Source organism: Elephantulus edwardii, unplaced genomic scaffold (assembly GCF_000299155.1).
Source record: "Elephantulus edwardii isolate Elephantulus edwardi_28Jun2011 unplaced genomic scaffold, EleEdw1.0 scaffold00161, whole genome shotgun sequence".
NCBI lineage: Eukaryota > Metazoa > Chordata > Mammalia > Macroscelidea > Macroscelididae > Elephantulus > Elephantulus edwardii.
In genome coordinates this window covers 3,161,986-3,223,715 of record NW_006399911.1, presented here as the reverse complement: position 1 = coordinate 3,223,715, position 61,730 = coordinate 3,161,986, and the positions used below count along the sequence as shown (strand labels likewise).

The following is a 61,730-nucleotide window of genomic DNA, read 5'->3' as shown; positions in this document are numbered from 1 at the left end:
GAAATTAGAAGACGTATTGCCATGGGAAAGTCTGCTGTTAGGGACCTTTCCAAAATTCTGAAGAGCAATGGTGTCTCTCTGGAGACTAAGGTGCATCTGACACAGGCCATGGTCTTTGCAATCACTTGTTATGCATCAGAGAGTTGGACAATGACTAAGGAGAATAGAAGGAGAATTGATGCCTTTGGTGCTGGAGAAGAGTATTGAGGGTACCATAGACTGCTAAGAAAACAAACAGATTCATTCTGGCAAGGGTCAAACCGGGCTGCTCCTTGGAGGCAAGGATTCTAAGGCTCCATCTAACATAATTTGGACATGTTGCAAGGAGGGACATGTCCTTGGAGAGGGACATCATGTTTGGTAGGGTGGAGGGACAGCGCAGAAGGGGAAGGCCCCCTATGAGGTGGATTGATTCAGTGACTGGGGTAGTCGGGATGGGTGTGTCGGAGACGGTGTGATTGGCACAGAACAGAGCAGAGTTCAGGGATGTTGTACATAGGGTCACTATGAGTCACAAGTGACTCGATGGCACCTAACAACAACAACAACATAACTTTTCATAATATTCTGTTATTTTTTTTCTTTCAGCTGGTTCTGTTGTGATGTTGCCTCTTTCATTTCTTATTCAAGTTACTTATGTTATTCAAGTTATTTTCTTTTATTAAGTTTGCTAATGGTTTGTTTATTTTATTGACTTTCAAATAAGCAGCTTTTGGTCTTATTAATGGCTTCAATTGGTTTCTGTTTTCTATTTCATTGATTTCATCTCTTATCCTTATGCTTTCATTTCTCCCAGAGGTTATAGAGAGTATCTTCTTGTTCTTTTTTTATTTTCTGGAAATGTTATTTCACTCCTTTCATCTTTTCTCATGAATTTGCTTATTACTATGAATTGCCTTCGCTATGTCCCAGAGGTTTTGATATGGTAGATTTTCATTTTGTTTTGAGGAATTTCTGAATTTCTGTTTTTATTTCTTCTGTGATTCAGTAGTGCTCAAGAAAGATGTTAGTTAGCTTCCAGGTGCCAAAGGATGTATTTCAGCCAACAGATGCTTCCCTGGACATGCTCAGCAGATTGTAAAAAAAAAAAAAAAATCTAGAGGACAACTGGCCAACTGACTAGAAGAGATCCATATTTATTCTCATTTCAAAATAAAATAAATAAATAACCTGACAGTGTAGAAATTACTGAACAATATCACACACAGGCAAAATCCTGCTGAAGATTATCCAAAAACAACTGGAACTACCCAGAAATACAAGCTGGATTTAGAAGAGACCACAGAAACAATAGAGGCACTAGAAAGAAACATTCTTGCCAATGTCAGATCAATCTTGGCCAAAGGCAAAGAGTACCAGAGGAATGTCTATCTTTGTTTCATCGACTATGCAAACACATTTGATAGTGTGGATAACAAAAACGTGTGGCTAAACTTGAGAAGACTGAGAAACCAAAAATACTCAGTTGTGCTATGTGAAACCTCTACTTGGACCAGGAAGTCAGAACAGAGCAAGGAAACACTGCATGGTTCAAAACTGGGAAAAACACGCATCAGGAATGCATTCTGTCTCCATACGTTTTCAGTCTGAAAGTGAAACAAATCATTTAGAAGATTGAACTTTATGAGGAGGAATGTGGCATCAGAATTAGAGGAAAACTCATCAACAACCTGCATTATGCAGATGACACAACTTTGCTTGCTGAAACTGAGGAGGGGCTGACACATTTGCTGTAGAAGGTCAAGGACTGTAGTCTTCAATGTGGATTGAAGTTCTACAACAAGAAGACAAAGATTTGCACGACTGAGTCAATTCATAGCACCATGAGAAATGGAGAAGAGATTGAGGTTATTAACAATTTCAGCTTCCTAGGCTCTACAATCAACATTCTTGGCACCAGCAGTCAGAAAACAATAAAACAAATTGCATTGGGGAATTCTGCTATCAGGGACCTCTCCAAAGTGCTAAAGAGTAATAATGTCTAGGGATTAAGGAGCACCTGATCGAGGCCATGGTCTTTGCAACACTTACTATGCATCAGAGAGCTAGACAATGACTACAGATGACAGATGAAGAATCAATGCCTTGAGCTGTGATGCTGGAGAAGAAAAATGAAAATATCATGGACTGCCAAGAGAATAAACAGGTCCATATTGGAGAGAGTGACAACAAGTTTCTTCAATGTAGGCAAAGATTTTGAAACTCTGTCTCACTTCTTTGAGGGGCCGGTCCTTGAGGAAGAACATCATGAATGGAAGGGTGGAGGGACAGTGAAGAAGAGGAAGACCTCAGATGAGATGGATTTGCACAGTAGCTTGGGTAGGTGTGTCGGAGTCAGTGAGACTGGCTCAGGATAGGGCAGAGTTCAGAGCAATTGTACAAAGGCTCGCTATGAGTTGCAGGCGACTCGATGACACATAACAACATCCTCTTGTTATCAATTTCTAGTTTTATGGTACTGTTGTCTGAGAAGATACTTTCTGTTATTTCAGTGTTTTAAAATCTATTGAGGTTTGCTTTGAGTCCTAGAATATGGTCAGTTTTGGAGAATGTACCATGTGCATTTAAGAAGAAAGACAATTGAGTTTTGTTGGGTGAAGTAATAAAAATAAATCTGTGAGGTTGACTAATTGTTTATTTATATCTTCTTATTCTCTGTTGAGTTTCTCTAGAGTAGAGCTGTCCTTTGAGGAAAGTGGTATGTTTCAGTCTCCTACCACTTTTGTATTTTTGTCTATTTCTTTCCTAAAGTCTGTTAAACTTTATGTGTTTTGCAAGTTGGTGCTTAGATGTTTACTAGGGATATGTCCTCTTGTTCTATTGTTGTTGTTATGTGCTGTCAAGTCACTTCTGACTCACAGCATGCCTATGTATAACAGTTCTAAATCCTGTTCTATCCTGAATCAACCTTGTCGTCTCCGACATACCTATCTCCACTACTCCAGTCAATGAGTCAATCCTTCTCATGGAGGGTGTTCCCCTCCTGCGCTGTTCCTCCACCCATCCAAACATAATGTCCCTCTCCAAGAAATGGTCCCTCCTTGAAGCATGCCCAAAGTATATGTCAGACAAACTTCAAAGTCCTTGCCTCCAAGGAGCAACCTGGTTTCACCCTCTCCAGGACAAACTTGTTTGTTCTCTTAGCAGTCCATGGTATAGTCAATACTCTTCTCCAGCACCACAGCTCAAAGGCATCAATTTTCCTTCTATCATCCCTAGTCATTGTCCAGTTTCCTGATGCATGGCCCGTCATTGCCAAAACCATGGCCTTGATCAGAAGCACCTTAGCCTCCAGACTGACATTGTTGCTTTTCAGTACTTTGGAGATGTCCCAATAGCAGACTTTCCCAGTGCAATTTGTCTTTTGATTTCCTGGCTGCTGGAACCAAGAGTGTTGATTGTGGAGTCAAGCAAACTAAAGTTGTTAACAATCTCAATATCTTCACTGTCTGTCATTATGCTCTTAATTGGTCTAGTGGTGAGAATCTTTGTTTTCTTGATGTTCAGCTTCAATCCACATTGAAGGCTGCAGTCCTTGACCCTCTGCAGCAAGTGCTTCAGGTCCTCTTCAGTTTCAGTAAGCAAGATTGTGTCATCTGCATAATGAAGGTTGTTGATGAGTCTTCCCTCAATCACTATATATTATTTACATATATTAAGATATAGATACTATAGAAATATATATTATTACTATCATTATATATCAATAGTGTTTTTATGGTGTTTTCTCTCTGAAATCTCTTTATTAGAGATTAGTATTGCCACTTCTGCTTTCTTATGAATACCATTTGCTTGGAATATATTCTCCCCATCAATTAATTTTTAATCTATCTTTCTCCTTGTTTTATGTAAGTGTTTCTCATAGGCAATATATTGACAAGCTTTGGGGGTTTTTTAATTCATACTTATACTCTTTTCCTCTTCGTTGGTGTGTTTCAGCTATTCACATTGAGCATGATTATTGATGGGCCAGGTTTTTCCATTGTCATTTTGTTGCATTCCTTTTTCTGTTGTTGTTATTTTTGTCCATGCTTTTTCCTTTATTGTCTCTGTGTGAAGGACTTCCTTTAGCATTTCTCATATAGTTGGTTGTGTTTTCACTAATTCTTTAAGTTTCTGCTTTTCTGCAAATGACCTGCTATCTCGTTCATATATGATGACACATTTGCTGGGTACAGGATTCTCAGCTGGCAATTATTTTCTTTCAGCCTTCTATATTTGCCATCCCATTGTCTTTTTTTTATATAGTTTCTACTGAGAAGTTAAAGCTTATCCTGCCTGGTTTTTTACTTCATTTTCTGTCTCCTTTGAAGTTCTTTCTCCTCAGATCTTCTAATGATGTTCTTCCAAAACTTTCCACACAGCAATCAGTATCACCTTCACATTAACCTTACTCCTAAGACAGAGAAGTCACATCTTTCTTTTTGCCCTGCTACGTCTTTTTCTCCGTCTGTATGGCAAATTTCTCTTTTCCTAGACCTTCATACCAATATACACATCTAGCCCTCGATGTCTGCTCCTGGATAATCCCATGGACAACTGGGTCGGATTACCAAATAAACAAGGTAAATATGGGTTTACTTAGTATATTAATATTGTAGAGCAATAGCACAACATTGACTTAAAGTAGCATAAAAAGATGTTTATTGAGGTATAAAGACAGTCTGGAGTAGACCAAATTCTGGAGAGTCAGTTCCAACTCTGAGACTATAATTTTTACAGGAGGCACTCTTCACTTATCCCCCCACCGAGGAGCTGATAGGTCCAAACAGCTGACCTTTTGATTAGTAACCCATCACCAGAGCTCCATCTGAATGAGGACAACATCTCAATTCAGATTAAAAATGGTTGTTTCACTAGAAAACAGGTGGTTCTAGTGGCCTAGTTGTAAGGAGTTGCATGCACTGCCAGCCTAAAAGTACGCAGTTCATATCCACCAGCTAGTCTGAATAAGAAAGATAGGTAATCTCCTCTCATGCAATTGATAGCTCTGAAAACACACAGGAATGTCAGTTATGAGTCAGTTCTCACTTGATAGCACATAACAATGACGACAATAACAACCAGTAGATAATGTGGGAAACATTTTTGTATAGTTAGAGCAGTAAATAAAAGTTACAAAGCCAAAATTTATTGTTAATTCTAGTTGTCTAGTACTGCTATGACCAAGAAATTGTAAGTGAATAGTTTTAACAAATTTATTCTTTTACCATTTAGAAGACTAGAAGTTCAAATGCAGGGTTCCAACCCTAAGGAAGACTTTCTATTTCTGTTCTGGAGGAAGGTCCTTGATCTGTAAGTTATCTCCATATGGCTTAGCCTTCCCTGTGTCATGGAGTTTCCCACCTGGAACCTGAGTCCAAAGGGTATACTCCTGGCTTTGCTAACTTGTTGATACTTAGGTCTCCTTTTTTTTTTATCAATGTCATGATTCATTCATTCCTTTTTTAAATTATTATACTAGTTTATTTACAAAATTGGAATACATTGTTTAGACCAGATTCTTCCAATTTCCGTCATCCCCCCCAGCCATCAAGTTATACAACCCCATGGTTTCCCCCACCCCTGCACACCCCCCTCCCTCTGTTTCCACTCCCCCCACCCCACCCCTCCAGCCTTGGATCCTCATACTCATTCTATAATAATGGCTTTACAACATTTGGGCACTAGGGGTTTAAACATTCAACAGTGCTTTCTTTACCCCAGAAGACTGAAGGTTTTAAATGTATTGACTGCCAGGGTGCTATAATCAATGTTTATGACTTTGTTTTTATCCATTTTGCTGAGAAGCAGCAGTAGAATTAAGAAAAATGAAGACAAAAAGATACATTTAAGAAAGTGGTAGCTGTTTTTAAGATATTGATGCTGGAGGCCATGTTTTCCATAACAACCTCTTTGTAGTTGCGGGAAGCCCTGGATGTCATCATCATGTGATTAACTGACACGCCAGCCCCCCATTGCCCCAGTTACTGTATCAATCCATCTCATCTGGGGTTTTCCTCTCCTGTCCTGTCCCTCCACCCTTCCAAGCACAATGTTCTTAGCAAAAAGTTAATATATCTTGCACGGATGTCACTCTTGCTCCCTACAAACTTGTGAGGGGTGGGAGAAGGGGCATCACCACATTGTGTGACAGCAGCCCAGAACACTTGATGTGACATTCGAGGGGCATTAAATGTGGCCTGAATGGTCAGGGGCGGCTTTTTTTTTTCCAATTTTATTCTGATTTATTTACAAAGTTTGAATATATTGTTTATCATAAAAGATCCTTCCCATTTCCTTCACCCCTCCCACCCATCGAATTGTACAACCCTATGATTAACACTCTACACCCCCAATCCTCATTCTTTATTCCCACCCTCCTCCCTGCCCTGGATACATGTTCTATAATAATGGTTTTATGCAGTATTTGTCCTTGTGGCACTGAGGCAGTTTACTCAGCATAATACTCTCCATTCCAAGGGAGGCTCTCTGAAGCTAACTAATGCCAATTACTGACAAGGACCAAGTCAGGAGACCCAGAGAAGGAAAGGATTTAGAAAAGTTGACAAAGTGAGGGAGTAGCTAGAAGAGACTGGACCCTGAAAAGGGGCACTGATGTGAAGCCTGAGGTCATCTAGGGTCAGACTTTAGGGCTGGAGCAAGCAGTGCCAGGTCTGTGTGTCACACACGACAGAGCTGTTACCTCATCCTTGGCAGGTGGCCCAGTGCTTCTCTCCTAGGGTCTAGCTGTCCTGGGCACACAGAGCCCTGCTTGTCCATCCCTAAGACTTTGTCATCAGCCAACAGCCACCTGTCTGGCCCCTAGACACAGGAGCTCGTCCTCCTTGGCCAGACACACTAGCCCACTCCCTCTCTGTTAGGGAGTCAGAACTGACTTAGAACAGACCCTCTGGCAGGTTTTCAAAGGCTGTAAATCACACAGGAGACTGTTCATCTTTTTCTCAAGGAGCAACTGATGCATTCAAACTGGGTGCTTTTGGGTTGGCAACACAAATACCATTATGCCACCAGACCTCCCTCTGCTCTGAACAGCAAAATCCTGACTGATCCAAAGGATGGGACAAAGACAGAGCACACCACGTCCTCCTTTAGGGGCTGGATTTGAGACATGTGCAAGAGTTTGTGTCCCTGAAAATGGTGGGATTCAAATGGGCCCTAGTTAAGAGGTGTTTGGGTAGTTTCTCTGTCCTTGTGGCCCAGGCATCTTTCCAAAAGAAAGCATCATCTTTTGCTATGGAGAGGGGAATGGGGAAAAGGTCCTGCTAGGACAGGGAGGAACCAGGTGCAGCTCAATTTTCTGGACTCTGGCGGGGTGGGCAAGTCAACAGTGCTTCCTCAGTTCTTCATACTAACTCCCGTTGCCCAGCAGGAGGAACGTCTGCAGCAAGGCAAGGCCTGGGCCGAGCCGAGGCCAAGTAGTAGGTGGTCCCCATGGGCAACGAGGTCTCAGGACGAGGTTCAAAGTGCTACAGTGAACTTGCAAATTTTGGGGTCCTGGTACTCTACCCTCTTTGCAGACTATTACTGAGGCTCCGATGGCCAGGTAGGGTTCCTCACACTCAAGTCCTGGGTCCATCCTCCTCATGACTGCCTCCCAGGAACATCCTCTCCTTATGTAGAACATATCTTGGCTTCTTGGGCAATCAGATGCAGGGGATCCACACCCATCCTCCCCTCTTCCATGACTGGCTGCCTCTTGATCTAGCAACTTGTCACTCCAAGCACCCATGTTATCATTGGCCCTTTATCTTCACCATGATTGGACTAGAATAGTCAGAGGCCTGGGGGCCAAGGAGAGATAGGACCCCGAAAAAAGCCCTCACAATAGGTGTGTGTCTCCCAAGTAGGCCAGGAGCTTAGATGCAGATGGAGGCCTTCTTGCCCACATCTGCATTCCCCTCCCCACCAAGAACCAGCTCTACAAATGGTGCAGCGTCTCTGATTCCCACAGTACAAGTGGGCTGTCTGTTCCAGCACCTCCCCAGCTGTGTGACCAGAAACCACTCTACCCCACTCTCAAAATCTAGGAGTGAAGTATTCCCTGGAAACGACTTTAGTAAATGCTAGAGCATTTTATATACTCCAGGTATGTTAGGATCAGTTTGGCATTCAGGCCCACTGGACTGTCCAGGAGAGCAGAGAAGGGCTTCTGAGAAGGCCCCCAGGCAGGCCAATCCCCTGCCCGGATGGTCTCAGGTCTCCTCCCACATCAGGCATGAGGGGCTGATCATTCCCATTCTCCAGCTCGGTCTGTGGGGCAGTGATGACATAAAGCAGACTTTGATAATGTTGATCTCTTATGTGGTGCGCCGTTCTCAGCCCCCAGTTCTCAAAACAAAAGAGGAGTCCGAGCACACGTTTATAGGTAAGAACAAGGAAGAGCAGCTCTTCTTCACGCAGCCTTCCACGTGGCGGTGTGGCTCACAGTGCGTGGAGGCAGCCATCAGTGGGAGCACAGCCAGGCTGGGCTCACGCCAGGCCCTGCGTGTTCAGGTCGCTCCCTTCCCTTCTCACAATGAAATAAACACCATATTTCTGTGGCTCTAGAAGCCAATGAAGCAGACACTTTCAGCATTACCTGTGCCTGTGGGAAGGAAAGGCACCCTGTGGTTATCCAATAAGTTAGTGTCAAGACAAGAGGCTGAGCTCTGTGGGACTATGGTGGGCAGTCCCTCTCCTTCAAAATGTACACCCTTGGCACCTAAGACAGGGTTGCCCTGAGCCGGGATCAAGCCCACGACAGCGGGTTCTGGTTAAGCATCATCTTGACTTTCCCACATAATGGCTTTAAGAGATAGGATTACGGGGTGGGAGCTCCACTGCACGATGAGACAGTATGTGTGAGTATCCTCCATGCGAAGATTAAAACAGCCTGCAGCAAACTGGGCAGATGGCTAGTGATTGCTGCTACCTGAGGAAAATATTTCAATACTAACCCCACAGTTCCGAGAATTAAATCAAGCAAAACAAGTGATACAGAACTATACAAAGGTCTTTATTCATTTGGACTGGAACAGTTGAACCCGTCCCCACCCACAAACCTCAGTGCCTTCAAGAGGCTAACAGTGCACCCCAATCACTGTAGTGTGTGTTCCCTGAGGCTTGGGCGGGAGACAGATCCCGATGGTAACCTGGGAGGAAGCGCTCCTGTGGCCCAGACTCTTGTCCCCTTAGGGGGATAGTATGACAGGGCCAAGAGGCCACAGAATCATGCCAGAGGTGGTCCCTGGCTCCCCAGAGAAAGGGAGGCCTCAACCTTTAGTCCAGGATGATCAAGGAGGAGAGCCAGGGGGCCACGTCCACTCCCTGAACTTCAGTCTGTGAGGCAGCACAGACTTCTGTGGAAAAGAACCATTTACATATGCAGTTTCAATTCTTCCAAGCAGAGAGGCACCTTGGGCAGATGCACCTCTGAGCTGACAGAAAAAACTCACAGAGAATGCTTGGGTCATTCCAGAAAGACTACAAAATCAAAATTTGACAGACACAGACAGGACAAAGTCTAGATGACTCGAGCCTGAGAGCAACCAGCATCTGTCTCTCACACACACACTCTCTCTCTCTCTATAGGCACAGGTGGAAGGGCACTCCCACAACCCTGCGACCACTACCTCAGCTGTAAGAAACAAATAAATATGTGCAAGCCGCGCACGTGTCCATACACAAGACATTATCCTCTTTAAAAATATACCTTGACTTATTATATGCACATCTTCAATAACACATATACACATACCATTGTTACTGTTCTATACAAAATCTATAGTGGCCAGAATATCACTGTATAAACTGTTGTAAAATTATTTATTGAACATGAATACTCAACAACAAAATTTAGAAAGATTATTTTAAGTGTTAACCCTACTGTCTGCAAAGTATGAACAACACCTGGGGCCTCTAGAGAGGCTCACTGGGGTTTACAGACGCTCCCCTGTGCTCACCACTCATTCTTCCACACAGGCAGCCTGCTGGTCCCACACCTGCCCAGACCTGCCTGGGGTAGCCTAAAAACATGGACTAGAAGGTAGCTTCCCTCTGACGTGGCCACTTCTGCTCTACACATTGCATAATCAGCCAGACCAAATAAGCCATCCACATGAATGGGAAATGGTTTGTTACAAAGCAACTAGCTAACAAAATGAAGCTAAAATGCACCACGTGATTTATACAGAGAAAGCCACAGTTGACCGGGAAACTTGGAATATTTAGTTCTGCAGGTATCGTTTTCCTTTTTAATTCAAGTGCTACGTGGCTCAGGCCAAGCAGGAAGGAAAGACGCTGTGTGGGTGACCAGTAAGCACATAATGTGAGGCTCTACCAGTCCATGACCTCCACATCCTAGAGTACTGCACCTCATCAGGGCACATTCAAACACCAGAGCCCCAGACTGGTTCCTGATAAAATAGAAGAAAAACATTTTCCATAAATATACCAGAAAGTTTCCTGAAGAATTAGGCCGGATTTTGGGATAGAATCTGAGTGGAGACCTAGCCACACCTACACGACCACCAAATGGAGTCTTCCAGGAACTCTTCCAGGCAGCTCTCACTGCAAGTCCTGGAGATTGATGGTGCTTCTGGCCAACGGTGCGGCCTCGGGACCAGCAGCATCCTCTGGGACGGGGAGCACCTCCTGTGAGCCAAGCAGAGAGCGTGAGGACAAGGGAGTGAAGAAATTCCAGCACAGGACCCTCAGGCTCTGCAGGATGATGGCTTGACTGAGACCAGGAGAATCACACATCTCACAGGAGCCAAATGCTCTCCACCTAAACACTCCTGAGGCATCAACGTCCATGGACATCAATGAACAGTGAGGTCAAACCACCAGCTATGTTTGACTTCTTGATTGAACAGAACATATTTTCCCATATTTTAGAAGTGTATGCTTTAGGAAAAAATATAAACACAATGATGGGAAAATAGACTTTGTCATGTTCACACACTGATGAATATTCACACTTACACACACATTCATCTACGTGTCTTTTTACAAAAATCACTTGGATGACCTGAGAACAGTTATCATTGTGTAGCCGTCTCCCGACGTTACTAATGGTAAGTATCTTCCCAAGTTATTAAGCATCTGCATAATTTTCAATGGCTGAGCAGCCACGCAGCTGCACCATGACTCAATGAATCCATTTCCCCTTGCTAGAAGACAATTTTTCACTATCAGAGTCAATGATGAGCTGATCACTGGTCAATTACTTGCACATGGTCTCAACACCTTAGGAACCAACCCTCATGAGTAGAATTGCCACACAAAACAGAGGAGGCATCAGGATCCACGACAGCTGCACAAACCATGCCTCCATCTACATATTATATATTAACGGCCTATAGGTGGTTATTTTTGATGTTAAGGAAAATACTGAACAGTCCAATTTGAATGCAACAAAACAAAAAGGACAGTTTCATAGATCTTTAAAAGAAACATGTAGACTGCACTACAGAAATTAAGTTAAGCTCATGCTTCTGGTCTTTGTTTGATATGCAAATCTTAATTCTAGGATGCCACCTGTTCTCAGGACTTGAGCCAAAAGTAGTGACTTCTTTCTTCTGGATCCTTTCCTCACATTGAAAAACTGGCCAGTCTACTTTTCAAAAGAGAAAAGCACTAGTTCAGAGAGACTGACTCAAAGGTTAACCTTACCTTGTCTGTGAGTGAGCTCCATGACGAGCCAATCTAAGCTATTCACTTTCCACCTTGCTATCTACCTGCCTCTTCCAAAAGCAGCACCACGTCCACAGAAACCAGCCTGGTGACTCAGCCAGGAACTCAATGCAGTAACTAACCTGCTGCTGCAGAGAGCCTCCAGGAAGCCTGGGCAATCTCTAATAGTTCTAAGAACAAAGTTAAGGAGATGTAAGGCATCCAGACCTGAAGGACGTAGACAGGCAAGTCCATGGTGAGCAGGGGACAGAGCAGTGGGGGCTGCATGCTGAGTGCAACTGGCAAGGCACCTTCACCTGAGGAGTCCTCCTGTTGAAGCAACAATGAAAACATCTTTCACTTGGTTCTTACAAGGCCACATTCCCTCCCCTGCTCGAGAAGCCTCATTCCTGTGGCACTTTGCAAAACCAATCCTACTGAGCGAGCAGGATTATGAGGAAGAAGGCCCAAGGACTGGGCTGGACCCTGAACTCTGCCATTTGGCTCCTCTGTCCTCTGCTGTGAGTCCATGTCACCCTGCACATCACCATTGCCCTTCCAGTCCCAGGCCCACTTTATTGCAAGGGCTGCTCCTGTACTTCTCTCGGGGGCTTCCCGCCCCTCCCCAGTTGCCAGGTCTCTCTACCTGTAGGTCCTTTCCAACAGGCCCCAGGTTATCTCAGGGGTGAGCGAAGGGAATCAGAGTAGACAGAGGGTCCTCAGAGAGGAGGCCAGGCTACCAGACCCTTAGGGATCTCATTAAGAAAATGCGCACTCAGCCGATGAGGGAGAGAATAGTTTAAAAGTAATATATTTTAGGGCATCATGATTATCATAAGAGTCCGGAATGAGGGTTGCAGAGTGGAGTATATTTGGGGTGTGTGTGTGTGTGTGTGTGTGTGTGTGTGTGTGTGTGTATTGTGTACCAATGAAGGAGTTTTGCTTTTGCTTTTCAAGGAGAGGAGCGAACAGGGGGTGGGGAGAAAAGTGCAACAATGAATGAATGGAATTCCAAAATCTCTGTAGATCTTCATTGAAATTAATAAAAAAAAAATAAAGTATTAAGAAGAAAAAAAAGAAAATGAGCACTCAACAGTCTTTCCACAATCAACAAGTCCAGCCAGGTCACACTACTGTGATGTCTCAGGCCCACACCTCACATTCTTCCTACAGTCTTCCGTGTCAAGTACTAAACACTAATATTCCCGCTTTATATATGATAAAACTGTCTAGGAAGGGCTAGTTCACCCAACGTTATATTAGCTGGTAAGAGGTACATACAGGTTTCTTAGACATCAATGTTTCTATCTTTAATTGTTGTTCTGTGCTATTGAGTCACTTGCAACTCATAACAACCCTAAGTATAACAGCCCTAAACCCTGCTCTATCCTGAGCCACCTACCCTTATTATCATAGTCACTAAGTCAATACATCTCATCCAGGGTCCTCCTCTCTTGCGCTATCCCTCTTCAAGGACTGGTCCCTCCTTGCAACATGCCCAAAATATGTCAGACAAAGCTTCAAAATCCTTGCTTCTGAGGAGCAGCTTGGTTTCACCCTCTACAGGATGAACCTGCTCATTATCCTAGCAGCTCATGGTATATTCAATACCCTTCTCCAACACCACAGCTCAAAGGCATCAATTCTCCTTCTGTCATCCCTAGTCATTGTCTTTAATTAGATGCTTCTTAAAATATACTACCTACTCCTCTCTCAACAAGCTCCTTTTCTACCCACAGCATCTGCATACTGCTGGCTCCTGTTCCAAAGCCTATGACATCTCCTTGTTTGCTTCTAATTTGCAAGCTGTGTCCATGCTTAGCAGCTAATGACAGGCTCTTTTCCCTCACTATTTACTGCCTCTATCTCCAGGAGTTCGACAGCTCTTCACAAGCTCCAAGCTATTCAGATAATCCTTGTCCCAAGCCTGGAAAAAGCCTCCATTTGGCTGAGGAAGAAATGCCTTCAACAAAGCACAACAAAGATTCCAGCAGTGACCAGGGCAGAGTGCAAGGAGGGATCATGGTGCCTGTGGAAGCAAAGAAAGAGGCTCTGAGTGTGGCCAAATGAGGAACAGTAATGACCAGCAACATAATCCTGACCTAAAACACTGCAGGAGAGGGTCACGAGTCCACCATCATTTCAGAAAAGTAACTTAGAGGTAGGGGAGGTAAACTGCCTTTGGGGAGAGCCAGAGAGATGAAGAGACCATCAGATAAAGGTAAAAGTTTGGAAAAACACAGTGCTCCAGGCAGGAAACAGGGAGACGTGGGGCTTAAGATATAAGACAGGACCTGAGGACTATGTGGAAGTGGGGCAGGTAGGAGCTGTGAAGCAGCCGTCAGGTGAGATGAGTACTGCAGGCAGGGCTTGGGGGAGAGAGCTGAGGGGAGTGGGCTTTCAGGACCTGTCCCCACCACTCCCACGCAGCCACGCCTGCCTCCAGGGTCTGCACGCAGACCCCTTCTGGACATCTGACTCTTACCTGCTGTAGCTGAACCTGAACACACCGCATCCCAGCTGCTGGGTCTGGTCCCATCACACCTCTGCTTGGCACAACCTCCCCGCACAGCCAACTGCTCTGGCTGGCGCAGAAGTGACTAGGATTGCTTTTGCCGTCTTGTATTTTTCTTTGAGTAGGCCCTGAGGATCCTAAAATAAACAAACCAACATACTCAATATATAATCTACTGGTCAGGACCCCTCACCCTGGGGCCACACTGTGGGGAGACAGTCTACATTGCGTAATCCTCCAGTGCAGCAAACTTTACTCGACAGGAACAACCAGAAGGTGGTAAGGTCAAAACAAATACAAATTTTAAAAATCAAGATTCTTATTTAGACAATTTAAAAAATTGTCATTTAGGCAGACTGTTATCAGACCTGCCCTAACCATCCCCATTTCTGAGGCTCATTGTTATTCCTCCAGCTCTAGCAGTTCAGGTAACCAAGTACACAACGTATCATGGCGAGGGAACCAGGAAGGCGGCAAAGGCCATCATATCCCACGCTCGACCAGCTCCAGGGCATGCAAAAGTGCTACCAGATCCTTCAGAATGCTGCTTTGTCCAGCCTTTTTCGCCACTGTGACTATGGACAAAAAGTTATTTTGTGGGCCTCAACATTCCCTATCTGCAAAATGGGAATAGTGGTCTCTACATCATAAGTGGATAGAAGGATTAAATTGGTAAATATGTGAGACACAAAACAACTACAGAAGAGGGTCAGGAACCTATTGACCTTTTAATAACTTGGAGGTATGGATTGTATACTGTTCTGAGAGAAATCTGAATGGAGATGAGGACTACAGCACGATCAAGACAAAAGTTGAGAAAAATGTAATATCGTGGGGTATACTGCTCACTCCCAGTAACTCTAAAGCTATTTGAGAGACTGTGGTTCTGTCCAGACACTCCGGGGCATATACATGTATACAAATAACATGACAAATCCACAAGTTACCCATCAAATTATTTTTCATAAAATTATTAACATTTAAATTTGCTGAATTTAATAAAAGGCAAACAAGTGATGAATAGAAAGGCCTGCTAAACCTTCTAAGAAATTTCTTCCTGAAAAATGTAATCAGAATTTCTAATTGACCTAAAGTTAAGGAGAAAAGATGAACTGAAGAGGCTGGGTCCTCTGTCTGTGCACCACGCTCTACACCCAGGTGACTGAAGCACAAGATGCACTGGTTGGAATTATAGCTGCAATTACTTCATGGTGTCCGTGCAAATGACGGCAGGAGGCCACAATCCCTGTAGCCACCTGGACTGAGAACCACACATCTTCAGCACGGCCTTTGCTGCTCCTGGGCCCTGCTTTTTCATGGGTGGTTGGAGGTTGCTATCAGAGCTCCCCAACAGCTTTCTGGGCACATGCAGATGGCTGAGGCCACACACCCTGACCTCAGCACTTCGTGGACTGTAAAGCCAGCTGCCAGCTTCTCCCCACATGGATGGTGTGTTAACTGAACCCTACAATCCTTAATCAACAAGTCAGCTGCCACATGCCCTCAATGTAGGGGCATGCATTTCCATTCCAGTTTTGATACTTCCTTTCTTGTATTGATTATTAGGTTCTCCATTTCAAGAAATTCAATAATTCTCAAGGTGGACTCTGACTAGTTTTCAAGTCTATTTTCTCCTTTTTCTTTAAAGTTCAAAAAGTTTAGATGACAAAGCAAGGATGGATCAGGCTGAAACAAGGGCAGGGCAACTTTTATTCCTTCTACATAAGCTAGAGATTTTATATCATCTCTTAATGTCCTTGAGCCTGTACACTAATCAACTCATCTGAATGAAGTACACACTTTAAAGTATTTTAAAACCCTAGCACATTCCAAGGGTGCTCTGATGGCCTTGTAACAAGAAGCTGCACTGCAATCCCAAAGTCATGCGGTTCAAGTCCACCAGCTGCTCCAATAGGAGCAGGATGGGCAATCTCCTCCTGCTGGAGCATCAGCTATGGGTCAGTTCTGACTCTATGACACATAACAAGCAACAGCAGCACATTCCAAGCAATAAAAATATGTTCATGAATTGGATTTGTCCTACAGGCTACTAGTAGAAAAGGCTAATGTGCCTGGTGGTCGGCAGGAAGTTTTCAGGTTCAAGCCCACCCAGAGGTGTCTCAGAAGGCCTGGATATGTGATTCCAAAATTCCCTCAATTACCAAGTGGGTGACACGCAAAGTCTTCATGAATTGGTCAATTTTTATGTGCTTTAAAATTTTTTAATAATTTTTCAAATATTTCTTCTGGATCAAGGTATTTCACTTTTTAGTCTTATAAACAAAATACATAAGCAGCCTTCGCAGATAACCATGAAACATGAAAAGTATTTGACAAGAAGCAGGGAAGGCAGACTGGTTTCCCCAGTTATTTCTGTAACTGCACATAAACCCCTGTAATTGCTAGAATTCAACATAGTATACATATCTGCCAACTAAAAATACTCGTCATAGATTTAATTGAGTCCCTCAAAAATATGTTGATGTGGCTGGTCCATGATTCTCAGTATTCTGTAACTATCTTATTTATGTATCACAAATCCTAGCCTCTCTGATTAATGAGGCAGGATTAGAAGCAGTCACCTATTGATGTAATCCTCTCCATCTCCCCATGATGTGGTCAATCAATTGTAAGAGGATAAATGTAGATGTAATGCCCTTCATTTGTTCACAGCACTGATGTGATGGAAGGGGAGTGTCCCTGAATGTGGTCTGCATCACTTTTGTCACATAAGAGTTAAAAGGAAAGAGAAGCAAGCTGAGGTAGAGGGAGCTCAGTATCATTAAGAAAAGCCAAGAGGGGCGTGCATCTTCTAGACCCGCGGTTCCTACATGGTAAACACCCTGGATCCTGGAAAAGACTGATGCCAAGACACACAGAGCTCTCCAAGGAAGGCCAGGTGTATAGAAACAACAAGGAGCACAGTATCTTTCTCTAAAACCAACAGAGAAAGCCTCCCCAAAGCCTTCAGACTTCAGCCTCCTAAGTTGTCCACTTCCACTAAGTCCACTGTAGCAACACCAGATGATTACAATGGGAGTTCTGCTGGCCTAGTGGGTGAGAAATTGAGCTGCCAACCAAAGGCAGGTGGTTTAAACCCCCAGCTGCTCCAAGGGAGAAAGATGTGCAATCTCCTCCCATTAAGATTTACAGCCTCCGAAAACTCTCCGGAGGATCGGCTATGAGTCAGTTCCAACTCCAGCACATAAGAACATGACAGATGACTAGGATGCTTCTACGCTGGGATTTGGTGGCACAGTCAGTGGGGATTTCTGCTGCTAACCCAAAGGTGGCACTTCTCTAGCAGTTCAAAATCCCCAGTACCTCCAAAGAATAAAGATGGATCATTTCCTCCTATGTGATTTAGAGCCTCAGAAACCCACCACAGGGTCAATATAAAACCTGGTTCCAATCTCTCAGCAGTAAGTGAGCATGCACTCTATGCTGGAAGTGCAAATTTCACACACCATGTGGCCCTGGGCTCAATGGAGGTTTTCTGATTTGCCCTGGGCTCAATTCCTCATTGTCATCCTTGACACAAAAATAAACACAAAGCCCAAACTTAAGTCAAGTCCAACTTACAGGGACCCACAAGAGCTTTGGTGGCTTAGTGGTTAAGTAGCTGCACTGTCAACCCAAAGGCATGTAGTTTGAATCCACCAGCTGCCCCATAGGATAAGGATGGGCAATTACCTCCCATGCAATTTACTGCCTCTGAAAACCTGTTGGAGAGTCAGCTATGTCAGTTCTGACTCGATGGTTCCTAACAAGTGACCACAGTGTAGATAAAGCTGCTTCACCGTGTATCTAAAGCTATTATGTTTAGCAAAGCAGACGGTCCCATCTTTCTTCTCTGAAGATGGTGGGTTTAGTTGGCCAGTCAAGTGTTTAACCACTATGTCACCAAGACTTCTCTATCTACACAGCCTAGGTCTATGGCTCAGACTCTCTATCCAGAAAATAAAGACATTAGTACCTAGACCTCAGGTTCTGGTTTCCCCTTTCTGGCTCCTCCTAATCTGCTCTAGCCACTGCCTCTACCATTGGTATAATCTAGCTGGAGGCCGGCTGACACCTAGGAAGTAAGAGTAAGAATGTAAGAGTAAAATGTGCGTGATGGCAGAGCAGGGAAGAAGTCCAATAACTCACAGGGAATGAACAAGAACCTTCAGAGTGACAGAGTACGTCCAAAGTTAAGTGTCATCAGAATGACAGGACCCAGAACTCAAGGGATTAGCAAGGCAGCTTATGGATGGTCTGGAAAGCTTAAATATTCAAAGTAGGAGTTTAGCAGGTACTTTCTTCTACAGGTAGTGGTTCTGACCTCTGTCTGCAATCACATATACACAAAGCCATGGTATTTTTATTATTCTGCTCCAAGAAAACGTGAAATGACTGTATGAAGTCAATGCTGTAATGAACAAAATACACACAGAATATACAACAGAATCTTTTGTGTCGGCCATCACTAAGCACACTGAAATGAGGTTTGCACAAAATCCTTACAGCCGCCTTTGCAGCCAGGCTACCCTAAGGACCCCACTTTGTGGTCAGGAGCCAAGCTGCCAAACTAAAGGCAAGCGGTTTGAATCCACCAGGTGGTCCCTGGGACAGAGATGAGCACTCTCCTCCTGTATGGTTCACAGTCTCTGAAAACTCACTGGAGAGCCAACTACTGAGTTGATTCTGAGAAGGGGGCACAGGCAGAGGGAGCAGCTGGCCTGAGGCAACTCCTGTCTGAGAATCTAGACCAAGACCTCACACTCTCATTCTGCAGTCAGTGCTGTGGATCACTCTCCGCCACCTTTTAGGGCACTTGAACTGTGAATTTCCTTACTCAATCAATACTAGGAGCAGAGCTACTGTATGTGGTAAGTAGTTTAGATATTTGTAGTAAGTCTTTGAGACGTGTGCTTCATGCAGCCACCAAGCAACCAGGACCTGCTTCAGAAGATCTCTACTTATACTGGCATTCAAAACAAAGCTTCACTTAAGGACTAGCACTGAGCATGGATCTGAACACTGAGAAGCAGTCATCTGCAGGGACTCCACTCCCTTCTGCTCTCCTGCTTTACCCACGGGGACAAAAGGAGGGAAATAGTGACTCAGGTGCCCAGACCTTTGCTCCAAACCCCATTAATTAATAAAACATTTGAGCTTCACTCCTCGGCAGTGGCCTAGTCTCAGCGTATGCCCACCTGTACTGAGAATGCCACGACATTATGCTGGTGACTCCCCTGCAGCACTGCTTCTTTCCTCTCTCCTTCCTAATCTTTCAGCTCTGAGAAGAGGAATTAATTTTACAGTCTAGATCCTTTACAGATAAGGACAACTCAGGACCCTTCTAGAAAAACCTTACAAAGCTGTCGCTAACACCCAGATGAATCACAGGAACTTTTTAGCTGATGTATCCCTCCCATTTCTCTATTTCTATTTAAACGGGCATTTTAATACTATATTTTAATCCATTTCTTTTAACATTCAAAAAGTAAAATAAATTATTATAGAAATAAGGGGAAACAATTCATCATCTTAACTCTCAAAAAGAATCCCTATCCATGTACTGACTGTTACAGATTTTGCCAGTTTTTTTTCCTATGTAACTACACTGCACAAACAACATACTGGCTCACAGTGTGTGATTAAGCATAATTCTGCAGCAGCTGGCACACTGTGCCTTTGTGTATCTCCTTGGATTTTCTCTTGAGATGTATTTCAAATACAGTTGCAAGATTAAGACTAAGGAGCTCTGGTGGCTTAGTGGTAAAGTATTGCGCTATCAACCCAATGTTATGCAGTTCAAATCTACAGGAGCTCCACAGAAGACAGACTGGCAAGCTCCTCCTGTGGGATTTACTACCTCTGAAAACCCGCTGGACGGTTGGCTGTGGGTTGGTTCTAATTCCACAGGACACCACAAGCAGCAGCTTTGGGTATTTTTCTTAGTTTCTGAAAAGTCCCAGATGAAAAGCTACTTACAGAAATACCACAGTGGATCCTTGGCCAAGATCCAACAGGAAAGTAGGGGGTTATGTCACTTTAGCCAGGGCAGGGTCCTTTATCACATCCTGCAGGCCCAACCATGCTCGACCCCAGCCCTGCAGGAGGATATCATCTATAAGGTGCTTGTTCCTGCCGTATACCTACAGGGCACTCACCTTTCTTTTCACAGTTAGCTACTTTTAGGCCAGTTAGGATAATGTCAACAGATCCACTGGTTCTCCAGGACAGACACCTCTGGCGGCAGCCTGAGAGAGCCCATCAGCTTTCCAGTATCTGGCAAATCATAGTGACACAGAGAAGTCATGTACCCACTGGGATCAATGGACCAAATGTAAGAGAGCTTGATCTTAATGCCAGCACAGGCCTCACAGTACTGTCGTGCAGATTTAACACAGATTAGCATGTATGACCTCAATGCCACAGAGTCTTAGGCTTGCTTTCTAGCTCAGGGTCCCGTCAGTGATGTATCAGAGCTAACACTGACTTTCAATTGTGATGGCCTTGTACTACATGCTCGTAAACACAATGCAAATCCCTGCTGTTTCCAAAGTCTCCTTAAGATTCTTTACCATTAAGTGCTACAACTTTTCTGAAATATCTTTGGAATTTCACATGTAATTTTATTTTGAAAGAGTATTTTTTTTACAAGAATGTCTTCATTTAATCTGTTATCAAATCTTAGGGATTCTATCTTCAAAAGAGACCCAGCACCTCCCCACTTCTGATCACCTCTAAGCCACCACAAAACTCATTCTCATCTTCTGCCTGTATGACTGCCTTAAACATCTAACTACACTCTTTGCTTCCTCCCCTGTCATTTTATGGTTTCTTTTCCGAAGAGCAGCCAGAGTGATCCTTGGACAAGTATCACGTCACATTTCTAATTACAGGTTAGGCTTACTAGATGAAGCCTGGCAATCTGCTCCCAAAATATCAGAACACTGAGAAACAGCAGCCCAGCTCCACTCGACAACATAGGGGGTGTCACCTAAGTCAGGCTGGACATTTTCTCCCCTTACTCTAAGCAAGAGCCAACGACCTGACAATAACTCACAGGGCTGCACAGGAAGGACCCAGCTGCCTGTCCCTTCTAACGAGCTCTTTCTGAAACTCTGCCCCATGTGACGTAATCTACTCCAGCCACACTCCTCCTTGCTTTTCCTCAAACTCTTCTGACAGACTGCTTCCTTGGCCTGGAATGCTTCTTCCTCTAGATACACACATGGCTACCTTTCTGCCCTGTTCAGATATCTGAGGCTGTTCTTGTCTACTTCAATGCTTCTAATCAGCAAACTTTTATTTTCAGGTTCCCCACTTTCCAACCCCACTGCACCTTTTATCTTACTTACTCTTTTTTTAGCAGGCTTCCCTTGAGAAGTGTAGGCATATTTGTCAGTTCTGACCACAGCCAGGTCAGGCCCCAGAAATGTGCCTGCACGGTAGGTGCACCTAGAGCAATGATGTTTCTCTCAGGCAGGTTTTACGTTTCCTTCATTTAGTTCCTATTTAATTACTAAGTTTCTTTCCAGGCATTATATATTTTTGGTTCCTCCCCAAACAGCATGCCTCTGGAAACTATGAACTTTGATATATGTCAATAGTTACAGAAAGGCTTCAGGTCTTTTGTTCATAGGGTCGCTGTAAATCATGCTCGACTTGAAGGTAATCAACAACAACAATTACAAATATCTTTCATTGTATTTTCTAACTGGTAACTGTGAACAAAGGACATCATTAGATAGTTGTTGTTGTTATGTGCCACCAAGTCACCTGTGACTAGTAACTATCCCATGTATATTAGCTTTTGAAACCTGCCCTAACCTGAGTAAATCTCATCGCCCCCAACAGACCTAATCCCATTGCTCCAGTCACTGAGTCAATCTACCTCAGAGTCTCCCTCTCCTGTGGAGTCCCTCCACCCTCCCAAACATTATCTCCTCCTCCAAGGACCGGTCTCTCCTGGCCACATGCCCAAAGTATGTGAGACAGAGCTTCAAAATCTCCAAGGAGAAACTTGGTTTTACCCTCTCCAAGACAGACCTATTTGTTTTCTTGGCAGTCCATAGTATGTTCAAGACTCTTTGTATACATTTATTTTGAAAATAATCACTTGAATATTCTTAAGTCTTAATCATTTTTTAACTTTCTTTTGCGTTTTCTAATAAACAGTATGTCTAAACTCCTCCCTACATTTCTATCCTATTTTTCGTGGTCTATTTCAATGGCAAAAATTTCCAAAGCAATGTTAAATAAAAAGGGTATCAATGGTGATGAAAATAATCACATTTCTAGGTGTACGTGCAGGATGTCTTTGGTCGGTGGCCATGCAGTTGGTTTGGCTTCTAAAATCTTTACTTCTTTCAAGGGGGTATCTCATTCGTTTTTCCATCAGCTGGAAAGGAAGGCCCCTAACAAGACGGACTGACACTGTGACTTCAGCAGTGGGCCCTAGTGTCTCAGAGATGATGAGGATGGCACAGGACAGGGCTATTCATAGGGTCACTATGAGTTGCACTGAGTACTCAACTTGATGGCTGCTCACAGCAACATCATATATATCATTTTTAAAAAAAAATCAAATACAGGATCTGCTGAGAAAATTAAAAAAAAAAAATTCTTCCTTGACCTATTACTGTATTTCCCCTTGGTTGATTTTAATTTGTCCAATTTCACTGTAACGAATCATATCATGAGTATTAGCAAACAACTTCTCACGTGATCTTTGGGGTCTGTCTAGAGAATGATCAAAAACTGGTGTTGGGGTCCTCAAACTTGAAATTGTTATCAGAAATAGGAGTATTCTTAGAAATCTCCCCAACTTTGCATCTACCTAAAAATAAATATTTAGTAATTATGGGGAAATACTAACTTTATGATGGAAAAACTTGGCAGACAACATCTTAACCCCAAAATAACATCAATACCATGTACCCCAGTATGATGCAATAAACAGGTGTCATGGATTGAACTGTGTCCCCCCCAAAACATGCATGTAGTGACCCATGAAATCTATGAAATGATCCTTCATTATCAGATGAAGCAAATAGTTAGAAAAGGATTAAGGGTGGAATGCACCAACCCTTAAACTCATCACAGAGGGAGGAAAGCAAGCCAACAGGAGGGGCCCCATTACCCCAAGACTCCTCAAGAGTGGTGTGTGCACGTTTATATCCAGCTTCCTGGGCTGGGAAGGGTCCTGACACTAGAAAAGGCCAAGGCATATGGAGATCTCCAGGGAACATCAGACAAAAAGATGCTGAAGGAAACAAAGACCTTCGTTTAAAACTGTCAGAGGCAGCCTTTCCCTACAGGTGGCACTCTGAATTTAGACTTCTAGCCTCCTAAACTATTAAGTGTCACCAGAGATTCTTTGTGCAGATGTAGTCAGTCTGATTCCTGTGCGGGCCATCAGGTGAAGTCCTTGGGTACAGTCATAGTCTGGGTACAGTCACAGTCAGCTGATGGACTGGATTGACTACATCTGTGCAAAGAATCCTTGGAGAAGCTCAATATAATCAGTCAAAACCAGGTGAGGTGTGGACTGTAGAACAGATACATTAATTATTCAAGTGCAAGTTCAAATTGAAGCCAAAGAAAACTACAGCAAGTCCATAAGAACCAAAATATGACCTTGAGCCTATCCTACTTGAATTTAAAAACAATCTCAAGAATAGGTTTGAGGCCTTGAACACTAATAAGCAATGATTTTTACTTGAATAAAATTATAAAAATATTTATTTTGATAAGGAGAACAAAAGCAACTGAAAGCTAAAATAACTGCTGGTTATAGTTAATACCTACTAAGAAATACTATTCATTTTTAAAGACATGTTAAGAGAATGTGGCTATGTTTCAGTGTCTTTATTTCTTAAATACTCAAATATTTATTAAAGCAACAACAGAAAACCACTTTCTACAGGTTTCAGTGATACAATGCTACTAATTGAACATGTTTCATTTACCTGAACATTAGTCGTATTCCCTTTCCCTTGAAGCTTATCCACCAGAAATAGAAAATGCATTTGGTCTTTTATGTTCATTTTGCTTTGTATGTGTGAATCCTTTCATTTTACAGATTTTTACAATCACCACCCTTTTTTTCCATTATGTCTGTAAAGTTCATTTTGATATTGTGAGACCGGGAGTTAACTTTTAACAAATTACAATGAACACTAACATGTTCAATATTCAGTGTAGGAAAACAGCAACTTTAAACTGATTAACAGAGAATATCGATTTTAAACAAGCAGTTGTAAAAAAATGGCATAATGGCAGGCAACATCATCTGACCTCTAATTTCAGCCCACAAAATCCCTGGCTGTCAGGTGATTCTGACTAATGACAACCCTCTGAGACTCTAAATGTTAACCAGAGACAACACCTTACTTCCAAGGAGAAGCTATTAAGTTCAAACTGCTGACCTTTTGGTGGTGGCTGTGTATTGCTGAGCCAAAATTAACTCATAGCTGACCATCTAGCAAGTTTTCAGAGGCAGTAAATCACACAAGAGGAGACTGTCCACCTTTCTCCTGCAGAGAAGCTGCTGGATTTGAACAGTGGGCCTTAGGTTGGCAACACAGCTCCTTACCATTACACCAGCAGAGCTACCTTCTAATTTCCTAACAGAGGAGACTCATCACCAACACCAGCTTCCCAAGACTGATTACTGTGAGGCCAGACACTCCTTCACTCATCAACCTATCAATTTTGATATCATTCACCACTTTGTTCATTCATTTGTTACAGTGGTCGCCCAGTAACCATGCTCACAGTTAAGGGGATTATTAGGGAGGTTACATGATACAAGTCTTCCATCTGGACAGTTAGCTTCCCTGTGCAGAGAGGCAGGCTTCTCTGTGGCCCTCAGCCTTATGGTCCCTTGCCTTCTTCCCTGCTCAGACAAATATTACAAACTCTTAATTTTGCTGATGTAAGGACTCAAAAGCACTCCATGTGGTCAGTAACCCCCTCAATGAACGCCATCTCTAAGATCAGTAAAGCTAGCAAGTACTTAGAGACACCTCAGTCAGCAGAAAGCCTCTTGCTCTGTGGAACAGGAAACCCACTGCTCGGTCTTATGTTGGTCTCCTGGTCCTGCCGCTGCCTCACACCTTTTTGTTTTTACAACTCTGCCTACTGGGTCGAGGCAGTGTTTTACACAGTTCTAGGAGTAATGTACCCCACACCCGGCTCCTCTCTGGAACAGCTGAATTTAAGGCTGGTAGGGTGGCAAAACAGACCAATCTTCACTTTAGAGTTCCATGTATTAATTGTGAATGATTTCATCATGTACCTTACTGACATTATTAGCAATCCTTCCAGTCTCTTGGTGGGTCATCTAGTCACTTCGGAATGGCCAAGGCTACTGTAGTTAGATGTCAGTGAGCTGACCACAACTCATACTGACCTTCAGACCAACACGAGACCCTTGCCATATCCTGTGCTGGCTTCATGATCACGCTCAAGCCCACTGTTGCCGTCACTGCGCCAATCAATCCTGAGTCTTCCTCTTTTTTGATGATCCTCTACTTTTATCAGCATGATGTCTTTGTCCAAAGACGGGCATCTCCTGATAGGTAACATGCCAAGTACGTGAGGTGAAGGTTAACCACTCCGGCCACTGAGGAGGACCCTGGCTGCACCTCCTCCATGAAAGATCTGCATGTTCTTCTGGCATGGGATGTTCAAAATGCTTCACGAACAACGTAAAGCAAAGGTATTCATTCTCCTGTCATCCTAAGGCACTGTTCAACTTTCACATGAAAATGAAGTAACTCAAAAGTCTATGGCTTGAGTCAGACACATCTTACCCTTTAAACAAACATCCTGGCTCTTTAGCACTTTTTAAAAGTCCCCAGCAGGTAGATCTGCCCGATACAATATGTCCTTTGAGTTCCTGACTGCTGCTTCCACAGGTGCTGACTGTGGGTCCTGGCACAATGTCAACTTTAATCTTCTCTCCATCTATCCTTATTTTGCCTACTAATCCAACTGGGAGAATTTTTGTTTTCCTGATATTGAGATGTCATCTGTATTACTTAATATGGCGCCTTTAATCCTACTAAATAATTCATCACATCACAGAAGCCGTAATTTTACTATGAACTGAAAGCACAATACAAAATTTTACCAGTGACTCTACACAGGCATGCTAGCTCCTAACCAAATAGCTGGCAGCTCCACAGGAGAAAAGCCAGACAATCTGCTTCCATGGCGATTACAGTAAAAAAGCCCCATGGAGCTGGCTTCATCTAAGCTGTAACACACAGGTCACCTGAGTCACACTGCCAACTCATGGCAACAGGTTTTCTAAGCTACATACTCTGACATTTTTAAATAACTAGAAAAGACAGACAAAAAACCAGCAGAACCAAGTATTTAGAATTCACTATTACCTTTACAAAAAGATTTTCCAGTTTTCTTTAAATAGGGTCCCATGATTAAATTATCAGAGCAGATTCACACGAGGTTACAAAAGACTAAGTCTTGTTGAGTTCACATGTTGCTGAAAAAGGTGCCCTTTATAGAGTTGACTACTAGCAAGCTTATCAACAAGCGATCTTCCACCACCCTCACAATCTTGGCTATGGTTGCAGTCACTATTGTCTATCTGTCTTGTTGAGGGGCTTTCTCTCTTTTGATGACTCTCCATTTTTCCAAACAAGTCCATATATTGTCTTGTAAAAATAAAACTCCTGATACTTTCCAGTGATTTCAGTATCACTCTGAAGTAGGGCTCTGGTACTATGAGGCTGGTACTATGGAATGGCTACACCTGGGGAGAGATTCAGGCCTACTCTCAAGAGTCTTCTCAATCCTAAAGGTGATCTGTCATCAAGTTTTCATCTTGGAACTGCAACACCTGGCCTGCGTTTGCTCTTCTGCCCTGTTGTTGTTATTGTGGTTAGGTACCACTGAGTCGAGTATGACCCATAGTGACCCTATCAACAACAGATCTAAACCCTTTTCTATCCTCTGCCATATGTACACCTCCAGATACATTAGAGCCCAATGTGGTAGTCACTCTATCAATTTACCTGATTGAGGGTCTTCCTCTCCTTCGCTGACCCTCAACCTTTCCGAGCATCACGTCCTTCTCTAAAGAACAGCCCCTCCTAACAACAGGCCTGAAGTATGTGTGGTGAGGCCTCATCATCCTTGCCTCCAAAGAGCACTCTGGCTGCACTCTCTCCAATACATACTTGTTTGTTCTTTTGGCAGTCCGTGGGATGTTCAGCACTTTTCTCCAAGCCCACAGGTCAAAAGTATCAATTCTTCTTCTGTTATCCTCATTTACTGTCCAGCTCTCAGATGTACAGCAAGTGACCACAAAGTCTATGACCTGAATCAGATGCACCTCAGTCTTCAAAGTGACATCTTTACCCCTCAACAATATGAAGAAGTCCCTAATTACAGACTTTCCCAGTGCAATATGTCTCCTGATTTCCTGATTGTTAATTATGGATCCAAGAAAGATGAAGTTGTTGACAGTTTCAATCTTTTCTCCATTCATCATGATGTTGCCTGTTGGTCCAGTGGTAAGAATCAATCTTTGTTTTCTTGACACTGAGATGCAATCCAGATCTTTTATCTTATGCAACAAATGCTTCACGTCCTCCTTACCATCAGCAGCAAGGCTGTGTCATCTACGTAACACAGGTTTTCGATGAGTCTCCCCCTCTGATCCTGATGCCACACATTAGTCTTAAGAGTCCAGCTTCTTGTATAATTTGCTCAGCATTCAGACTGAATAGGTATAGAAAGAATACAATCCCGACACATGCTTTTCTTAATTTTAAGCCATGTAGTGTTCCCTTGCTCTGTTAGCACAACAGCCTTCTGGTCTAGGTATAGGTTTCGCATGAGCAAAATTAAATGCTCTGAGATTCCCATTCTTCTCAATGTTATCTATAAGTGTTTATAATCCACACAGTTAAATGCCTTTCCACAGTCAATAAAACATAAATAGACATTCTTCTGATATTCTTTACTTTCAGTCAGGATCCATCTAATATCAGCAATGATAATACCTGGGGCCATGCCTCTTCCAAATTCTGCTTAAACGTCTGGCAGCTCCTTAACTATGTACTATTCTAGCAGTATTTTACTTGCATGTGGTATTAATGATACTTTTCTATAGTTTCCACATACCTTTGGCTCATCTTTCTTAGGAACAGAACAAATACGGACCTCTCCCAATGCACTGGACAGAAAGCTGTTCTCCAAACTTCCTGGCATAGACTGGTGATTTTTTTTTTAAGTTTTTTATTTATTTATTTATTTTATGTGTGTACCGTCAAATTGGATCTGACTGGTACAGGAGGCGATTGTTCCTCCCTCTTCAGCAGAGCATCTGGTGGACTTGAATAGACTGGTGATTTAATTAACAATCAGGTGTGGGCTGGAAGCCTCTTCTTTAAACCAATTAGGACCTGGTGGGCAGGCCTTTGTGATTAAAGGACAGAGGGTCTCTCATGCCTGGGAAGACTGATTTGCTATTTGAGTTACAAACTAAACAGTCAGGACGTTGTATTTAGGGAGAACATTGTTCTAATAGGTACAGCAGTTGTCTGTCAGTTTGCTGTACAACTTATGAATTGCTATGACAATGAAAGCTATGCCACTGCTGTGTCAAATAGCACAAGGTTTACACATAGTGGATAAGTTTTAGTAGAGCTCCCAGATTAAGACAGAAAAAGTAGGATTAACCATCCACTTCTTAAACAGCAGGCCTCTGAAAAATCAATTAACAGAAAACCCAAGCCATTTACTTAGAAACTTCCAAATAACAGGATATGCAATTCTCAACATGTGTATTTTTTTTAGGTAAATATGTCCATATTGATGCTGGGGATTATTTTACTAATTTTTTAAGAAGGTTTCCTTATAAAAGTAAAAGAGTTGATAAAGATAAAAAGGCATTGGGAACAAAAAGGTAATACAAAGAACAGCGAAATGCCTATTTTATGTGTTTCTTCTTGGTTTAATTAGCTTGACAAGGTAATTCTCAGTTCCATGAGAAGAATAAAGACCTCAACAGCTAGTCACTGACACACACAAAACCTCACCTGCATTGTTCCCAGTTCCTTTCTGCTTTTTTTCCTTGGCTAGTTGAATGGCTCGGTAATCAGTTCTTGCTGAACCCTCACTTTCCTGAGACCAAAGAAAAGTGTGTCAGTCATTAGATCTAAACAGCAGAGAAAAGGGTAGCAAGTGAACAACTGAAATCTAGAGAAGTCTTCTTTTTAAACAAATTAAAGCTTCAGTCATTATTCTAGGATCTCCAGCAAGGGAATTCAAAGAATCAAATGTCACATCCAATGAGTGATAGCTCAACACACTCAAGCGTTACAATATACATCACTTTATTATTCAGAGAAGCAAAGTTTATTCTTCCAGTCTAAAACATATGAAAAAAATCTCCCACATAGACACTGTTGTAAAATGAACTACACACTTCTCTGCTTCCTGAAATGAGCCTTCCCTTGGTGACTCAGAGTTAATTTACTATATTTCCCACATTTCCCAAAATATGCCACAAAACAGTATTTGTACAGCAGACTAGGGGAGTTCCTATTTTATATACCCCTACAGAGGCCTCCCTGGCAGTAGGCATTATACTCAAAAGCCTCATCTACCAAATTAATTTACTGAATTCAGGAAGTTTATTACTAGAGCCCGACAAATGGTATTCAAACAGATTTCAACTGTTGTCAAACTATGTATGTTTTATAAGAAATGCTATAGTTTAACAGTTACCGTTTTACAGAAGAAAAGGGGCAAAGAACCACCCTCCACAGAACGTGGCATACCTGAAACCCATTCACCATACACCATTTGTATTCAGAGATGCAAGGCTGCCCAAGGTCACACAGCTAGCAAGAAAACGAACAAGGGGTTAGGATCAAGGCCTTGCTAGCTCTTACGGCCTTCACCCGCAGATCAGCTCTGGCGGTGAAGTGGGACACAAGACAACTACCAATGCACCGAGCCCCAGCACGGAGGCGCTGAATTCTTCCCCCATCTCTGAACTCCAGTCCTTCTCCCAGTTCCTGCCTGTTTATCTGTCCACTGAGCAACTGTTGTGGCAACGTAAGTGCATTTTAGGAAGCTATGGCTAAATAAAGTGGCAAACTAGGACACCAGAACAGGAAAGACAGTAAGACTGAAAAATAAAGCAAGCTAGCGCCATGCTAGGCTATTCACTAGTTACCTTAGGATTCACTCTATTCAAAAGATAAAATGTTTTGCACAATATAAATATCACCATCAAATTTAACTTGTGCAACAAGGAAAAGATCTGATCATTCCCATTTAAAACAGAAGAAAAATTCTTCTGAGAATCTTTAAGTTACATTAAAAGTGTAAATGATATATAAATATAATTAAAATACATTAAATATTCGGCCTCAAAATTAGAGTACATTCCCCTAGGAATGAAGGTCCACAAACCACTCTCTTTTTTCTTGTTTATCTAAATTTGAAAAAACATTTGGCATGGTTTTAAAGTTTCTATTAAACCTTTAAAGATGGTCTATATCGTGATTCCTCCTCTGGTCACTAATATTAATTCTAAGGTCATTTTATCATGTGAGAAGCACAGAAATAAAATATTTCAACATTACGAAATAATTCCAATTTTTTTCAGAAGAGTACATTATCGTGGAATCACAGAATTCAACAGGGCTCAGAAATCACCTAGCCAAACCCCTTCATTTTAGAAATAAGCAAGAATTTAAGGCTTAGATATGTTAAGTGATTTGCTCATAGTTGTGAAAACTAGTCAATTCCAGACTCAAGATCAAAACTCAGGTATCCAGAGTTGTAGGTCAAGGTTCTGTCCACTTGTAACCCAGTAAGAAATGTCTGCATATAAATGATTAATCCAGAAAAATCCTCACAATTGTTGGAAGAAGAGTAGGTTATGTGTGCTGAGTGAATATAGTACTTCATACCAAATACAAGTTGCTGGGCAGCGCACTGAGGTCTGTCTCTTTGTGAGCGCTGGAACCTCCTGCATGAGAGAGCACAAACTGGGTGTCCACTTTGCCTCCTTCCTGAAGCCCAATATCTGGGTCAGGAGGCAAGTTCGGTTCCACTTTAATTGGAGCCAGCAGTTCTGGCACGCAGTTGTTTCCACTGGGGCTGCTTGAAGAGGCTGATGTGCATATATTCAATGTTGAACTGCTGCTGGAAGTCAAGGCATGTGGCTCTTGACTCAAATTCTTTTTCACAGGCAGAGGTACCAAACAACCTAATGCTTCTGCACTTACAGTCTGCACATCATCTGGACTTAAGTTGCTCTGCTGAAGAACTGTGGCCATTGATCCAAGCATGAGAGGGCTATCCAAACTGGGAGAAATGTCACTGTTGGCCACCAGGACCAAGGGGTCCATCTGTCCCAAGGAACTGTTGTTAACAGAAAGATTCCCTCCTAGAGATGAGCTCACAGAAGTAACATCAATAGTCAAGATCCCAGAGTTCACCAATGCCATGTCCGATGCAACTGCAGAGCTATTACTGTCACCAGATGCATTAGAGAAGAGAGACACCAGGTCTATGTTATTAAGCTCGCTCTGTCCTGGGCTGGTAAGTTCACTGCTGGGTGTAAGAGAACTTGCAGCTTCTAACTGAGTTAAGAGATCTGAAACAAAGAAAGTAATGAATTTTTCAGTTACTTTATGACCTTAGAAGACTGAGAAAATGTGTATTTTGGAGGTGTTAGCAAATGATCACGAAAGCAAATGGACCTTGCTGCCTAGTTCCCAGTAAGTGGACACCCTGTCTGGCACTTCAGAGGGGACTGACACACACAATTAAAGGAACAGAATGTTCAATGGGGTGACTGTCACATGTATTGTCTCAAATTCTCAAACTGACAGGGATTCTTTCATACAGAGGAAATAACACAAAACAGAGGAAATAGCTTTTGCAAAAGTCACCTTGCATTAAATGGCAAGATTTGAAGCTCTATCTTTCAAGTGTCAAAGCTTGTAATCTTTCTTCTACACACAATAGCATCTATCCTTGAAAAGAATGAAAGTTTTCCATGAGTGCAAGCTTTCCTGTTAGTATTAGGTTGTGTCAGCTGTGTATCAACAAACTCTATAACCTTACTCCATAATCCAAAATTGTCCTTAGTCATCTCAGGTGACCAACAAGAAGAAACAAACCAGCTAGGCAAATGAGAACATCTTAACCAGATATACAATCAGCACTGGGCTGACCTCAGTGTTCTGGCTTTGTGTCCAGTTCAAAGACATTTTCTTTTGTGGACTCCCCATCCTATTTCCACTTTCGCTCTTCGACCTGAAGTACCTTCTTCCTCCTGCCTTCAAAGCAGTAACTACCTTAGGAGCAAAGCTCTCTCTATATGACATGCTCATATTGCTGACATAAAAACCAATAAAACTAAATCCACTGGAGTCACATCTGCTAAACAAACTATGTATCTGAGGGCTTTCATTTAGCACTCAAATTATCTTCCCACCTTAGAGATGAGGAAACAGGGCTCAAAAAGATGTCATATAATTGGGAAAATAGTCCTCCATTCAGGCTTATGCTCTATGTACACCAGACAATTAAGAAGGGCCTGGTTAGTGACACACCCATCTCTGACAACAACCCAAGAGAGCATGGTCTGAGTGTACTAGCCCCCACCCTGGAACAGGTACAGAGAAGGAGCCACTTCTGCTAAGACCCACACAATACTGTCTGGAAGACTTGTGGACAAGGTCCCAGGGGCAGGTCCCACGCCATCATGTTGAGGAATGTCTGACAACTATGCCCTTGAATCTTCCCCACTCCACATATCTATCTGGGCCATTATACTCTGTTCTCTCCATGATCTCTCCACTCCAGGTCTTCAGACCCCCAACCAGAGCTTAAAATTAAGCATAACTCTATTCTCAACTATAATGGCTTCTTACATTTTAGAAGAAACAAATATCTTCAGCAGTCTTAAGTCAACTTCATGTTGAAAATGGGTCCATAATCTTATCTGAAGGGCCAGGTTTCACCAGAGTTGAATGTTAAGACTTACAACACTGAATTTATAAATACGGGGGGAGGGGGGATACAGATGTAAAAGCAGAGAGAGGCTTAAATGCCACTGCTCAGAAAGAGTAACATGTCTTGGAAAGAGAGGAGTCAGAGGTGAAGGAAATGAAAATAGTGGATGGACAGGCTCAGAATTTAGGGCAAAGTTTACAGAGGACCACATAAGACTTAGGAGAGAGATGCTAGGGAGCTCTGATGGTCTAGGCTTGCAGTTCAAATCATCAATTGCCCCACAAGAATAAGATAGGTAGTCTCCTCCTGTGCTTTTTACTGCCTCTGAAAACCCACTGAAGTCTCAGCTGTGAGTAGGTTACAACTCTATAGCACATAACAACAACATCCCAGGGGAAAAAATCAACAAAGTAAAAGACTGAAAATTCCTTAAGGAAAACATTTTAAAGGCAAAGGAAGAGCAGAGGTCAGAGGCAGGGATATGGCAGGATCATCCAAAGAGAGCCCCCTAGGCTTAGTAACCATGGTCCACTGGCTGGTAAGACTATATCATATCAGAACAATTTGAATTAAGAACTGGTATAATTTCTGAAATAAGGAAGGAGTGACCTTTTGCTTCTCTCGTGCTCATTTGTCAAGCACATGCATTTTTCTGCAGTGTTAGAGATGTATAAAGTACAATACCTTGGCGCAAGTTGTGCTGTTTGACCACATGAGTCTTCATGCTGTGTTTGGACGTAAACTGTCGATTACAGCTGGAGACTGGGCAGCGGCTTTTGGAAGCATCCACGTCCTGGAGGTGCTTCTTTGAGTGAATGTACAGACTGCTGCGAGCAGAAAACCGAGCACAGCACCCTGGAATAAGAAGGGAGAAAGAATGTGATGCTTGAAGGTTTTCAAGAAACCGGTATCTCGGAACAACTCGGGAAAACAGAGTGAAAACAGATGCACAACTCAAAGAATGCAATCAATGTCTAATGAGTTATACATGTAGAACCCGTTTATTTTGCTGTGTATATTCTCAACAACGTAGATAGTATTTTAAAAAGAAGAAACCAACATAACCATTTCCTCATCACTTCAAAACAGTGAGGTTTTTCTGAGGATTAGGGTAAGGATCAACAGCACGGACTCAGGATCAGGATCAAAAAGTAAGTAAAGTGCAGGCAGCTTTATCATCTGGGCGAGACACTAGGCATTCCTACCCATCATGCTATACCCCTATTGGCTTAGCAGGCTTTTTCTTGGGCCCCTGATCCCGCTACCTATCACTATAAAGGGCTTTCTGTCTTCAACATTATAGCCATTGACTACTGTTACAAATGTTTTAGGAGGTTCCTTGCAGGCTCCCTTCTCCACTTCCGTCTTCTTGCTGTTACTTCTCCATCCTGCTTCTGTTTGAAAAATCTAAAGAGTTAGCTACTTACATAACTCAGCTCCCTATCAGCTTTAAGGCACTGGCCCCTCGCAGCATAAATGACCAATCCTTTCTCAGTAGGTGACCAAATACTTCATTTGCATAACAGCCCATCACTGTCTCACTTATATGGTCAACTGCCCAATCTCTGCAAGATACACACCAATCACAGAGTAGGCTACAGTCCAGGGCCAGCAAAATGGATCAAGTTATCCCGTTTTACAGTTTTCCTAGAAAATATCAATCCACCTGGACAAAAATAATAAACCCTCTGGGGTAGAAAATCAGCCAAAACTACTTCTCAGGGTTTAGGGTGAGAAATCTTTCAAGCTGTTTTTACAAAGGACTTCTTTCACTAGAACCTCCTGTACCTATCACCCAGACTCAAGAATTATCAACAAAATACAAAATTTTTTAAAATTGAAATTCTAAAGAAATTCTCCAAAATGATTCAAAGAATGTATAAAAAGTCAGTAGTCTACATTTCTTTAATAGAGTAAGACTAGGAGCTTTCCTCTTGAAACTGTGAAGGGTGCCTGTTGTTATCACTTCTACTCAATTGTGAATTAGAAGTTCTCTAGTCTGAGCAGTAAGACAAGAAAGACAAGTAAGATACCCAGATTCAGAGAGACGTAAGCCTCTCTCTACTTGAGATTATGTGATCCTACATACAGAAGACTCCAAGGAGTCTGCAAGAAAACTGTTGGAGCTAAGACAGAAATTTAGCAATGTTGTAGGGTAGTTTACATGCCAGCGATGAGAAATCAAAGAGAGAAATTAGTGAAACAATTCCACCTAAAACCTCAGCTCAGATCATAAAGTAACTAGGAATAAATCCAACTAGGGATATGAAGGCTTATACGCAAAAAGAGATAAATTATGAAATACAAAAAGAGCTTAAGAAAAATGTGAAACAAAAAAAGGATGCTCTGTGTTCTTGGGTTGGAAGGCAGGATAGATTCAATGCAATCCCAATCAAATCTGTTCCTCTCCAAGAACTAGTCCCTCCTTGCAACATGCCCAAAATATGTCAGACAAAGATTCAGAATCTTTGCCTCCAAGGAGCAGCCTGGCTTCACTCTCTCTAGGACGAACCTGTTTGTTCTCCTGGCAGTTCGTGGTATATTCAATACTCTTCTAAAGCACCACAGCTCAAAGGTATCAACTCTCCTTCTTTCATCACTAGTCATTGTTCTGCTTTCTGATGTATAGCCAGTTATTGGAAAGGGACATCATGCTTGGGAGGGTGGAGGGACAGCTCAAGAGAGGAAGACCCTGGATGAGATGGACTGACTCAGTGACTGGGATAATGGAGGTAGGTGTGTCAGAAATAATAGGGTTGCCTCAGGATAAGCCGGGTTCAGAGCTGTTGTGCACAGAGTCACTGTGAGTTGCAAGTGACTCAGTGGCACATAACAATCAAAATTTTTAAAAAGGTCTTCTTTACAGAAATTTAAAAAACCCTCAATTTTATGTGAAATAGCAAGAAGTCTCAAACACCTAAAGTAGTGTGAAGAAAAGGACAAAGCAGAACGAGTCATATTTCCAGATTTTTAAACATAATTTACAGCTACTGTAATCAAGACAGCCATTTATAAAAAGTCACATAAATCAATGGAATAAAATCAATTCAAATAAGTGCAAACTCATTGCCATTTAATCAGAACTAATTCACAGTTCACCATCCATTGTGTTTCTAAGCCTGTAAACCCAATGGATTTAGTTACCTGTTTCTTGGTGGAAGATCTATCAACAATCTGCGTTATGCAGATAACACAACCCTGCCTGCTGAAACTGAGAAGGACCTGAAGGGCTTCCTGCAGAAGTTCCAGGACTGCAGCCTCCAATATGGATTGAGAAGACAAAGATTCTCACCACTGGGCGGCCAAATGGAAGCATCAGGATGGATGATGAAGAGATTGAGATTGTTCACAGCTTCAGTTTGCTTGGCTCCACAGTCAACACTCTTGGCACCAGCAGCCAGAAAATTAAAAGGCACATTGCCATGGGAAAGTCTGCTGTTAGGGACCTCTCCAAAGTATTGAAGAGCAATGGTGTCTCTCTGGAGACTAAGGTGCATCTGATACAGACCATGGTCTTTGCAATCACTTGTTATGCATCAGAGAGTTGGACAATGACCAAGAAGGATAGAAGGAGAACTGATGCCTTTGAACTGTGGTGCTGGAGAAGAATACTGAGACCATGATCTGCTAGGAAAACAAACAGATTCATCATGGAAAGGGTTAAACTGGTTGGATCCTTTGAGGCAAGGATTCTGAGGCTCCATCTAACATACTTTGAACATGTTGTAAGGAGAGACCGGTCCTTAGAGAAGGACATCATGCTTGGGAGGGTGGAGGGCAGGCGCAGGAGGGGCAGGCCCTCTATGAGGTGGATTGATTCTGTGACTGGGATAATTGGGATGGGAGTGTCAGAGACAGTGCGATTGGCACAGGACAGAGCAGAGTTTAGAGCTATTGCACATAAGGTCACTATGAGTCACAAGTGACTTGAAAGCACATAAAAACAACAACTTGTTTGTTGAGGAGCCTCTGGTGGATTCCAACTACTGGAGAGGTGCGGAGTTTGGGTTAGCAGTGCTCCTCTCTACAAACTTGAGAGTCCAGAAACAAGCCCACATATCCACCAACTCAACTCAATGACATTAAGTTAGAATCAACTCACAATGAAGCCTCCATTGCACAGGAAACAGGCTATCTTTATCCAGTGAAACACTTGCCTTTCAGTTAGCAGCACAACATCCTATGGACTATGCCACCACAGCTCCCTCACACATCCATGTCAACTAATTTTTCACAAGTATACTGTTAAGTTCAGAAGTTCTGGTAGCCTAGTGGCAAGAAACTGAGCTGCAATCCCAAAGACACACGATTCAAATCCAGCAGCTTCTCCACGGGAAAAGGATGGACAATTTCCTCCAGTGTAATTAATTGCCTCTGAAAACCTGCTGGGGGGGTCAGTTTATGGGTCAGTTCTGACTCAACAGCACATAACAACAACAACAACAAGTGCTAAGTTCATTCAGTGGGAAAAGAATATTCTCTTCAACAAATGGTGCTAGGGAAATTGGGATTTCACATGTAGAAAACTGAAAAGGATTCATGCCTCATTCCATATACAAAAGCAAATTAAAAGCCTAAATGTACAAACTGAAATCATAACATTGTAGAAGAAAATGCAAGGGGAACACTGTTAGGCTGAACTTTTACCAAGGGATTATCTAAAATAATAACAAAAGCATAAAGAGTAAAAGATAAATTCTTTTTTTTTTTATTTCTTGTGTACCAGCAAGTCGGATCCGACTGGCACAGGAGGAGACTCCCCTCCTCTTCCAGCGGACCATCTGTTAGATTCAAACCACGTGCCTTCAGGATGGCAGCGCAGCTTCTAGCCATTAGGCCACCACAGACCCTTGAAACTTAAAACATTTGTTTATCACTTATCTTTACCCAAAAAAAGTGGGACAATATCTTCAGAAACAATATCCCACTGTCACTGAGTTGAATCTGACTCAGCAAACCTGCCATCAGGTAAATCTTTAATGGAGAAAGAAGACTGTCAATTTTTCTCTTGTGGAACTGCAGGTGGATTCAAACTGCCAAACTTTGGGTTAGCAGCCCATCACAAAACACACTTCACCACCAAGGATAGTTATAGCCACTATTTTAATCAAAGATTCTACAAAAAAATTTTTATCAACAGGAAAAATGTAGAACAGAATTTCAAATTCTCCTGGACTTCAGACTTCTTAGAGTCATGAAAGTTGGTTAAACTCCTGAAATCATTACTCAGAAATAATTTTTAAACTTTAAATCAAAAATATTTCCTTATGTCATCAAAGCAAAAGCTTTGCTTAATTCAGTCTGTGAGTTCCTGACCCTAAGACTAACTCAGAACTTGCCTCACAAGAGTCAACAACCCTAGGACAGAGCTGGTAAGGCAGCAACAATCACATACAAAATAGCTTTTTGTTAAAATTATGCCTTCAATACTTTATAAAAGAAAATTTTCATAACACCCTTTTAAAAACTTAAGACAGCTTAACTGCTGTCCAACTGCAATGAATTTTACTGAGTCCTTACTATTTGTCAAATGTCATAATAGGCTTTTTTTTTGCTATTCATTATTTTTTGTAATCCTCAGCCATACTTACAGTGAGCGGTAGGGCTAGGTATCAAAACTAGAATTTATTCCAACTCAGAGACTCTATTAAACAGAGGATAAGATCCCACAGTTTCCCAGGCTATAATCTTAATGGGAGCAGACTGCAAAATTTTCTACCCTATGGAGTCAACAGTGGGTTTGATCTGCCAACCCTTTAGTTAAAAGGTGCATGCTTAACCACCATGCTCCCCAAAACAATTAATGACTCAACTTTAGAACTGAAACTTACCTTGTCTTTAAGCAACAAAAATGCAACTTTAAATAACTTAAACTTACACACATCTAAAGCACAAAGCAATGTTTTCAACTGTACCTTCCACAGGACACTCAAATGGCTTTGTGCCCAGGTGAGTTATGCTGTGGCCTTTCAGATGCTCTGCCCTTGTGAATGATTTCCCACAGCCTTCCACAGGGCAGGTAAACCTCCGGTCGTCATCATGTTTCCTGACAGGAACAAAAAAAAAGGGAACCGTGATTATTCGTACAACTCAAAGATCACCGAGATAATTCTGTTTAAAACAGTCAAAGAAGAAAGTAACAGACAGCTCACTTGGATTTGAAGGTTTCTCTCTGCCATGAAATGAAATATTAACCATAAACATTTTTGACCAAATCCTGCCAGTGGCTTTTTCAACCAAAGCTAAAAATCTTTTCTCTTCTGTTTGAAGCCTGGTTTACTCAAATTTCAAAAGGTGTCATGATTGCAAAGAATTCTGGCAATGTAGTGTATGCATTACCTATTGGGACAGTAACTGAAAAGTTGAAAGTTTGAATCCATGAGCTGCTCTCTCCCATAAAGACTTGCAGCTTCAAAAAGTAACATGTGAGTCAGAATCAACTCAACAGCAGAGGCTTTAGTTTTGGCGTGTCTCACAATTGCAGGCAGGAAGAAGGCAGAAACTACCATGGACCTGCAATCAGTTTGTTTCAGTAAATGAGAAAGGGCAGTGTTCACTCATCTTAAATTCAGCCAAACATTTATCTTCTCTTCCTCCTCCTCTTACCTCTGAGCTATTCCCTTATTTTCCACAATCACAATGGTTTCCTGGTGTTCATATATTCTAACTGCTCAAAAGAAACTTGATGCTTCAATTTATTTAAACTTTGAACATATTTTTAAAAAATGAGATGGACTGACTCAGTGACTGGTAAAATGGAATTAGGTGTGTCAGAGACCATGAGATTGGCTCAGTATAGGGTAAGGGTCAGAGCTAATGTACATAGGGTTACTATGAGTCCCAGGTGACTTGATGGCACATAACAACAACATACCAAATTATTAGCTTCATGCATTATTTTTTTAAAAAAAGTACATTTAAAAATTCTGAATTCTGTCTCTAATCTATGTGAGATTTGCAATTTAGCGATGCCACAATTAAAAGTTCCACTTTAATGACAAAACTAAGTGTCAGAAACAGGTTAATATTACAAGTCCCAAATATATTGATGAGGTTTCTTCCACTGTTTAAAAACTCCAGATGATAAACAAGCTTTTCCAGCTTCACATTCCAGTTCAACGAGACATGCATTCTGACTTCACATTCTAAGTCTTAAAACCAAAACCCCAAATCCATTGTCCTTGAGCTGATTCTGACTCAGAACAACCCTCCACCTGGTTTCTGAGATTATAAACTTTACAGGAGGAGACTGTCCATCTTTCTCCCACAGAGCAGTAGATGGAGTCAAAACACCAGCCTCTCAGTCAGTAAGCCAGTACATAATGCACTACATTACCAGGGCTCCTTGTACGTCTTAAAGCCAACAGGGAAAGATCGTATTTTCCTAAGTAATATTACTATATTAAATCCCTCAACCTCTGGCATGTTAAGTTTGGATAAAGCATCTAGTCTCATTGAATCTCAACATAAATCAGAGGATGACAACAACAGCCTCAATATTGTGAAGGTCCAGTGAAGTAATACAGGTGTTTCAGAGTTGTGTCCACAGCTGCACTAAGAACCCAAAAGACTGGCTGGAATTTACCAGCAGTTCGGGAGGAGAAAGATGGAGTCTCTCCCCAGGCAATTTAGTCTCTGAAAACCTGCTTGAGGGTTGGCTATGAATCTATTCCAACTCAACTGTGGTTTTCGAGAACCATAGGTTGAGTCCTCCAAGTGGCAGTCAGATCACTATGAAGTGTCCATATGACATTTTTTTGTGACTGAGTCAGAATCAACTCATAAGGCGACCCTTCAGTGGGTTTTCAGGGGCAGCAGAGATGACAGAAGGAAAACTGATGCCTTTGAGCTGTGGTGCTAGAGAAGAGTATTGAATGTACCATGGACTGCTAAGAGAACAAACAGATTCACCCTGGAGAGGGTGAAACCACGCTGCTCCTTGAAGGCAAGGATTCTGAAGCTTCATCTGACATACTCTGGGCATGTTGCAAGGAGGGGCCAATCCTTGGAGAGGGACATCATGCTTGGGAGGGTGGAGGGAGGAGAGGAAGACCCTCGATGAGATGGATTGATTCAGTGACAACAACTTGCATGAGAGGAGATTGTCCATCTTTCTCCCATTGAGGAGCTGGTGGATTCAAAACATGTGCCTCTGGGCTGGCAGTACAGCTCCTTACCACAGAAAGACCTAATTTACAATGCTTAAAATTACAGCATTTACATAAGTATACAATGTTGTTGTTATGTGCTGTCAAGTTGCCTGAGACGCAAAGCGGCCCTATATATACAACAGCCCTAAACCCTGCTCTATCCTACGCCAATCTTACTGTCTCTGATACACCTACCCCTATTACCCTAGTCACGGCAGAATTATATGTAATGTATACAATTACTTCAAAATGCAAGATTATGTATCACATATACAATTACATAACAGTAATCATTTACAAATTACAGAAATAAAGATTTATATACAAACTACATAAGGTTTTAGGGGGTTTTCCCCTCACAAAAAGCACATACTAAAAAAATTCTTTTTAGGTGATGAGGTTGTCAGTGACTTTCTTTTTACAGTTTCTTGAATTTTTGCAAATTTTCTAGAGTGAGCCCCAAGTTTTATTACTTAAAACTACATAACATGCCACAAAGAGGGCATTCAAGTAAAAAAACACATGCATGAATAGATTTTCCTGATCACTGTCATTGTTGTTATGTGCCGTCAGTTTGCCAAAGAGTTAATCTGGAATCACAGCAACCACCGTGTAAGACACGGTTCTCTCCCTCTCTGGTGGCCTAGTGTCAAGAAGCTGTGCTGCAATCCTGGCGGCATGTGGTTCAAGGCCACCTGCTGCTCCACAGGAAAAGGACGGGCAATCTCCTCCTGTGTGATTAAATGCCTCTGAAAACCCACAGAGGGTCAGTGATAGCACTGGGACTCTGGAATACAATGATAACAGAAAAAACAACAGTGCTTCCAAGACTGTAACCTTTACAGAAACAGAACACTGATTTCTCTCATGAAGCAGCTGGTGGATCTGATCTGCTAATCTTCTTCGGATCAACAATTGAGCACGTTAACCACTGTGCTACCAGGGTAGCTGCCCATTATCTATTAAAAAACTGTCAATGCTCTCAGACTCAGAACTAATTCTTTTCTGACCTTTCTGTGGGTTTCAGGAAACTGTACATCACACGGGAGGAAACTGCCATTCTTTCTCCCTCAAAGCTGCTGGGGGATGGATTCAAACCGCCAGAGAGGCGTCACCTTTGGGTTAGCAGCACAACTCCCTACAGACCAGGTTCCCAGAGCTCCCTCAGCTACTAAGAGCACACCTACCATTTTTTACTGCTGTATTTACATAAGGGAGATGGTATCTCATTTTAGTTTTGATTTACTGCTCTCACTGATCTATTACAAATGAAAACTAAAGTGCATTATCAACTTACCCATGCAAGTACAGCACTGGAAAAAAAACTTTTAATGAAATTAAAAGCAACAAAGGTGGCAAAGGTAAGGAAAGATTGAAACCCTTATCCACTTTACAGGACTGTAAAATGTACCACCACTACAGAAAATGGTATGGCACTTTTAAAAGAATCTCTGTTGTTTTTGTTACACACTCTGTCTCTCTTGTTCATTAAGAAGGCACTTGTACTGCCCAACTTTCTCCTACAGACCCCAAGGTATTCTAACTGCCTGAGAAGTTGTGGTCTATGGTGAACAATGGAACTCCTTACAGGCTACACCACCAGAACATCCTCAAAAATACCTTATGATCCAACAATTCCACTTCTGGAGATTAACAAAAGTGATACAAACAGATACATACATAGCTATGTTCACCACAGCATTATTTAAAACAGCAAAAAGATCAAAGCCACTTAGGAGTTCATCAATGGATGAACAGATAACCAAAATGCAGTACAGAGAAACAATAAAAGGACATTTCTCAGACTTTAAGAATAATTATGAGTACCTGAAATATCATAAAACATGAATAAATCTGGAAGATTATGCTAAGTGAAATAAGCCAATCATAGCAGGAAAGAGGTCAAGGCTCATGGATGGTTCGCAGAGATGTGCTGAGGGAGTAGCAAGCGGAAGCTCTCTCAAGCCACTAATTATGGTGACAAGAAAAATGTCATCAAATATGGGCGCATACTTCTTATGAGGTAAATAAGGTCTATCAAACTGTATAGGAAGGATGTCTTTAATAATGGGTGTAACTTGGTAACACCAACAAATCCCTAACAGATTTATGTACAAAGAGGTATGTGTGTGCATGTACATATAGCTATCTACATAACAAACCACACAGCAGACACAGGTATGGATATTACTGAGACAATCTAAATACTTTGTGAGACGGGTTTTCTGGGTTTGAAGACACAGGACCACGTTTTTGGGCATAACTCAGTTAATAATAGTTTTAGAAAGTATATGTTCTACATACCAAGGCGGTGAATAGTGCTTGAGGTCTCAAAATGTCAAACCACTTTATGGGTGGTTGAATGAAAAACTAACTTGCCTTGTAAATTTTCATAAAATTATAATTTATTTTTTTAAATTCCACAGAATAAATTAAAGAAATTTCTGGAGAAAGTAGCAGACTAGACAGGTGAGACTATAGACACTACTGAATAAAAAGACACTAAAACCAAAAATAACAGATATGGATGTTTATACTGAAACCCTGAAACAAAGATGTACTTTACAGACAGAATGAAGAAATTCAATGAAAACACTGAATAAGACAACAGAGTACAAAACCATAAACACTGCAGCATGGCCATTCTGAATAGCTGGCTGCTGGGCAGGGAAACCCAGGGATGCGTGGTACACACACCAGCAGCTAGCTGGCCTTCTCCTCCATGGCGTTCCAGAGATCAGGCATGTGACCCTCCTCTACTACCATCACCACCAGGTAGTGGCAGCATTCCTCTGGCCCACCCCAGCGCCACCCGAGGCCAGACCAAGCCAAACTGTTTCTGGTATCAGGAGAGTGTTCAGGTCTCTACTTCCAAAGACTCCCTGCAGGAGTGGGTGGACTGTGCTGTGCCTGGCCTGCAGGCTGCCTGTGGATTTACGAAGGTATCAACCTCTGGCTGGGCCTAGCTCTCACTGGGCTCCCATGTAAACACCTTGCACAGCAGAGGGCACAGCCACATTAGGAGCAATGCATCCTCCAGAGAGTACATCACCCCTGACATTTCAGATTGACAGTGATTCTCTCTCCACATTAGCAATCTGACTGGGTACCCAACCCCCAGCCTGGCAAAGACACCATTCCTAGCCAGGCAGACTAGCCCAGGTGCCTCTGAGGCCAGCAGAAATTGTCCTATGTTGGATGCTACCCAGGCAGCAAGAGGTGCGACCCAAGTCACATCTTGGGGACTCTACCACCATTGCGCAAGAGCACATTCTGATCTGACTGGATATTCTAACTCTAACCTTCTGCTCAACTGCACACACACACTGTCCCAGGCCAGGAAAACAAAACCCACTAAGACATAATGAAATTTCTCAAAATTAAAGACAAAGAATACATAAAGCAATTTTGAAAACACAAAGAATTATCAACAAAGGAGAAGGAACAAAACTAAGCTCCAATTCTTAGCAGAAACATTCAGGCAAGAAAGAAATGGAATGGCACATATATAAAATTCTGGAAAAAAAGATACCAACAAGGAATAATATAGCCAGAAAAACTATCCATTAATAATGATGTCCACCATCAGAGAATTTCCAGATAAACATACACCAAAATGAATTTGTAAAAATTAGGCCAACTCTACAGAAATATCAGAGAGTTACTTGGACCAAGAACTAAAAATGACAGACCCAAGCACAGAATTGCACAAAATACAAAGAAAGGGAACCAGAGGTGTCAATGAGGACAACTACAACGCAAAGAGAGGGAATAAGAAGTGTAGTTACAAGATTTAAATGGAGAGGAAGTCAGGAAGATTTCAAGACACAGTGAACTGTTTTAAACTTGGAAATATAAAAGTAATTTATAGAGTTATATTTAAAAAAATTAGCAAACTTTCTTATTAAAAACAAACAAAAAACCCACAAACAAACAAATCCAAAAAAACAAACCACCAAACCCAGAAAAACTGTTGCTACCAAAACAAAAGCAATAAGCAAAATGGTAAGAAAAGCCGTAAGTAAAAGGAACCACACACAGAGAAAAGCAGATGGAACAAAGAACTCAGAAATATCACAGAAAAAAGTGGAGCAGCAAAACAATAGTAACAAGAACCAGGCCTACTGATAATTATTAAGGAGCTGCACTACCAACCCACAGACATGCAGTCTGAATCCACCAACTGCTCCACAGGAAAAAGATGGACAATCTTCTGTCATGCCACTTAACAACCTATAGAAACCCAAGGGAGGGTCAGCTCTGAGTCTGCTCTGACTTGATGGTACCCAACAACGTCAATAATTTTATTTAATTAATGAGTTAAATGTGTCAGTACAGACAGAGAAGAAGAAAATTAAAAACATGCCTCATCAATATGCTGTCTATAAGCGACACATCTTACACACCAAGATTAAAAATTCTTGTAAGTAGAAAAAAATTCTATCAGCTAAATGGTAAACAAAAAAAAAGAGCTAAGATGGTAATATTTTCTGAGAAAACAGATTTCAAACCAATAATCAGGATGAAAAACAGGAAGGGAATTATACAGTGATTAAAAAGGTAACTGAACAAGAGGACATAACTATAATTAATACTTATGTATCCAATGTCAGAGCCCCTAGATACATTAACTGATGTGAAAACAGAAACAAGCAACTATACAATAACAGGTTTCAATACATCACTGTGGGTGACAGAACTACTAGAAAGAAATTCAACAAAGACATAGAACTAAATGATACAATTAGCCAACCGGCTTTCATAAACATATGGAACACTCCACCCATTGCAATTACTTGCTAGGGTTGATAGAAGAATTGATGCCTTTGAGTTGTGGTGCTGGAGTACTGAATATACCATGGACTGTTAGAAGAATAAACAGGTTCGTCCTTGAGAGGGTGAGACCAGGCTGCTCCTTGGAGGCAAGGATTTTTTAATTTAATTTTATTTTATTTTATTAATTTTAAGGAACATTTACAGAGATTTTGGATTTCCATTCATTCATTGTTGCACTTTTCTCCACGCCCACCCCTCCTCCCAGTTCACTCCTCTCTTTGAAAAGTAAAATTCTTTCATTGGTATATAGTCCCCCCACCATCCCGAGTACACTCCACTATGCAACCTTAATTCTGGACTCTTGTCATAACCATAATACGCTATCATATATCACTTTTAAACTGTTCTCTCCCTCATCTGTTTCAATGCAGTATACATAATTTATCCAGTTTTTCTCAGTCTTACCCCGACTCATGCAATATTATTAAAAATGGATGACCCTGGAGGACATTATGCTGAGTGAAATTTCTCAGTCACAAAAGGACAAACACTGCATGGTGCCACTGTTGTAGAATAGGATTCTAAAGCTTCGTCTGACATACTCTGGACATGCTGCAAGAAGGGGCTAGTCCTTGGAGAGGGACGTCATATTTGGAAGAATGGAGGGACAGTGCTAGAGAGGAAGACCCTGGATGAGATGGATTGATTCAGTGACTGGGGTAATGGGGGTAGGTATGTCAGCAACAATAAGACTGGCACAGGATAGAGCAGGGTTTAGGGCTGTTGTACACAGGGTTGCTATGAGCTGCAGACGGCTCAAATACTGTCCTCCAGTGCATAAGGAAAATTCTCCAGAAAAAGACTATGAGTTGAGTCACAAAGCAAACGTCAATGGATTAAAATACAGAAATACTACAAAGCATCTTCTCAGATCAGAATATTACCCAACTAGAAATGACCAATAGGGAGGGAGATCAAGTATATGGAAAATAAGTATTACCCTACTTCATCACTGTTGGGTAACAGAATGTAAAAAATTTCTTGAAGCAAATGAGAATGAAAATACATCAAAATCCTTTGGCAGCCAATTTATAATAATAAATAAATAAAAACTGGCAAAATCAATACCTTAATCTAACATCTATAACTATTAGAAAAACAAGAATAAAAAGGACAACAGAATATCATGAAGAACTATGTTATTAGATGCTGTTGAGTCAAACACAACTCATAGCAACCCTACGATCAACATATCGATCTGTACTTTTTCTTATCCTGTGACATCCTCATCTCTTGATATACTTGAGGAACTCTGCTAATCTGAAAAACCCAGAGGAAAAGGACACATTTTTACAAACTCACTGCCAACCTAAAATAACACAGAAAGAGGAAGAAAATTTGAAAAAACATATCACAAAAGAAGAAACTTGGCAGGTCAAAACCCCCTCTCCTAACCAAAAAACATTATGGAAGCAGGAGTGGCATCCACTTCCGTAAATAGCTTGCCTCGGGAAAACACTACGAACATCGAGGAAGGATGAAAGTAACACAAATGTCCAGGGCTTTCATTCATAGGGTCGCTATGAGTCGCCTACAACTCAATGGCACTTAACAACAACAACCAATAAACAAAGTCCTAGCCCAGATAGCGTCACTAGTGAATTTTATTAAACATTCATAGGAGAGCTAATGATGATTCCATTCAAACTATTTCAGGATGCCAAAGAAAGATGGAATACTCATGAACGTATTTTATGAACTCAGTTTAACATAAACACCATAGCCAGGCAAAGATACCACTAAAGAAGAAGATTATAGGCCAGTATCCCTCATGAACATACATACAAAAATTAACAAATTCTAAAAAGAATTCATCATGACCAACCACGATTCATACCAAGTGTGTAAGGATGGGTCAACACTAACAGAAACAGTCCAATTCAACCCTATCAATAAATCAAAGGAAAAGAGTCACATGATCCTATCAGTCAATACAGAAAAGGCATTTGACAAAATTTAACATCCTTTCCTGTTTAAAATACTCAACAAGACAAAAACAGAAGAGAAATTTAACATCATTAATAGCAAATACGCAGATCCACTGTGAAGCTTGTGTACATTAATTCTGCACTCTGTTTATATACCATTTATCCACTGATGGACACTTGGGACATACTGCACAGCAACAGTAATCAAAGCAGCATGGTACCTGTATGGTAACAGAGATATAAATTAGTGAAATAGAATTAAGAATCCAGAAATAAATCCATACACTTCAGGACAGCTGATCCTGACTGTATAGAAAATCCATTGGGGGGGGGGGCGCGGAGATAGTTTAACAAATTGATACGAAATCTATACCTCTCACATTAAATACAAAAACTCACTCAAGATAGATCAAAGACCTAGTTATAAAACTTGAACCTATAAAGATCATCAAAGAAAAATCAAGGGACAAACTTAGGAGTCCTAACCTATGGCATAAATAAGACTATCATATATTATTGAAAATGCAAAATCATCAGAGATGATTAGGATCACCTAAAAATTACATTTTTATTTGGATCAAAATGTCTCCAAGAATAAAAAGAGTTATCTACAGAGTGAGACAAAAAAATTCGGCAATGACATATCTGACAAGGGACCCATCTCCAAAACTTTATAAACTTCAACACCTCAACAAGATAAAAATAAACAATTACCAAATGGGCAGAGAAAACATAAAAAGACACTTCACCAAAGACATTCAGATGTCCAACACACATGAAAAAATATTCAGAATCATTAGCAATTATTCTGCCAAATACCATCAAGTCAGAATCCATCCATAACTGACCCTCTAGTGGCTCTTCAGAGGCCGTAAATCACACGGGAGGAGACTACCTGTCTTTCTCCCATTGAGCAGCTGGTGGATTCAAGCCATATGTTTTTGGGTTGGGAATGCAACTCCAAACAACAATGAGGCATCTCATCCTAGCAACAACAGCACTATTCAGTAAGAGAGTAAACACCAAATACTGATGGGCATATGGAGAGATTGGAACTCTACACTGCCAGTGGGAGTATAAAATAATGCAAATGCTATGTGAAGCTGTTTGACACTTCATTAAAAAGCTAAAACGGAAATAAATACCATTTGACTCAACAGCCCACTAGCAGGTATGCATCCTAAAGAACTAAGGGTTATGTTATGACACCATCAAATCTAAACACATCTGGGTTCACTGCTGCATGAATTGAACAGCAAAGTTGTTATTATTTAAATAACTCAATTGTCCTTAAATGGACACATGGATAAAGAAACCATGGTACATTCACACAATAAAGTACTATACAATGCTAAAATACAAGAATTTAAGACACAGCATATAGCACAGATGAACCTAGAAGATATTATACACAGAATGAAAATAAAGCAGTAAGATAAAAGACCAGTATTATAAAAAGCAAAATAAAAGTTTACATTCAGAATCATTCTTGGATAGTTATCAGGATAGAGAAAGGAGAGAAACAGGAATAAAAATTAGTAAATAGGCTATCATCATTACTATCAAGTTGGTTTCCACTCACAACCCTTCACTGGATTTCTTGGGCTGTAAATCTTCACAGGAAGAGACTGTCCCTTTCTTCCACAGAGCACCTGGTGAATTTAAACTGCCAACCTTATGGTTAGCATGACACATTAAGTACTACCCCATTAGAGTTCCTTAAATAGGTAATAGTCACATGTTAACATGGGTGAAGGGAAAGGCAATATATAATAAAGGAATGATCAGAACACCATCACCAAAGAAAGGCAGAGAGAAGCTGAGCTACAGTCCCAGAGGCACGCAGTCTGAATCCACCAGCTGGTCTGCAGAAGGATGGACAATCTTCTCCCATGCCATTTACTGTCTCTGAAAACCCACTGCAGAGTCATCTATGGTTCAGTTCTAACTCGAGGGGACACCCCCACAACAACAACAATAACAATACAAATACAGAGAGGTATATAGGATTAATGGAAATCAAATTACAGAGAAGAAATGGGGAAAGTGGCGATTACACTGTAGCTACTGTAGTTAGTGATATGGAATGAAATGTGCATATATGCTTGAAAGAAAAATCAGTTTGCTTTGTAAAGTTTTACTCAAATTACAGTTTTAAAAAAAATCTGGTCAGTGAAAACTTTATAAACATCAAAAGGAAAATGATAATAGAAAAGGTACAATCAGAATGGAATGAGAATAATGACATATTGTGAAAAACCTAACCAATCTCCCTGAACAATCTGTGTAGAATTTGTTAAAGAACTTAATTTGCTGTGTAAACTCTCACCTTAAACATTGTATAATGCTAAAAAACTATAGATCTGTAAGTTAATGCTACTGGCAAAAATGATTCGGAACAATATAAAGATTACCTTTTATGCCTTAGGAGTTTCGACATGCTGGTGAAGGTCCAACCACAACTGTCAGAGTCACAAACAAAAGGTCTTTCACCTTAGAGAAGACAAAATGGCAAGGCCTCATTATAAATATGAGAGCTGCCACAAAGGCAAATCTTGCATCCAAATGCTGCTGCGATCTCTTTTGTTTACCTGTATGACTTCTCAGGTGAATTTTCAGTCTACAGGCTTTGTCGTATTGCTTGCTGCATCCCGGAAAGGAGCAAGAAAAGAATTCTTGTTCCCTGAAGTGGGCTCGATTATGGGAAAAGAGAGCACTCACTGTGATAAAAGTCTTCTCACAGCCTGAAAAAGAAAACACACCATCTGTCTGCTTAACGGTACAAAACTCAACACAGTGCATGCTGTTCTCATTGAGGTATGCTTCACTCAGGTGCACCTCTAAAGGTACAACAGCCAAAGCAGGAGGGGTCAATGGGCCAGCAGGCAAAATCAAGCCACCACTGGACTTCCAAATGGAGCCAATTAGCAAGACAAAGTCCTCACCCAGGGTCAACTACTTATGGGTTTTATAGCAAAGAACCTGTAGCCATCTTGTGTGTGTTCCATGAACTCAAATGTCTGCTCACAAAACAAACATGAAAACCCAGTAAAAGAAATTAAAAACAAAGGAATATAGCTTTAGTCTAAGCATGAAAGAACACAACCACTGTAATAAAAATGTTCTCATCCTGTGGGGCTGGACAGCATCCTTTACACTTAGGAATATATTCAACCTACCCTACAGCTACTGTCAGGCTATGTTCCTTGAGCCCTTCAGCTCAGGGTTCACTGCTTGGGCAAGAAACATTCACTCATGGAGCTCTGGTGGCTTAATGCTAAGGAGACATGCTCCCAACCTAACAGCAGGTGGTTCAAAGCTACCAGCTGCTCCACAGAAGAAAAATGAGCAATCTCCTCCCCTGGGATTCACTGCCTCTGAAAACCCACTGGCGAAACAGCTAGGAGTCAGTTCGGAATGAACAGTGCATAATAACAACAACAACAACAGTTTTCACTCACTTGATTTTTTTGCACCAGATTCCTATTCAGTCCCAGAGTTGAGCCACCAACCTAGTAAAGTCCACCTCAGCAATTCTCAAATGCCTCAGAGCAGTGATTCTTCTTTGACAGAAACAGTCAGGACTCAATTAGGGCGGAAATCAGGCTAAAAGATACTATGTGTTGTAGCTCTTCTCAGTCTTTAACATGCTCCCACTGTGCCTGTGAAACAACCAGAAGATACATACTATACAGCTCCTTGGGGGCTCGTTCAGCTTGAAACTATGAGTCACTCCCTGGGAAAAGATGAGGCTGTCTGCTCTGATAAAGATGTACAACCTTGAAACTCTAAGGCAATGGTTTAGTTTGTATTTTACAACACATACATTAGGAGATAATGAGATTGGTACAGGACAGAACAGAGTTTAGGGCTGCTGTACATAGCGTCACTAGTCGCAAGCGACTCAACGGCACATAACAACATTAGGAGAGCAGTGTGTGACTATAATACAGTTAGCTATTTGTAGCACTGGGGGATGCTCAGTTAACAACTCAACTCACCACCATGCATCAAGTTCAAACAGACTCTTTGGGTTCTGAGGCTGTAGATGATCCCATCTTTCCGTAAAGGAGCAGCTGACATGCTGAACTGCCAGAGTCATGGTCTTTGGGTTAGCAGCAGGTATCCTCACTTTTCTTTTAATAAAAAGGGCATGGGAGGCCCACCACATTCTTCTACTCGATCCTTCCAATTTCAATCCCACTCCCTCTTACCCTTAGGGCCAAATCTTACTCCCATTCCTCTTACCCTTGGGGCCAAATTTTACTCCCACTCCTCACCAAAATTAAGTCTAAACCAAGTCTATTTTGTCTTCAACCTTTGAGCCCAGCCCACAATCTTCTCTTCCTCTACTGGAAGGGTACAGTCCCTCTAGGACCACTAAGCCTGCCTCCTCTAGGCTTCATCCCCACAGCTACAACAAAAACATAAGGAAGGTCAGAACTTTCTTTGTTCAGCCTCTCAGTTCCTGTACCTAAAAAACAAGGCTTGTTTTAAAACTTTAAAGTTCAAAAGACATAAAAGTATGTATCAAAGATATACATGAATTCTCTGTACTTCCGTCAAAATTTCTATGTAGACATAAAAGTGCTCTATAAAACAGTCCACTGAAAGAAAAAGGGATAAAATACTGCACAGTGCCACACTGTGAGTACTCCGTTAGGGCTTGAAAGCCCTAGACTTAGCCAGTTACCTCTGTCCTGGCACAATGTGCACTTAGGAAATATTTCACTTTTGTACAAGAAGGAAAAAGCTTGGCTTATAACTGTGCAACTGGCTATACAGAAGTTAACAATTCCAGTTGAGGATAGCCACATATGAACCTTAGAAGCAAGAATAGTGAAACTTCACCTCATATATTTTGGGTATATTATCAGGAGGGGCCAGTTCCTGGACAAGGACATCCTACTTGGAAAAGTAGTGAGACATGGGTCTAGGGCTCACCTTGAGACTTCATCCTTCAGACCCTCCCATAATTGTCTTAAACTTTCTTTCTTATGCATTAACATATGGTGAGTGCTGATGCTCCTTTGTGACAAGACATTGTTCTACATAGATGAAATTCTGAGATGTGAGATCACTTCGAAGAAATTCCTGGAGGATGTAAAAAACACCTTTCCTAACCAAGAGCTGGCCTTCTGAAGCAAAAAGGGGACCAATGAGAAGACTTTGCTACATAGTCTATGCTCACCATCCCATCCCACCGTAACTGTTACCTCTTGACTCAAAAGTCTCCTAGATTTCTTAAAACAGTGTTTCTCAAACTTTGTTATTATTACTGACCCCTTGAAGAATAACTTTACATCTTTTTTCCCCAACTCTATCAATGAAATTTTAATGACGTTTGTATTTGATTATGTACTGTTATGCAAATTTACATTAACGTATAAAAGGAGTAAGAATAGGAAAAAAAAGTCTCCTTGAAGAGCCAGCTGCACACGCACAAAACTGTCATAACCTTTCCTCTACAGGCCATGTCCCCACAATTCTCCACTTCCCCTTACAAATAAATAAAACTCCTCACCTAAACCTTAAACCTAAGCATGAATAATTATTTTATCACGGGCTGGCATCAATTTGTCCCTCTGTGTCTTACTTTGTAAACTCCCTTTAAACTTCTTTCCCTACTTACACAAAAAAAGTCTGGACTCCTGTTTCACTACTCTGAAAACAATCCAAATATAAAGAGTACATCAGGAACATTTTTAGTGGTCACATTTAAGGGGTACTCCAGTGGTTTTCCCACATTTGGAAATGAGTGAATGCATCCTGGATAATCACAGGAGTGTGTAACGGATAAGCACAGTGAAATTTTATCACATACTTTGGGGTATGCTGTCAGGTGGGACCAGTCCTTGGAAAAGGACATCACTCTTGGAAAGGTGGAGAGTCAGCAAAGGAGGGGAAGCCCCTCAAAAAGATGGATTGTCAGCGACTATAATGGTGGTCTTGAGTACACCGGAGATGATGAAGAAGATACGATGATGCACAGGGCACGGCAGGATTCAGATCCCTCATTTATAGAACCACTAGTATATAGTAGTAGTTGACTCAATGGCACTTAACAACCCCCACCAGTGGCTTAATGGAAAGAAGCTGTGTTGCCAATCCAAAGGCATTCGGTTCTAATTCACTGGCCACTCTGCAGGACAAAAACAATCTTCTCCCGTGCCATGGGCTGCTTCTGATAACCAGCTGTAGGAGAGCTATGATTTGACTAGACTGCACATAATCACCGAGAATACTAGAGGGTCAGTGCAAGAAAAGAAAATCCTCAAAGTGATGGCCTGACACAGTAACCATAACAATGGACTTGAGCACAGCAGAGATAACTAGAATGGCACAGACAGGATTGGGCAAGATTTCAATCTGTTGTACAGAGGGTCACTAGGGAGCGCTGGTGGCCTAGTGGTTAGGAATTGCACTGTCAACCCAATGACAGCAGAGGTTCAAATCCACGGGGAAAAAACTGGGCAATCAACCATCGGCGATTTACTGCTTCGGAAAGCCCAGTTATGGGTCCGTTCCGACTTAATGGTACACCCCACCACGGCAACTGAGCTGGGACAAATTTGACAGCCCCTAACAACCTCGGTCAAACGCGCACATACGATTTCAAATGCAACCAGATGGGGAGGAAAAAAGGGCAAAACAAAACTATAAGCAACAGCGAGGGGCGGGGGGACTAGCTCCCTCTGAGCACACAGGGATCTAGTAGGTTTGACAGGTAGCGGCGGCCGAGACCCCCGAGCACTGGGAGTCCGTCCCCGCCAGCATCCCATGCGCGATTACCGGGAAAATCACACTTGTAAGGCCGCTCCGGCTCGAAGTGGCTGCGCTGGTGGGAACTGAGTTTGGCGTGCGTGGGGAAGCGCTCTGAGCACACCTCGCACTTGAACAAGTTCTCTTGCTCGTGACCTTTCATGTGCGCCTTGAGATTGTAGATGGTGGTGAATTTCTTGCCGCAGGCACCCACGGGGCAGCTGAACGGGCGCAGCTTGTCGTGCGACTGCAGGTGCCGCTTGAGCTTGTAGGAGGTGGTGAAGGCCCAGCCGCAGCCGTCCAGCGGGCACTTGAAGGGTCGCCGGCCCTGGCTGTCCCCGTGCGTCAGCAGGTGGACCTTGAGCTGGTGCTTCCTGGCAAAGGCCTGCGCGCACTGCGGCTCCGGGCAGGGGTACCCCTGCGCGCCCGCGCTCCCGCGGCGGCCCTCCGCAGCGCTCGTGGGGTCCTGGCCCGATGCCGGGGCCTGGGTGCCGCCCTCGGGCGGCGTCGGCGGGTTACTGGGAGGCGACGGCGAAGCCAGCGTGAAGACGCCGTTGTCGAGGCGCACCAGCAGGTCCTGACCGGAGACGGCGAGCGCGCCCGCCAGGGCGGCGGCAGGGCTGGGGGCGGAGGCCCGGCCGCTGGGGCCCTGGTCCGGGGGAACTGCGGGACGTGCGCCGCGCCCGGCCTGCGCAGGATCGGAGCCCTCGGGGGCGCCGCGCGCCACCTCCAGCAGCACCACGAAGGAGCCGTCGCTGGCTGCGTCCCCCGGGGGCGGCGGGCTCAGCTCCGGGCCAGCCGGGGCCTGCTCGCGCTGAGGATCGGGGCCGCCATCTTCGGGACCGCACAGCAGCAGCAGACGGCGGCGCCCAGGCCCCGGGCTGAGCCGGCGGAACCAGCCGGGGGCGGAGCCAGGGCCGCCGGGTAGGCCTCCACGCGCGGCCCCGGCCGCTGGAAGCCCCTGGGTGTCCATCCCTAGGACCCCCTAGCAGCGTCCGACACTGGAGTCGTGGCGGAAGCTCAGCGCTGCTCCGCCCAGGACGTGCGCGAGAAACAGCGCGGTAAGCGACAAACTCCGGTGCGGAGACCGAGCTGGATTGAGGCTGAACGCATGCGCGGGAGCCCAAGTGAGTTCCGGCCGTTCAAGGCCGGCTGGGTCCCGCCTTCTCTTTGCTTCCCTACATTGCAAAAATAAAAATCCGCAACTGAGCTTTGCTGGCCTAGTGGCAAGAAGCCACCAGCTTCTCCGCGCAAGAAGTATGGGCAATCTCCTCCCATGTGATTAACTACCCTCTAAAAACCCACTGGAGGGTCAGCTATGGGTCGGTTCCGACCGGTGGTACACAACAACAAACAACACATTGAACATACCAGGGACTGTCGGAGAGAACAATCAAGTCTGTCCGGAGAGGGTAAAATCAGCTTGCTCCTTGAAGGCAAGGATTTTGAAACTCGTCTCACATATTTTGGGCGTGTTGCCGGGAGGGACCAGTCCTTAGAGAAAGATACCTTGCTTCAAAGGGTAGATGGAAAGGAAGATGCTGGATGAGATGAGTTGCCATCGTGACTGTGGCAGTGGGGTCAGGTGTGTCAGAGATGGTCGTGCTGGCCGAGGAGAGGGCAAGGTTCAGAAGCATTGCTCATAAGGTCCCAATGGATTGTAGTCAACACTCTGACACACAACAACAACATCCGGACTGTTGTAGCTATTGGGTTCCACTGAGTGGCCTCTGGTCCATGGCAACCCTGTGTTCAACAGAACGAAACTGACTCACATCCTCTGCTGTGCTGAGGCCCATTTTTTCTGTTATAGTGTCAGTCCATCTCAATTAAATAGTTACATTCACATAAATTTAAGAGATCAGGGAACTAAGTCACTGAGAACTGGAGTAACCGATCCAAGGTTACACACTCAGGAAATAGTAAGAGTTGTTACTGTTAAGTACGGATGAGTCATAACAGGTGCATAACTGACCTTCCAGACGGCTTTCAGAAGTAGTAAATCGCAAGGGAGGAGACTGCCCGTCCTTCTCCAGGAAAGCAGCTGGTAGATTCAAACTCCCATGTCTTAGGGATTGCACGCAGCTTCTTAAAGCTTCTTAAGAGTTAGGGTTAGAATTTGGCTTGTGACCACCATGTCCAGAGAAAACACCAAATGCAAATTGTTACACCTCACCTCCAGCCACTCAAGGTCTTCTTGGCCTGATCCTTGCCTACATTACCTACTAATTTCCCTCTACACTTCACACAACCTCACACTGCAACAAGCTGAATTCTTTCTTTTTACTTGAATTTCACCCTACTTCTGCCTCTTCTCACTCTCGGAGATTGAAGCTGGATCCCCTCCACCTCTCTTCATCATTACTAGCTCTTGTTCCAACAAATGTGATTCCAAAACTAATCCTCAGCCTCCATGTCATGCCTCCTCCACCCAATCTGTTCTTTGTAGAGTAGGATTGTGATAAAATAACAATACAAATATAATTATGCCTTCCTCCCCCTTAAGACGTATCTGTTATTGTTGTTATGTGCCCTCAAGTTGCCTGCAACTCATAGCAACCCTATGTGCAATAGTCCTAAACCCTGCTCTATCCTGTGCCAATCTTACTGTTTCTGACACACCTACCCCTAATACCCCAGCCACTGAATCTATCCATCTCATCCAGGGTCTTCCTGTCTTGCCCTGTTCCTCCACCTTCCCAAGCATGACGTCCCTCTACAGAGACTGGTCCCTCCTAGCAACATGTTCAAAGTATGTCAGACAAAGCTTCTGAATCCTTGCCTCCAAGGAGCAGACTGGTATCACCCTCTCTAGGAAGAGCCTGTTCTCCTAGCAGTCCATGGTATATTCAATACTCTTCTCCAGCGCCACAGCTCAAAGGCATCAATTCTTCTTCTACCATCCCTAGTCATTGTTCAGTTTTCCAATGCATAGCAAGTGATTGCAAAGACTATGACCCAGATCAGGCGCACCTTAGCCTCCAGACTGACATTGTTGCTCTTCAGTACTTTGGAGAGGTGTCACAAATGTTTAAGCATTACTGGCCTCCTAGTGAGGAGGTGCATTGTCAACCTTAAGGCAGGCACCCAGTTCAAATCTACCAGCAGCTTCACAGGAGAAAGATAAGCATTCTCTTCCCATGTGATTTACTGCTTCTGAAATTCCACTGGAGGGTCAGCTGTGAGTCTGTTCTGACTCGATGGCACATAATAACATTACCCAAATGGTTGTCATTTCAATTGAGCCTGTAGAAGGTGATGAAGGTCCAGCCACAGGCATTCAGCAGGTACATGAAGGGCATTCTTCTCTTTTAAGAACTTTGTATGATATTGTATGAGGTCTTAAAAGCAGACACCCATTGTGTATGTATATAGAGCAGTTTAAAATAGAGCCTTACCTCCATTTTGAAGTTTTCATATGAGTCTAGAATCTTAAATCTTGACAGTAGTTCCCTTAACTGCTGACCTGACAATATGCCCCTAAAAGAAACTTTATTGGTCTAGCAAGTACAGGATATCACAATCTATTCCCCAAAAAAATGTTTCCACTACTGCCATGCAGATGTAACTTATAATAGTTGAATCAATCACAGTATTATCAATAAATCTTTGCTAGTGAACACTTCCTACCCCTCACCCCCCCTACCCCAAGCACCTACCCCCACTCTACCCCAATCCCCTCCATGTGTGTGTCTCCAGTAGTTAGAATCCATCAATGATTCCTCAGGAGAAAGATCCTCCCGTGAAATTTATAGTCTCAGAAACCCTGGGGTCTGACTCCACAGCAATGAGAATGAATTGTTACTAGGTGCTGTCTAGTCGAGTATGACTCATAGCAACCCTATAAACAACAGATTTGAACCCTGTCCTATTCTGTGCCATCCTCACACTTCCTGACACACAAGATCCCATTGCAGCAGTCACTGTTTCAATCCATCTGGGTGAAGGTCTTCCTCTCCTTAGTCAAACCTCTATTTTTCCAAGCATCAAGTCCCTGTCGAAGGAATAACTCCTTCTACAATAGTATGTGAGGGGAAGCCTCATCATTCTTGCCTCCAAAGAGCACTCCAGCTGCACCCTAAGATTTCTTTGTTCTTTTGGCAGTCCATGGGATATTCAGTGTTCTTCTCCAACACATCTCCAAGGCATCAATTCTTCTTCTGTAATCCTTACCCATTGTCCAGCTCTCAAAAGCATAGCAAGTAAACAGAAAGACACACCTCAGCCCTCAACTGACATCATTGCTCCTCAATAATTTGAAGAGGTCCCTAACTGCAGGCTTTCCCAGTGCAATACATCTCCTGATTTCCTAGCTACTGGTACCAAGCGTGTTAATTATAGATCCAAGTAAGATGAAGTTGTTGATAGTTTCAATCTTTTTTCCATCCATCATGATGTTGCCTATTGGCCCAGTGGTAAGAATCTTTGTTTTCTTGGCACTGAGATGCAATTCAGATTGAAGACCACATTCCTTGACCTTCTGCAACAAGTGCTTCAAGTCCTCCTTGCTTTCAGCAGGCAAGGTTGTATTAACTGCATACTGCATGTTATTGATGGGTCTCCCTCTGATCCTGATACCACATTTCTCCTTATAAATCCAGTATATCAAATAATTTGCTCAGGATACAGATTTGATCAGTATGGATAAAGAATACAACCCTAATGCACATCTTTCTTAATTTTAAACCTTGTAGTGTTCCTTTGCTCTGTTCACACAACAGCTGCCTAGTCTAGGTATAGGTTTCACATGAGCACAATTAAGTGCTCATTCCCATTATCCTCATTGTTAGCCATACTTGTTATGATCCACACAGTCAAATGCCTTTGCATAGTCAATAAAGCACAAATAGACATTTTTCTGGTATTCTTTACTTTCAGCCAGGATCCATCTGATATCAGCAATGATATCCCTGGTGCCATGTCCTCTTCTAAATCCTGTTTGAACGTCTGGCAGTTCTAGGTACTATTCTAGCCATTTTGAATGATCGTCAGCAATATTTTGCTTGCATGTGATATTAATGATATTGTTCAATAGTTTCCACATTCTGTTAGATCACCTCTCTTTGAAACGGTAACAAATATTAATATCTTCCAATCTGGTGGCCAGACAGCTGTCATCCAAATTTCCTGGCATAGACTGGTGAGTGCATCCAAGGCTGCATCTGTTTACTGAAACAAGTCATTGGTACCCTATTGATTCCTAGGGCTTTATTTTTTGTCAATGCTTTCAATGCAGCTTCCACTTCCTCCTTCATTACCATTGTCTCTTACTCATAGGGTACTTCCTAAAATTTTTCAGTGTCAGTTCTTTTTGGTACAGTGAATCTGTATATTCCCTCCATCCTCTTTTGAGACTTTCTTGGCCATTCAATATATTGCCCATAACATCTTTCAATATTGCGACTGAAGGTTTAAAATTGTTTTTTCAGTTCTCTCAGCTTGAGAAATGCGGAGCAAATTCTTCCCTTTTTATCTTTCAACTAGATTGTGCTCTCTGCACATTCTCTTATAACGAGAGGAGCCCCAAAATAGGCATGATCGAGAAATTAATTTTTATAGCAGTTACCTATACTGCCATTGTCTTGTCCTGTGACCATCCTGTAATAAACTGAATGGCACATACCTTTAATCAAGCCTGTGATCCTATTTATGGAGCTCTGTGCCTTAGTCTGCAGTGAGTCACCGACAACCCAAAGCTGTGCCTCTCCAGCCTTTCCAACCCACCAGGCCCTCTTGGGAGAAAGACGGGCAATCTCCTGTCTGTAATTTACAGCCTTGCAAACCTGGTGGAGGATCATTATGAGTCAGAACCAACTTGATGACAGTGAGTTTTAATTTTTTTAATTATGTGTTTTCCATCTGTCCCTGCTAAACCCTAGCTTTTAGGAAACCTATATTTAACTTCCTTGTCTTTCACACAATTATTATTTTGTAACTTTCAGTTCCTGCTCCAGCTATTAAAAAATGCCTTCTTCCTCATTTTCCAACAGTGGCCGTTTTCACACAGTGAATCTGAATGTCTTCCCAGCCTGGACTATTACCAGCCCTTAATAACCAATTTTGCTTTTATACTGAGCAGACTTCATGATGGTTTTCTTTGACAGGATCATGTTGTCGACCAAAGGAAAAGACAGAAACAGGGACACACAGGAATGGGGGTCAGGCCAGAAAGCGTGAAGGCAAGGGGCTAACAGCTGGGAGAATTGCAGCCCCTTTGCTATGCCTTTCTGGGTTTACATTGAGAATCATCAGGAAGGTAAACAAAGGAAAACAACAAGGGAGTGTTGCTGTTGTTGTTGTTGTTATGTGCCGTCGAGTTGCTTGCGACTCATATAGACCCTATCTAAACTTGGCTCTCTCCTGTGCCAATCGCACTGTCTCCGATACACCCATACCGATTATCCCAGTCACTGAATCAATCTACCTCATAGAGGGCCAACCCTCCAGAGCTGTCCATCCACACTACCAAGCATGATGTCCCTCTCCAAGGACCAGTCCCTCCTTACAACATGTCCAAAGTATGCTGTATGGAGCCTCAGAATCCTTGACTCCAAGGAGCCGCCCGGTTTAACCCTCTCCAGGATGAATCTGTTTGTTTTCCTAGCAGTCCATGGTACCCTCAATACTCTCCAGCACCACAGCTCAACGGCATCAATTCTCCTTCTTCCTCCCTAGTCATTGTCCAACTCTCTGATGCCTAACAGTGATAGCAAAGACCATGGCCTGTATCAGATGCACCTTAGTCTCCAGAGAGACACCATTGCTCTTCAGAACTTTGGAAAGGTCCGTAACAGCAGACTTTCCCATGGCAATACGTCTTTTAATTTCCTGGCTACTGGTGCCAAGAGTATTGACTGTGGAGCCAAGCAA

The 61,730-nt window shown here is 42.5% G+C and overlaps 1 protein-coding gene and 1 pseudogene across 1 annotated transcript; both read right to left on the bottom strand.

Annotated features, from left to right (window-relative positions):
* Positions 1 to 7,588, bottom strand: part of LOC102846301 — a 10,735-nt pseudogene extending 3,147 nt beyond the window's left edge.
* A 2,960-nt stretch (positions 7,589 to 10,548) lies between these two features.
* ZXDC (ZXD family zinc finger C) lies at positions 10,549 to 55,833 on the bottom strand. Its single transcript, XM_006895199.1, has 10 exons — positions 54,891 to 55,833; positions 50,690 to 50,842; positions 50,513 to 50,591; positions 39,100 to 39,230; positions 33,869 to 34,039; positions 31,129 to 31,817; positions 29,242 to 29,326; positions 14,141 to 14,307; positions 11,884 to 11,985; positions 10,549 to 10,635 (listed from the first exon to the last, which is right to left on the bottom strand). The coding sequence occupies exons 1-10, from the start codon at positions 55,831 to 55,833 to the stop codon at positions 10,549 to 10,551; spliced, it is 2,607 nt and encodes an 868-aa protein (XP_006895261.1).
* Between the last annotated feature and the right edge of the window lie 5,897 nt (positions 55,834 to 61,730).

What these genes read in the sequence shown, in the direction of transcription:
- ZXDC (XM_006895199.1), bottom strand. Translation starts at nt 55,833, where the DNA reads ATGGACACCCAGGGGCTTCCAGCGGCCGGGGCCGCGCGTGGAGGCCTA. An exon ending in TTACAAGTGTGATTTTCCCG is followed by an intron (nt 50,843 to 54,890) that starts GTAATCGCGCAT and finishes TTTCTTTTTCAG; the next exon opens with GCTGTGAGAAGACTTTTATC. An exon ending in AGGAACTGGGAACAATGCAG is followed by an intron (nt 14,308 to 29,241) that starts GTGAGGTTTTGT and finishes TGTTTATTTTAG; the next exon opens with GATCCTCAGGGCCTACTCAA.